At 38.5% G+C, this 72,089-nt stretch overlaps 2 protein-coding genes across 3 annotated transcripts; one reads left to right on the top strand and one right to left on the bottom strand.

Moving 5' to 3' along the window:
- Positions 1-962: 962 nt before the first annotated feature.
- On the bottom strand, positions 963-15,488 carry LOC126827846 (proton myo-inositol cotransporter). 2 transcript variants are annotated; one of them, XM_050557413.2, is made up of 10 exons: positions 15,413-15,488; positions 8,981-10,897; positions 8,139-8,298; positions 5,962-6,170; positions 5,117-5,228; positions 4,321-4,481; positions 3,385-3,508; positions 2,728-2,960; positions 2,240-2,392; positions 963-1,630 (listed from the first exon to the last, which is right to left on the bottom strand). In XM_050557413.2, exons 2-10 carry the CDS (start codon positions 9,381-9,383, stop codon positions 1,431-1,433), a joined length of 1,755 nt encoding a protein of 584 aa, XP_050413370.1. In that variant the 5' UTR covers positions 9,384-10,897; positions 15,413-15,488; the 3' UTR covers positions 963-1,430. The 2 variants fall into 2 exon arrangements, with proteins under 2 accessions (XP_050413370.1, XP_050413371.1); XM_050557414.2 differs by lacking the exon at positions 15,413-15,488 and adding an exon at positions 15,318-15,336.
- A 23,940-nt stretch (positions 15,489-39,428) lies between these two features.
- On the top strand, positions 39,429-70,585 carry LOC126827167 (endothelin-converting enzyme 1). Its single transcript, XM_050556401.2, has 14 exons — positions 39,429-40,422; positions 52,264-52,323; positions 53,288-53,434; positions 54,751-54,840; positions 55,576-55,712; positions 56,601-56,823; positions 57,469-57,567; positions 59,080-59,157; positions 60,014-60,296; positions 61,764-61,915; positions 63,114-63,185; positions 64,526-64,621; positions 65,507-65,580; positions 67,818-70,585. Exons 1-14 carry the CDS (start codon positions 39,601-39,603, stop codon positions 67,915-67,917), a joined length of 2,433 nt encoding a protein of 810 aa, XP_050412358.1. The 5' UTR covers positions 39,429-39,600; the 3' UTR covers positions 67,918-70,585.
- Positions 70,586-72,089: the final 1,504 nt, after the last annotated feature.

The raw sequence follows: 72,089 nt of genomic DNA, 5'->3' as shown, positions 1-72,089 counted from the left end.
TAACATATGGTTCAATTTTATTTCAACAATTCGCTTGCACGTAGGGGGCTTAAGCAGTGTGGGCGGGGGGGGGGGCTAAGAACCCGGAGAAAACACACGAGGTTGGACAGGCGACCCTACTCCTTGTCACCGAAAATTGGGCCATGTTAGACCTACTTTGTGTCGAGTGGACGTTAAAATCCAATGATATCTCTTCCTCTCTCTCTATCTCATACCCCATTGGGAGCCACGGTGGCTCGGTGAGTAAGACGTTGGCTCACTAACCTGGAGATACTGTGTTAGATCCGATGTGGGGAAAGTTCATCTGGAATTGTCCGGCGTGGTTAACCTTGTTCGTGATGCCTGAAGACCTGACCATGGACAGCGTTTATACATTGGCGTGCACGTAAAGGGTCCTTTGGCAGTTGGAATTCGATATAATAGTAGGCTGTAGTACGGCTGTCCGGGCCACAGTTTCCCTCATAGCACACTATATGGCGTATGCCCGTCTTCCTCATCCCGATCGAAGCAGAAAAGTAGGACGTTAAACGCCATTTCATTTGGCATTACTCTATAAATAGTCACCGCCGCACGTGACAAATCCCTTTAAAAATTGACATATGATCAAGGGAGACAACTCTATCTTGCAATATTGAGTGGTGGTTGGTGGATGTTTGCGTCATTCAGACTAAGAGATAGCTATTTAAACTTGATAATAAAGAGTATTATGGCAAGAAATTTCATGGTGCTACTTATTTTGTATGCTCAATTATTCATTATTATAGACGATAAACTTTGTCTAGAATAGAGTATTCATCCCAACCTTACTGTTGGCGGTAACACTACTGTCCCCGTTAAGAGATGAACACTAGATACACGAAAAAACAACGCCGGGCAACGCCGGGGTAAGGGCTTGGTTAACGAACCAGTCTCGTACTCGATGAGCCATTGCGGCTCCCCAAGAATAACATATAGACAATGAATAAATCTAAGACAATGAATAGCAAACAATGAATAACACATAGACAATGGATAACAAATAGACATTGCATAACAAATAGACATTGAATAACACATAAACAAAGAATAAAACAAATAGACAATGGGTAAAACAAATAGACCATGAATAACACATAGACAATGAATAACACATGAATAACACATAGACAATGAATAACACATAGATAAGAGATAAACAATGAATAAAACATAGACAATAAATGGCATATAGACAATGAATAGAACATAGACAATGAATAGCACATAAATAACAGATAAGCAAAGAATAACAAATAGACAATGAATAACAAATAGACAATGAATAACAAATAGACAATGGATAACAAATAGACGATGAATACCACGTATACAATAAATAACAAAGTCTTTCATTAACAAAACAATTTAATAATTTAAACAATCAACAAACGTCTTTCAGAAAAAAAACAAATTCAAAACCCAGTTTCGTTCCCCGTTTCTTTTTTATCGTTTATTTTATTTTTTCCTAATTTTGATTTTTCCAGTTTTCTTTCCTCGTCAGTTTTAAATAAGTCTTCCATTTCTTCTAAAGTTTTATTTTTTGTTTCCGGAACGAATATTAGAGTAAATATGAATCCTATGACACAGAATCCACCATATAACCAAAATGTTCCTGAAAAATAAAAATAATGCACCGAAATTGAATGAAATGAATTGGGGGGTTAAAGTCCTGTGTCGTGTCATGGGGGTATTTTGCCCGGGCAGCGCCGTTTACACCCACTTTTCATCATATTCCATCTGTCATGCGTTCCTTTATGGAAGGGTATCGCTGCCAATATTAAAAGGCCTACTAAAATGTCTTTTCAATTGATTATATGTAAAAAGAACAATGTAATGATCAAATCAAAAGACCGAAGTTAAATGTAAAACGTCAAATGTAATGTGTAAAATGATAAATGTTCTATTGGAAAATGCTGGGGGGGGGGGGAATTTTGGCGTCAACATTTTACATTTCTCCCATTACATTTTATATTTGCTCTCTGCCGCATTTCCCGACTATACAAATACTTAAAGGAGCTAAACCCCTAACTCAATATTATCCATAATATTCAAAATTAAAAACACGAATTAGAAATTTAATAAATATTGATGTTATCTTTCCATCAATACATGGAATTCAAATATTTTAGATACAAAGAACATTTTAAAACCAGTTCACGACATCGTATACTCTATTTCATTTCCCTAGATGACATTAATTAAACCACCATTTGATACCTACCATATTTAGTAATAAGCTGCATCAATGAAAGGAATGTAAAGGACACCAACAAGTTAAAGGACCAATTAACAGCTGTGGCGACAGAAAACCCAGTACTTCTCGCCCATAAGGGATAAATCTCAGAATTAACAGTCCATGGCATGGGCCCTAATCCTGAAATATTCATTAAAAAAAGTTGAATTTAAGAAATAAACAGAAAGTGAAAATCAAATTAGAACGGACACACGTTTAGCATTTTTCAGTGTATTTCTCTTAAATTTGAGGAGCCACGGTGGCTAAGTGGGTAAGACGCTGGCCCGATCCCTGCATTGGCCAAAGAAAGTTCATCAGGATTTTCCGACGTGGTTTCCCCTTGTCAGTAGTGCAGGACCGAAGGCCTGTCTAGTCGTTCGGATGGGACGATATGAAATCAAAGTGATGCCATGTGGGGGTTGTTAAAATGTCATATGACAGTTGGCCTGAATGTCGACTAACTATACAACACTTACCTGGTGCGAATGACGTCACAAACAATCCCATGCCAGCAACCAACATCCAACCATAATCATTGGGACAGAAATCATACGTAAAGATATATTTAGATCCGGATGTATCTGAATTATTACATCGTCCTAGCATAGAATCAGCCTCGTTATCGTTATCAACCGGAAGACAAGAACCGTCCATTGTTGAAGAGTAACAATAGCCACAGTCTAGGTTGGTTGTACAGTCGTTACATGATCTATAAAAATAAATGAAACCCGATCTTTAAAGGTTAAAATATACAGGTGTAGGGCAGTGAAAATATGAAATAAATGGATTACTAGACCGAGATACTTTGCCGTTTTATTTTAATACTGATACAATAACATGGAATGACTTATTCGTCTGTACCAAATAGACTAATTCACTGTGCTGTAATCGAAATTTTATCGAATTCCATCTGTCAAGGGATCTTTTACGTGCACGCCAATGTGTACACGGGGTCTCGATTTTTCGTCCAACCCGAACCACGTCGAAAAATCATTATGACCTTTCACGGCCAACATAGGGGTCCAACACGGGGCCAACGTCTAACCCACTGAGTCACCGTGGCCCCCGAACGCCATGATGCTCCTCTGAACATTGGACAGTTGTACAGTCTACGAAGGGGAGATAACTCATACCTATAATCTGTGGTATTACAACTTGTATCTATATCTGTGTTATTCTCATATAGATGTATTGGTGGAGAATTTATAGCTGCTAGTTGAAAGCCGGTTGCCATGATCCCTAATGATATAAATACACCTGAAAAATAGACAAATATATAAACAGTTCGATAAGTTTACGAATTAAGGCCTCTTGTTTATCCCCCGGCAGGAAACATCCGACAAAATTTGTAATCGAGAGTCTAGTTCCCTTAGAAGATCTGAGATTCGGAGGACAGTCATTTGACGGAACCGAGATGTAGAGGAATTAGGGACTGACAACTCAACCATGGGCAATGGTAGGAGACCACCATTAAATTCACGATTGACTTCGATGTTAATTCTGGTATCTTTGCTCGGCTAAAACATTTTTTCCAATTTTTTGTTGGGCTGAATGTTTTTCACTACTGACAGAGCGACAAGTAACCATGGCGTTGCTCCAAAGATTATATGAGGTTGACCATTGCGATTTTGGGATACCTAACCTGAAGTAGCATACGAAAACTTGTACCTATTCCTCGTTCATGAATATTCAACAAAGCATGGCAAGGAAATGTTAATTTCTTGGATTCTGGACCAAGAAATCAACAAAAATGGGAAGAAAGGGGGATTGAGAGAAATTGTTACATATATACGAACTACAAATGGTAAAATGTTTAAAATTGTTTTCTGCCTCCCAGTAACTATAACAGCATACAAACCATCGTGGTCCCTGGTGTTAGTGTTGATTTATTGTGGTCTGAATCCTGTTTTGTAATACAGTTGTCTGTGTATTGTAAAAGGTCAAGGGCTTAAGAATAAATATCTCGGTTAAGATTAGTTGTTTTTAATATCTGGGTGGGAGTTTTCACCTGGAAATGGATTAAGGGCAGATAACTCGATCATAGGCAGTAACTATAAGAACATACAAACCTATAAAACTAGCTAAGAGTAAGATTCTTCTGCCCACCCTATCAACAAGACCTAATCCTATGAATGTAGCTAGAAAGTTGATACTATATGGTATAGCCACCAACCATATAGACTGTTGAACTGAGAAACCGCCCATCTTTAATATAGAAGCACTGTAATATCTGAAATATAATATTTCACATCGCTACAATATTTCATAAATTAATCATTAAACATACATTATACAAGTGCCTATTGCAGGTCTTTCTTCAACCTAATAGATGAAGAGATAGAATTAGTTCGTGAATTATAGCGATCCATGTAGTTCTACATTCTTCTAATAGAACGGACTGATCAAATAACACACTATGGTTTATTTCACTGTGACGTTTCAACAAGATGGCTGATGATAGCTGAAAAATAACATTAGGGACGGGATGGGATGACCATACAGGCACTAAGACCGTCAGGTAAATATGGACCTCTGGACTGGATATGAATACTGCTCGAAATCACTTAAACACACATTAAGCAAGAGAATTTTAGCGATTCGTGTACTTATACATTCTTCTAATAGAACGGACTGACGATAGACGAAGAATAACATTAGGGATGTGATGACCATACGGGCACTATGACCGTCAGGTAAATATGAACCTCTGGACTGGATACGAACATTGCCCTATAACACTTTAGAATAAAAGGCCAACATGATACATAAAGGACGACCTGTCCATCAGTGTATTGGAGTTTACAGACAAAAACAAGATAATTCATTTATATTGGAAAGTGAAGTAGATTTATTTCTAGTACGTACATGATTGTATTAATACCGCACGCTTGTTGAAAGATCTGAAGAAATGCACCAACAATCTGGGCTCGTCTAACATGTGGTGTTGTCCAGATTCTTATAATTACTAATCTGCTATCTACAAAATAAACAAAAATATTCTAAATATTACTAATCTGTTATCTACAAAATAAACAAAAATATTCTAAATATTACTAATCTGTTATCTACAAAATATACAAAAGTTTATATTATATGAACTGCATCAAACACAAAAAATATACAAACTATAAACAAACAAAACCGACCCAATCGTCGCTTATGTCTACAATCATTTCAAATACTTTCATGTCATCCAGGAATTTTTGCAGGCGGGGGGGGGGGGGGGGGGGGGTGTCATGGTCCCTAGACAATGTATCTCCCCCCCGCCACCCTCCAGCATGGTATATATCGTCATTTTGGCGTGTATACATACACATTGAGCTTTTTAAACAGGGAAATCCAGCACCTCGTTTGACGTCAATTTTTATTATGAATTAATACAATGACATTGTGATTCAATTTCATGGATGCAAAGCATTAATTGTGATATCACATAATGCCTATATCATTATCTCGTGCTTTGATTGCCCATCCTGTCCCAAATCTGACGATAAAGGATAAAGCAAACGGCCGAGAAACCTTTTTCATAAAAAGTGTTGATTTACAAAAAAACTTATGTAGCTGAGCCCTATACGCCCAAACCGCGAAGGGGAAGACGCGCATAATATTATCGTATGTTAGCCTTTGCCTGTTTAACGGACAAAGGGGAAAATCACTGTATTTAGGTACCACAGCATCACGACAGTAAAAAAAACAAATTTCATCCATACCATCTAAAGAAGCTTTCTTGGCATTAGCAACACTCTCTTTAATATCTTCTAATTCCTTATCCACGTCTTCTGTACCTCTGATCTGTACGAGACTAGCACGTGCTGTAGCCTCGAGCTCCTGGTCGATCAACCATCTAGGACTCTCTGGTAGATATAACATTCCCAAAAATTGAAAGATGGCCGGAACCCCACCTAATCCCAACATATACCTTAAAATATAACATGGATATTGATAATTGTTATTAAACATACATTATGCAAGAGCTAAATCTGTCTCTTGCAGGTCTTTCTTTAGACCTGAAATGTTATCTAAATTATTAATTAGATATTAATTAACTTATCCAGACCATAAACAACTATAGATGGCATCTTTAGCCTGCGATCTTAAGTGGACTGTGAGCCGATTTACTGTATAACTTTCCTTCTCGATTAAACGATTAAATGGATAATCGAGACTATGCTGTTTATCGTACTGACTTTAGTAATGATGACCGAGGCTAGGCAGAAATTTCATTCGCTTAGTTCTCGGTTGATAGTGGATCAATTTGAATGACATTTTCAGCAAATTGCCTTTACGTCATCTAGGTTTTAATTATTATAGTGAGAACTGCCAACTCGTTATCTAATCTCCCATAATGTATCTTTAATATATACCTTTAAATATAACACTGATATTGATAATGATTAGCAATATATACCTTAAAATACAACATACTATCGATAACTGTTAGCAGCTGATATTACATGTAATACAAGTACTTGTAAAAATAGAAAATATATTTATAAAACAACATATCTTGATATTTAGTAAAGTGATTTGATATTGAGTAACGTGGATGATTAGCGAAAGGTGTAAATGGATACTTACTGGTGTAACTGGTGAGCAATGAAAATGAATAGCGAGTAAAGCGAATGGAAAGTTAGTAAAGCGAATGGAAAGTGAGTAAAGCGAATGGAAAGTGAGTAAAGCGAATGGAAAGTAAGTAAAGTGAATGGAAAGTGAGTAAAGCGAATGAGGGTAAGTAAAGCGAACGGAAAGTGAGTTAAGCGAACGGAAAGTGAGTAAAGCGAACGGAAAGTGAGTAAAGCGAACGGAAAGTGAGTAAAGCGAACGAGGGTAAGTAAAGTGAATGGAAAGTGAGTAAAGTGAATGGAAAGTGAGTAAAGTGAATGGAAAGTGAGTAAAGCGGACGAGAGTAAGTAAAACGAACGGAAAGTGAGTAAAGTGAATGGAAAGTAAGTAAAGTGAATGGAAAGTGAATAAAGCGAACGGAAAGTGAGTAAAGCGAACGGAACGTGAGTAAAGCGAACGAGGGTAAGTAAAGTGAATGGAAAGTGAGTAAAGCGAATGGAAAGTGAGTAAAGCGAACCAGAATAGGTAAAGTGAATGAAAAATGAGTAAAGCGAATGGAAAGTGTGTAAAGCGAACGATAGTAGGTAAAGTGAATGGAAAGTGAGTAATGCGAATTGAGAGTGAGTAAAACGAACGAGAGTAGGTAAAGTCAATGGAAAGTGGGTTAAGTGAATGGAAAGTGAGTAAAGCGAATTGAAAGTGAGTAAAGCTAACCAGAATAGGTAAAGTGAATGAAAAATGAGTAAAGTGAATGGAAAGTGAGTAAAGCGAATTGAGAGTAGGTAAAGTGAATGGAAAGTGAGTAAAGCGACTGGAAAGTGAGTAAAGCGAACGGAACGTGAGTAAAGCGAACGGAACGTGAGTAAAGCGAACGGAACGTGAGTAAAGCGAACGAGGGTAAGTAAAGTGAATGGAAAGTGGGTTAAGTGAATGGAAAGTGAGTAAAGCGACTGGAAAGTGAGTAAAGCGAACGAGAGTAGGTAAAGTGAATGGAAAGTAAGTAAAGCGAACGAGAGTAAGTAAAGTCAATGGAAAGTGGGTTAAGTGAATGGAAAGTGAGTAAAGCGACTGGAAAGTGAGTAAAGCGAACGAGAGTAGGTAAAGTGAATGGAAAGTGAGTAAAGCGAATTGATAGTGGGGAATGTGAATGGGTAGCAAGTAATATAAATGGAAAGCGAGTAAAGCAAATGGAAAGTAATAAAGTGAATGTGAATTAAGTAAAGCAAATGGAAAGTGAGTAAAGCGAATGGAAAGTGAATGAAAAGTGAGTAAAGTGAATGGAAAATGAGTAAAGCGTTTAAATAATGATGTGAAATTTACTGACCTCCATCCAGTGTCCTCCCAACTACTAAATCCCCCAGCTACTAAACTGGCTGCCAGAAGACCTATTGTAATAAACAGTTGATTTAAGGTAACTAATCTTCCTCTAATATCAGGTGGCGCTGCCTCGGCTACATATACTGGTACTGTCATAGATGCAAAACCTTTAATAAATAACAGTTATAGATATATCAATATGTCACAGTCGTTTTTTGGGGGGTTTTTTGTTTTGTTTTTTTTTTTGGGGGGGGGGGTTGCCCCGTGGTGTCACTCATGTAGTTCTTTTAAGTTTTCAAATGTCTGTCTGGTGACATTTGCAGGTTATATTATCGCTTTAAATCTACGTGTATGGTACACTATACCCGGAAAAATGCCATACACATGTCAGACAAAATCATATATACTTGCGGACATGGCAAACCAGACATTCAAATTAAATGTATTTTACATCTCACAAGATGTTTGTCAGTGACGTACAAGCGTGTAGGTGAGTGTAACTTATTTTACAGCCCTTAAAATTGAAATAATTTGTCAGTTGTGTATGGCGGAGGGTCTGTTAAGGGACAACGTAATGCTGTACGGATGGGTTGACAAACCGAGGTCCTGTGTACACATTGGAGTGCACGTAAAAGAACCCTTGATATACAGAATTCGATATAAAGGTGTTCTAAAGTATCACTGTCAAGGCAAAATGTCTCTCATGGTACACAGTATGGCATACGTCTGTCTTGGTAAGCCCAGTCGGTGCAGAACAGTAGAACGTTTAACCCCATTACATTTCATTTCCATTCCAATAAACCTGAATATGACGTCACGAGAAAGACAAGGAAATATAACTCTACTTACCAACACCAATACCAACTATAATTCTCCCTACCAACAGAATAACTTGTGAATCAGCTACACCCATTACAACAGCTCCAACAGCGAATACAAAACTACCAAGAATAATAACAACCTTTCTACCCAGACAATCTGACATAAATCCAGCTATTAAAGCTGATACAGCCGCTGATCCAACTGTAGCACTCACAATCAACTGGGTCCAAAAAGTATCCAAGTCAAAATAAGGTCGTATTAACAACATTGAACCTGATATAATTCCAGTATCATATCCGAATAAAAATCCACCTAAAACTGCGAAAAACGTTAAGATATACACGTAGGCAGAATGTTTTTTCTTTGGGATTAAAAGAGTTTTTGATCCGTCCATTTCATCAACCATCTGAGATTTCGCTGTAGAAGCCATTTTGAAAAATCCTTTGAATGTTTTCGAATTTAAAGGAAGGGTTGTTTTTTTATGTTTTCGTTTTAGCTGTCCTTCTTAGTAAGCGATCCATCGTCTAGATTACAAAATAATCAAAGTTGATGCAGCAACTGACAATACCAATTAGAGCTGATGCAGCAATTGACTATACTAATAAGAGACGATGCAGCGATTGACTATACCAACTAGAGATAATCCAGCAACTGGCTATACCAATTAGTGATGATGCAGCAATTGATTATACCAATAAGAGATGATGTATCGATTGACTATACCAATTAAAGTCGATGCTGCGACTGACCGTACCAATTAGCGATGATGCAGCAATTGACCATACCAATTAGCGATGATGCAGCAACTGACTATACCAATTAGAGATGATGTAGCAATTGACCATACCAATTAGAGATGACGCAGCAATTGACCATACCAATTAGAGATGATGCAGCAACTGACTATACCAATCAGAGATGATGCAGCAATTGACTATACCAATTAGCGATGATGCAGCAATTGACTGTACCAATTAGAGATGATGCAGCAATTGACCATGCCAATTAGCGATTGACCATGCCAATTAGCGATGATGCAGCAACCGACTATACCAACTAGATATGGTGCAGCAATTGACTATACCAATTTGAGATGATGCAGCAATTGACAATACCAAATAGAGATGATGCAGCAACTGACTATACCAATAATAGATGATACAGCATTTGTTAGGAACACGACTAGTTTCAGTACTTCACATCATACTATATTGTTTTTGTTGCCATGACTAGAACAGGTTTTCATCATCTGAATCAGTTAAATATATGTTAATTTGTATCAGAATGGTTTCATTTATAAGGATAATTAGAATTAAGCTCAAATATCCCAATAAAAACTTCACTGTAACGTTGTTGATATCCAAAACAAATTGCATGTGCAGTTTATAAGCAGTTTATAGTCTAAATATTTAGCTTTATTTTATTGATGTGTTAAAGTACACCCGAAAACCTTGTATAACACAAACAACTAATGTCACGAGCATCTGATAACACGAACACGCGATAACTCGAACACCGGATTTCAAGAATATTTAGCTTTATTCTATTGATTTGTTAAAGGACACCCGAACACCTTCTATAACACAAACAACTATAGTTACGAGCATCTGATAACACGAACACGCGATAACCCGAACACCGGATTTCACGAATATTTAGCTTTAATTTGTTGATTTGTTAAAGTATACCCGAACACCTTGTATCACGCAAACTTGACATCACCAACACCTGATGAAACGAACACTTGATAACGCGAACAATAAATATCAAAACATCTGATATTGCCAACACGCGATAACTCGAACACCGTATATGACGAACATCTGCTGAAAGTAAAATTGGACGTCATAAAATCGACACAGAGTCCAGCTTGAGTTTATTCTTGTTTGTGTAGTTCTTGTTTAAGATGATATAACTGTTTATTTACTGTCCTGTCAACATCGTCTGAAACGTGATGTACAAAGTAAATATATTATAATTATAAGGTATGTTATAAATAATGCATGATTTAATATGATAATAAACATAATCACTGTACGTCCATATAACATCAAGCTCTACTTTCATTTACTCATTAGGGAAACCAGGGATCCGTTTTGGTGGGAAAGCAGTATGGTTCACGACTTGACAATGGTACCACTAAGGTTTAACAAGATGTAACCACGACAGGTGTCGTTATTATTGCGGTTATTACCACGGTAGGTCCAGGTACCTCACAGCAGGTACTTAACTGGGGGAGGGGGTGCAGGGGGGGGGTGCAAAACCCCAGTGCAATAAGTTCCCACCCCCCCTTCTGTGTAAAAACTGTCGACCATAAAAACAATAGATATCGATTTTACAGCACCCCTGAAAACACTTCCCGACCTCCACCCACCCACCCTCGTTGCTCTGAGCCAGTTACGGCCCTACCTCCCAGTACCACTACGGTATCAGGACGATTTGTCCCGATGACAATACTCTTAAGTCTAACTCACGATAGTGTAACAGTCTTCCTCATGGGTGATACGATTGTCAAGGTTTGATATATTTAATCATTTTACATCTACAGTACCGACCTACGGTTCGACACGGTTCGCCAAGTATCACCCAGGCTGGCCCCGGCCAGCAACCCTTGTTGCACTACGGTCTCGCCACAGTTGACCCCGGTTAGCTCACCGTCGTGCAACAGGGGTCAAATACCGGGAAGTTGTGACCGAGGCTTAAGAGCAAAAGACTGTTATGTCAGCAGCCAGAGTATACCATTTATATAAGAGAGAGAGAGAGAGAGAGAGAGAGAGAGAGGTGGGGTTTAACGTCCACTCGACACAAACTGGGTGATTTCGGGACTAACATATGGTTTAATTTTATTTCAATAATTCGCTTGTGCGTAGGGGTTTTTAGCAGTGGGAGGAAACCGGAGGACCCGGAGGAAACCCACGAGGTTGGACAGGCGACCCTACTCCTTGTCACGTACAACCGGGGATTCGAAACCACGCCAGTTGAATCAATGACAGACTTTATGGTACAGCGCGCACGTGCTAACCATTCAGCCCCCCCCCCCCATTTATATAAAGCTTCATTCTCCTCGCGAATGCGTGGTTAGTGCTAAATGATAAGACCAGCTTAATTGTTCGTCATAGGTCACGAGATGTAAACACGGCTAGCGCTAATCCCAATACTAACCCTAACCCTGAACCTAGCCTCAGTGCTTACCCTAAACCTAACCTAAATCTCGCCAACAATCGCATGCCCTAACCTTATTTACATCTCAGCGACCTTGACAAAAATTGAGCTGGCTTTAACAAATAGATTTAGCCCTATTACATGTCAAATGTCGCTGTTGTAGTTGGTTGTGGTAATTTTGTATGACAATAAGTATTCCAGAAGGGTTGTTAAATGTGCCCTAAATAACCCCAACCCCAACCCCGGGAGAGGGGGGATTTGCAACGGAGCTGAGAATATTACTGAGTATAAAATATTTAAAGTTGTGAAACCATGAATTATAGCAATGTGTTATTATGTATCCATTCATGCACGTGAACATATGACATATTAAAATGTCAAACTGCAATAGAAAATAAAACGAAACAAAACAATTTTACATAAAAATAAAAATCTAACAATTATATCATGTCCATCGCGTGAGTTATCATAGGGAACCATTAACATGAGATGAAAACTTCATAAATAGATATATTATACATGTTATATTATATATTATTATGTCCATCACGTGGGTTATCATGGGGAACCATTAACATATTACTATAAGATGAAAACTTCATAAATAGGTATATTATACATATTACAGTATATAGTGTTATGAGTTATATCCTATATCATGTGGTTTATCATGTGGAACGGACGTTGCAATAACACTCGCTTAAAAACGAAATGAAATGAAATATGGTTTAACGTCCTACTGTTCTGCTCCGAACTGGGTTAATGAAGACGGGCATACGCCATACAGTGTGCTATGGGGACATTTTGCCCGGGCAGCGGCACCATGGCCTACTCTTATATCGAATTCCAACTGTCAAGTGATCTTTTACGTGCACGCCAATGTGTACACGGGACCTCGGTTTTTCGTTCCATCAAACGACTAGACAGCTGTCCTTGTCAGGCCCTCCGTCCTGCATCACTGACAAGGGAGAACCACGCCGGAAAATCTTACCCACTTAGTCGCCGTGATTCCCCGCTTAAAAACATCTAGTCCTTATAACAGGAAAACACAAAATTTGATGAAAAATAATTTCTCTTTAAAACAAAATGTCGAAGTCCGTGTTATGCCATGGGAAGGCAATCTTCAACACGATCGATAGGAATTCATTCGCATTACTTAGGACCCATATAATAATTTTGAAAAGAGAATCCGTACAGAATTTTATGGTGTAAAGTTCTGACAATCAATTATGGACCCACGGGCTTAAAGACTTAGTCACATTCTATGTCCCCAATAAGTTGCGTGTGTAAGTGAGTAAGACGCTGGCTCGCTATCCTGGAGGTTGCAGGTTCGATCCCGGTGTTGGCCGAGAAAGTTCATCGGGAATCCCCTTGTCAGTGATGAAGGACGGAGGGTCTGACACGGACAGCTGTCTAGTCGTTCGGATGGGACGAAAAACCGAGGTAACGTGTATACATTGGCGTGTACGTAAAAGATCCCTTCGCATATGGAATTCAATATAAGTAGGCAATAGTGCCGCTGCAGTGGTGCATGACGGGGAGCCTGGCAAGGACAGCTGTCCAGTCGTTCGGATGGTACGAAAAATCCTAGGGCCAATGCACGTAAAAGATCCCTTGACTGTTGGAATTCGATGTAAGAGTAGGCCGTAGTGTCGCACGCACAGGTAGACTGAGCAGAATTGATTTTATTATAAATATAAATTATTTCCTTCCAGTTTGTGTCGAATGGACCCCCCTCTCTCTCTCTCTCCCTCCCTCTCTCTCTCTCTCTCTCCCTCTCTCCCTCTCTCTCTGTCCCTCTCTGTCTCTCCCCCTCTCTCCCTCTCTCTCGATCTCTCTCTCTCTCAGGCTTAAAAAGAGAGAGAGACAGGGAGAGAGAGAGAGAGACAGGGAGATAGAGAGAGAGACAGGGAGAGAGAGAGAGAGAGAGGGAGAGAGAGAGAGAGAGTCCATTCGACACAAACTAAATCATTTCGGGACTAATACATGGTTCAATTTTATTTCAATAATTCGGTTGCGCGTAGGAGTCTTTAGCAGTGGGAGGAAACCGGAGTACCCGGAGAAAACCCACGAAGTTGGACAGGCGACCCTACTCCTTGTCAAGTACAACAGGGGGATCGAAACCAAGCCAGCTGATCCAATGACAGACCTTATGATACAACGCCCGTTAACCATCCGGCCATCCAAACCCTCCATCTAAGCCTTCATCCTCGGTCAAAAATATCATGCTTGACATTTGTCCGTTTTTGATATTTTGGTAAAACGAACCCACCGAAAAATACCCCTACCCCGCACACCCAAACAGAGAAGTAAGCAAACGGATAGACTATTCAGACCGGACATGCTGGGTTGGCGCCTGAATTAACCGTACTTAAAATATGAGTTAGTTATGTGATCAATAAATGTTAAACTAATTAATATAAGTACATGTATTATGATAATGTAGGCCTATGACATTTAAACTACATTCTCATATCTAACTTAATATACAGATATCTCTCTCTCTCGATATCTCTCTCTCTCTCTCCCTCCCTCCCTCTCTCTCTCCCTCCCTCCCTCTCTCTCTCTCTCTCTCTCTCAGGGGATCACGGAGATTAAGTGGGTAAGACGCTAGCTCGCTAGCCTGGAGGTCGTGTGTTCGATCCCTGCATTGGCCGAGAAGTTCATCCAGATTTTCCGGCGTGGTTCCTCCTTGCCAGTGATGCAGGGCGGGAAGGGCATGACAGGGAAAGCTGTCTAGTCGTTCGGATGGGACGAAAAACCGAGGTCCCGTAACAGTTGGAATTCGATATAAGAGTAGGCCGTAGTGCCGCTGTCCGGGCAAAACTACCCTCATAGCAAACTGTATGGCGTATACCCGTCTTCATTAGCCCCGTTCGGAGCAGAACAGTAGGACGTTAAACCCCATTTCATTCCATTTCTCTCTCTCTCTCTCTCTCTCTCTCTCTGGTTATGGTAAGTTAATACAATACACTCGTTGTTTAATATAAGATTATTTCAGCCCCTGATTGAAATGGATAGAGGCCCGAAGATGATCCACTGACGAGAACCTTTCTTCCAGGCCTCACGACTAGTCGACTAGTGCAAGTTGAAAGTGTGTTTTAAGCACAAATTAGCAAAGCCGGGGATGATGACAAATGTTTACGATTCCATCGCGTGTACGAAAAACTTATGGTAGTCTCAAAACTATTATACACCTTACCAGTTAGATCCTCTAGATCTCGAGACCCTAGGTTTCAGCAAGTCAGACTTATATCCGACATTGGATATTATAAAATAATACATATAAATACGTACCTTATTTTATACTGTACTTGTAAAAACATCCATATTCCTATATCATGTGACAGATGTTCATGTCACGTGATCATAAACCCCTCGAAAGATAATCAATACTTCATGCTAAGTATTTACTGTGGGCGTCACTAACTGTGATATTATCGTGTTTAGATAATATATACTGCTGTAATACATGCATACATACATATATACAGTCGCGTGTTTATATATATACTGCTGTATACATACATGGGGATCACGTGGCTAAGTGGGTAAGACGCTAGCTCGCTAGCCTGGAGGTCGGGTGTTCGATCCCTGCATTGGCCGAGAAAGTTCATCCAGATTTCCGGCGTGGTTCTCCCTTGTCAGTGATGCAGGACGGAGGGCCTGACAAGGAAAGCTGTCTAGTCGTTCGGATGGGACGAAAAACCGAGGTCCCGTGTTCACATTGGCGTGCACGTAAAAGATCCCTTGGCAGTTGGAATTCGATATAAGAGTAGGCCGTAGTGCCGCTGTCCGGGCAAAATTTCCCTCATAGCACACTGTATGGCGTATGCCCGTCTGTCTTCATTAGCCCAGGTTAGGAGCAGAACAGTAGGACGTTAAACTCCATTTCATTTCATTTCATTTGTATACATACATATACATTTCTCTTAAATTTGAGGAGTCACGGTGGCTAAGTGGGTAAGACGCTGGCCCGATCCCTGCATTGCCTGAGAAAGCTCATCGGGATTTTCCGACGTGGTTTCCCCTTGTCAGTGGTGCAGGACGGAGGGCCCGGCAAGGACAGCTATCTAGTCGTTCGGATGGGACGAAAAACCGAGGTGCCGTGTATATATTGGCGTGCCCTGGCACAATTTCTCTCATTGCACACTGTATGACGTATGCCCGTCTTCATTAGACCAGTCGGAGCAGAACGAAATAAAATGAAAATGAAATAAAATGGGGTTTAACATCCTACTGTGTTGATCCGAACAGTGTGCTATGAGGGAAATTTTGCCCGGACAGCGGCACTACGGCCTACTCAACTGTCAAGGTATTTTTTACGTGCACCCCATTGGACCTCGGGTTTTCGTCCCATCCGAACGACGAGAGAGCTGTCCTTGTCAGGCCCTCCGTCCTGCATCTCCGCCCTGCACCACTGACAAGGGGGAACCACGTCGGAAAATCTGGATGAACTTTCTCGGCCAATGCAGGTATCGAACACCCGACCCCCAGGCTAGCGAGCCAGCGTTTTACCCGCTTAGCCACCGTGCCCCCCCCCCCCTCGAAGCATAACAGTATGACATTAAACCCATTTCATTTCTTTTACATACGGAGTTGCCAAATCAAACGAAGGAACCCTCATTCGTGCAAAGCCGGTAATAGTCCCAGGCCATGAGGGAAATTTAGGCCCCTTTCAAAATATTCATTAGACATCTTCTATTAGTGTTTTTACGTCCCCTTCCACCGATGGTGGTATCGCACGTAATTATTGGCGTGATCATAGTCAATAAGGCGGTTATTTCCCTTGTTATTGTATCATAGCCACCTTGTACATGACAATATTAAGTATGTTTATAGGGTAGTTATTTCCAATAAAGTATGGCATATTTTTTTATATATGGAAAGTAGTGACTAGGCTTCGATAAGTTTTAAAAATTATCTTTTGCGGGCTGTAAAGTCAAATCACACTAACCCGAGTTGACATAAACAATTAGACAATATGGATCCCGTTTTGCAACCAGAAATCGAATTTTGTATTTCTTCTAGGCATACGCCTGTCCATTTTGTCCTAATTTTATCCTTTAGCTCATTTACCGTACATTGTTTCGTGCGTCTCGCTATAAACCTGAGCGATTGTTCCAGGTAGCGTAATCCATCAGATCCAGGCCCGGGAACTGTAACGTTTCCGCCTTTACCTCTGCGAATTCCAAATGACAAAAGTTCCGTTTCACCATTCTCCTCGCAGTGTTTCGATTGATTACACCTGGGGGGTTGGATGGACGAATTGTTAGCACGTGCGCGTTGTATCATACGGTCTGTCATTGAGTCAACTGGCGGGGGATTCGATTCTCCGGTTGTACGTGACAAGGAGTAGGGTTTACTCCAGTGTCCCCTGGTTTCCTCCCACTGCTAAAGACTCCTACGCGCAAGCGATTTATTAAAATAAAATTGAACCATATGTTAGTCCCGATATAGACATATTTGATATCACAATGTCATCGTATTGGATTTCACTCTTTAAAAATCTCAATGTGTATGTGTGCGCCAAAATGACGATAGGGATACATTGTCTCAGGCAGTCCAACATTTCTTTTTGTCCGTGTTAAAATGATAAATGATCTTGACCATCATAAATAATGACCTAAAACATTCAAGGCGCCATGCTGGTTAATTTGATACCACATATGCGGGGGTGGAGCGTGGCGACAAAGCGTGATGGGTAAGCATACATACATACATACATACATATACATACATACACGCTTGATTTTATTCATATAGATAGAGCACAAAACCTTCATGCAGAATATCAACACTTGCATTGCGTTATATGTAAAGTATCTTCAAATCTAACTTTTGTCGAAAAACTGTAAATAATAATTATTATTTCATCACCGTAGAATTGAAGACATGTCTTTAAATGGCATTTAAAATATTCGCCCTATCGTATTAGCAGCATATCACATTTCTTCGTTTCGTTGTGAATTTCCCGGTATTTCTAATTTTTACAGCAGAATAAAAAAATAGGCGGGGAATAAGTGAATTCCGATCATCAATTCGCATTATTCCTATTTCTTTGGCGTTCGCCATTCGCCGTTTTAGGAGAATCACAGCCACCGTTATGTTTTGCTATCGCGTTCTTATTAATTTAATCATTTTAGTCACTGGCCAGTAGCACGTATAGCGGGCTTGGATGGCCGAGTGGTTAGCACGTGCGCGCTGTATGGTCTATCATTGAGTCAACTGGCGTGGTATCGATACGTGACAAGGAGTAAGGTCGCCTGTCCAACCTCGTGGGTTTTCTACGGATCCTTCAGTTTCCTCCCACTGCTAAAGACCCCTACGCGCAAGCGAGTTATTGCAATAAAATTAAACCATGTGTTAGTCCCGAAATGACCTAGTTTGTGTCGAGTGGACGTTAAACCCCACCTCCCTCTCTCTCTCTCTCTCTCTCTCTCGTACCACTTATAGTGGTTGATATTTACTTCATTAACCTACCTATAACCTACCTGTGTACAAGGGTGTTTAATATGTAAATAATACACGGGTTCAGCTATATGTTTTTTACTGTGAGAACTTCACCTTCCCACAAAAATCAAGCGGATTCGTTATCTTAACGTTCTTTTTTTCTCTATCCGCACTGATGACACCAAACATTAATCAGCTGGATCTCCTGTTTTAACTTGCTGTCAAAGTGAGAAGATGATCCGCCCTCTATTCTCACGACAGCGATTTTAACATATTTAAATATCTTAATTAAATCAGCCCGCCCATAACACCATGCCAATAAAGTATACAAGAACCTGTTTTTATCCATTTTCCTTTTTTAATATTAACCTCCATATGTAAATATCTTTATTAAATCAGCCTGCCCATAACACCATGCCAATTAAATATACAAGAACTTGTTTTTACTCGTTAATAATTGTCCATGACACCTTGTATAATGTATGGGACGTTAAATTTGTAATAAACAACACAGGCTTATTGTCGAGGTCTGTGTAATATGGCCACAGACCACTAATGATTTCCCCATTGACTTTAATGTTAATTCTGGTCTGACCTCTTAGACCGGCTGTAACTTTTTCCAAAATTTTCGTTGGGTAGAACGCTTTCTGCCACAGATGGAGCAACGTGGCAAACTCTTGCCCAAAAGCATGTATGAGGTTCGCCATGAAAAACTTGAGATACACAAGCTGGAAGTAGAGACACATAAACATGCAAACATGCAATTTTCGGCCCTACATTTCAACCTAACCAACCTCTCAACTTTTGTATCCTTCCGCCTCAAAATCATGAATATTCACCAAAACCTGGCTGAAAATGTATTTTCAAACCCTTTTCTTCGATTCTACACCAAAAAGACAACGATAAATCGCCATGCAAAAGGGGGAAAAGGGAAAGGGAGAGAAAGACTAAAAATAACTTTCGCCGTAGAAATATTTGGCGAGCTGTGTTCATAATGCTCTAATTCTGTTTCCGTACTTTAATAGAGTAGTCTCCCTTGTGCACAGTTATGTAATGTCCGAAAAAAATAGACATATCTTAGAATCTACATTGCCTCTCCCAGCACCCCTATTTACAAACCATCCTGGTACTATAAACACGGCGACGAGTATGCTGGTTTACTAACGGACGTTGTTGAAATCAAACGTACTTGCTATTAATACTTGTAAGTCTTCCGATACTACAGGCTAATTAGATTTCTTAATAGTATTTTATTTCCGCTTACAGTGTCAACGTGAAGGAAAGTACAGGATATCTCGGTATTGATCGTGGAAGTTCCTCGGGATGATCCCGTGCGAATTATCTTGCTCTAGGTGCACGGGTGGTGTCTGAAAGACCGAGGTCTCGTGTACACATTGGCGTGTACCCGTCTACATTATCCTAGTTACAGAAGGAGACCACGGTGACTAAGTGGGTAAGACGCTGACTCGCTAGCCTGGAGATCGCGTGTTCGATCCCTGCATTAGCCGAGAAAGTTCATCCAGATTTTCCGGCGTGGTTTCCCCTTGTCAGTGATGCAGGACGGAGGGTCTGACAAGGACAGCTGTCTTGTTGTTCGGATGGTACGAAAAACCGAGGTCCCGTGTACACATTGGCGTGCACGTAAATGATCCCTTGACAGTATAGCTTCATAAATCTTTAGACTTTTTTATTTCATGGCACACGAGAAAGATGTAATATATACTTATAAAAACACAGACAGGCCCGGGAACTGTAACGTTTCCGCCTTTATCTCTGCGAATTCCAAATGACAAAAGTTCCGTTTCACCATTCTCCTCGCGGTGTTTCGATTGATTACACCTGGGGGGGTTGGATGGACGAATTGTTAGCACGTGCGCGTTGTATCATACGGTCTGTCATTGAGTCAACTGGCGGGGGATTCGATTCTCCGGTTGTACGTGACAAGGAGTAGGGTTTACTCCAGTGTCCCCTGGTTTCCTCCCACTGCTAAAGACTCCTACGCGCAAGCGATTTATTAAAATAAAATTGAACCATATGTTAGTCCCGATATAGACATATTTGATATCACAATGTCATCGTATTGGATTTCACTCTTTAAAAATCTCAATGTGTATGTGTGCGCCAAAATGACGATAGGGATACATTGTCTCAGGCAGTCCAACATTTCTTTTTGTCCGTGTTAAAATGATAAATGATCTTGACCATCATAAATAATGACCTAAAACATTCAAGGCGCCATGCTGGTTAATTTGATACCACATATGCGGGGGTGGAGCGTGGCGACAAAGCGTGATGGGTAAGCATACATACATACATACATACATATACATACACGCTTGATTTTATTCATATAGATAGAGCACAAAACCTTCATGCAGAATATCAACACTTGCATTGCGTTATATGTAAAGTATCTTGAAATCTAACTTTTGTCGAAAAACTATAAATAATAATTATTATTTCATCACCGTAGAATTGAAGACATGTCTTTAAATGGCATTTAAAATATTCGCCCTATCGTATTAGCAGCATATCACATTTCTTCGTTTCGTTGTGAATTTCCCGGTATTTCTAATTTTTACAGCAGAATAAAAAAATAGGCGGGGAATAAGTGAATTCCGATCATCAATTCGCATTATTCCTATTTCTTTGGCGTTCGCCATTCGCCGTTTTAGGAGAATCACAGCCACCGTTATGTTTTGCTATCGCGTTCTTATTAATTTAATCATTTTAGTCACTGGCCAGTAGCACGTATAGCGGGCTTGGATGGCCGAGTGGTTAGCACGTGCGCGCTGTATGGTCTATCATTGAGTCAACTGGCGTGGTATCGATACGTGACAAGGAGTAGGGTCGCCTGTCCAACCTTGTGGGTTTTCTCCGGTTCCTCCAGTTTCCTCCCACTGCTAAAGACCCCTACGCGCAAGCGAGTTATTGCAATAAAATTAAACCATGTGTTAGTCGAGTGGACGTTAGACCCCACCTCCCTCTCTCTCTCTCTCACTCTCTCGTACCACTTATAGTGGTTGATATTTACTTCATTAACCTACCTATAACCTACCTGTGTACAAGGGTGTTTAATATGTAAATAATACACGGGTTCAGCTATATGTTTTTTACTGTGAGAACTTCACCTTCCCACAAAAATCAAGCGGATTCGTTATCTTAACGTTCTTTTTTTTTCTATCCGCACTGATGACACCAAACATTAATCAGCTGGATCTCCTGTTTTAACTTGCTGTCAAAGTGAGAAGATGATCCGCCCTCTATTCTCACGACAGCGATTTTAACATATTTAAATATCTTAATTAAATCAGCCCGCCCATAACACCATGCCAATAAAGTATACAAGAACCTGTTTTTATCCATTTTCCTTTTTTAATATTAACCTCCATATGTAAATATCTTTATTAAACCATGCCAATTAAATATACAAGAACTTGTTATTACTCATTTTCCTTTTTTTTATATTAGCCTTCACATTTAAATAATTGTCCATGACACCTAGTATAATGTATGGGACGTTAAATTTGTAATAAACAACACAGGCTTATTGTCGAGGTCTGTGTAATATGGCCACAGACCACTAATGATTTCCCCATTGACTTTAATGTTAATTCTGGTCTGACCTCTTAGACCGGCTGTAACTTTTTCCAAAATTTTCGTTGGGTAGAACGCTTTCTGCCACAGATGGAGCAACGTGGCAAACTCTTGCCCAAAAGCATGTATGAGGTTCGCCATGAAAAACTTGAGATACACAAGCTGGAAGTAGAGACACATTAACATGCAAACATGCAATTTTCGGCCCTACATTTCAACCTAACCAACCTCTCAACTTTTGTATCCTTCCGCCTCAAAATCATGAATATTCACCAAAACCTGGCTGAAAATGTATTTTCAAACCCTTTTCTTCGATTCTACACCAAAAAGACAACGATAAATCGCCATGCAAAAGGGGGAAAAGGGAAAGGGAGAGAAAGACTAAAAATAACTTTCGCCGTAGAAATATTTGGCGAGCTGTGTTCATAATGCTCTAATTCTGTTTCCGTACTTTAATAGAGTAGTCTCCCTTGTGCACAGTTATGTAATGTCCGAAAAAAATAAACATATCTTAGAATCTACATTGCCTCTCCCAGCACCCCTATTTACAAACCATCCTGGTACTATAAACACGGCGACGAGTATGCTGGTTTACTAACGGACGTTGTTGAAATCAAACGTACTTGCTATTAATACTTGTAAGTCTTCCGATACTACAGGCTAATTAGATTTCTTAATAGTATTTTATTTCCGCTTACAGTGTCAACGTGAAGGAAAGTACAGGATATCTCGGTATTGATCGTGGAAGTTCCTCGGGATGATCCCGTGCGAATTATCTTGCTCTAGGTGCACGGGTGGTGTCTGAAAGACCGAGGTCTCGTGTACACATTGGCGTGTACCCGTCTACATTATCCTAGTTACAGAAGGAGACCACGGTGACTAAGTGGGTAAGACGCTGACTCGCTAGCCTGGAGATCGCGTGTTCGATCCCTGCATTAGCCGAGAAAGTTCATCCAGATTTTCCGGCGTGGTTTCCCCTTGTCAGTGATGCAGGACGGAGGGTCTGACAAGGACAGCTGTCTTGTTGTTCGGATGGTACGAAAAACCGAGGTCCCGTGTACACATTGGCGTGCACGTAAATGATCCCTTGACAGTATAGCTTCATAAATCTTTAGACTTTTTTATTTCATGGCACACGAGAAAGATGTAATATATACTTATAAAAACACAGACAGGCCCGGGAACTGTAACGTTTCCGCCTTTATCTCTGCGAATTCCAAATGACAAAAGTTCCGTTTCACCATTCTCCTCGCGGTGTTTCGATTGATTACACCTGGGGGGGTTGGATGGACGAATTGTTAGCACGTGCGCGTTGTATCATACGGTCTGTCATTGAGTCAACTGGCGGGGGATTCGATTCTCCGGTTGTACGTGACAAGGAGTAGGGTTTACTCCAGTGTCCCCTGGTTTCCTCCCACTGCTAAAGACTCCTACGCGCAAGCGATTTATTAAAATAAATTGAACCATATGTTAGTCCCGATATAGACATATTTGATATCACAATGTCATCGTATTGGATTTCACTCTTTAAAAATCTCAATGTGTATGTGTGCGCCAAAATGACGATAGGGATACATTGTCTCAGGCAGTCCAACATTTCTTTTTGTCCGTGTTAAAATGATAAATGATCTTGACCATCATAAATAATGACCTAAAACATTCAAGGCGTCATGCTGGTTAATTTGATACCACATATGCGGGGGTGGAGCGTGGCGACAAAGCGTGATGGGTAAGCATACATACATACATACATACATACATACATATACATACATACATATACATACACGCTTGATTTTATTCATATAGATAATCTAACTTTTGTCGAAAAACTGTAAATAATAATTATTATTTCATCACCGTAGAATTGAAGACATGTCTTTAAATGGCATTTAAAATATTCGCCCTATCGTATTAGCAGCATATCACATTTCTTCGTTTCGTTGTGAATTTCCCGGTATTTCTAATTTTTACAGCAGAATAAAAAATAGGCGGGAAATAAGTGAATTCCGATCATCAAGTCGCTTTATTCCTATTTCTTTGGCGTTCGCCATTCGCCGTTTTAGGAGAATCACAGCCACCGTTATGTTTTGCTATCGCGTTCTTATTAATTTAATCATTTTAGTCACTGGCCAGTAGCACGTATAGCGGGCTTGGATGGTCGAGTGGTTAGCACGTGCGCGCTGTATGGTCTATCATTGAGTCAACTGGCGTGGTATCGATACGTGACAAGGAGTAGGGTCGCCTGTCCAACCTTGTGGGTTTTCTCCGGTTCCTCCAGTTCCCTCCCACTGCTAAAGACCCCTACGCGCAAGCGAGTTATTGCAATAAAATTAAACCATGTGTTAGTCCCGAAATGACCTAGTTTGTGTCGAGTGGACGTTAAACCCCACCTCCCCCCTCTCTCTCTCTCTCTCTCCCTCTCTCGTACCACTTATAGTGGTTGATATTTACTTCATTAACCTACCTATAACCTACCTGTGTACAAGGGTGTTTAATATGTAAATAATACACGGGTTCAGCTATATGTTTTTTACTGTGAGAACTTCACCTTCCCACAAAAATCAAGCGGATTCGTTATCTTAACGTTCTTTTTTTTCTATCCGCACTGATGACACCAAACATTAATCAGCTGGATCTCCTGTTTTAACTTGCTGTCAAAGTGAGAAGATGATCCGCCCTCTATTCTCACGACAGCGATTTTAACATATATAAATATCTTAATTAAATCAGCCCGCCCATAACACCATGCCAATAAAGTATACAAGAACCTGTTTTTATTCATTTTCCTTTTTTAATATTAACCTCCATATGTAAATATCTTTATTAAATCAGCCTGTCCATAACACCATGCCAATTAAATATACAAGAACTTGTTTTTACTAATTTTCCTTTTTTTTTATATTAGCCTTCACATTTAAATAATTGTCCATGACACCTTGTATAATGTATGGGACGTTAAATTTGTAATAAACAACACAGGCTTATTGTCGAGGTCTGTGTAATATGGCCACAGACCACTAATGATTTCCCCATTGACTTTAATGTTAATTCTGGTCTGGCCTCTTAGACCGGCTGTAACTTTTTCCAAAATTTTCGTTGGGTAGATCGCTTTCTGCCACAGATGGAGCAACGTGGCAAACTCTTGCCCAAAAGCATGTATGAGGTTCGCCATGAAAAGCTGGAAGTAGAGACAAATAAACATGCAATTTTCGGCCCTACATTTCAACCTAACCAACCTCTCAACTTTTGTATCCTTTTGCCTCAAAATCATGAATATTCACCAAAATCTGGCAGAAAATGTATTTTCAAACCCTTTTCTTCGATTCTACACCAAAAGGCAACAAAAATCGCCATGCAAAAGGGGGGAAAGGGGAAAGGGAGAGAAAGACTAAAAATAACTTTCGCCGTAGAAATATTTGGCGAGCTGTGTTCATAATGCTCTAATTGGACACAGATCACCAAATATTCCTACGCCGTCACCCACGAAACAAGGGCCAAAGCTATTTTTAGTCTTCCTCTCCCTTTTCCTTTTTCCCCCTTTTGCATGGCGATTTTTGTTGACTTTTTGGTGTAGAATTGAGGAAAAGGGTTTGAAAATACATTTTCTGCCAGGTTTTGGTGAATATTCATAATTTTGATGCGGAAGGATACAAGAGTTGAGAGGTTGGTTACGTTGAAATGTAGGGCCTGAAATTGCATGTTTACTTGTCTCTACTTCCAGCTTGTGTATCTCAAGTTTTTCATGAAGAACCTCATACGTGCTTTTGGGCAAGTGGTTGCCACATGTTGCTCCATCTGTGGTAGAAAGCGTTCTACCCAACGAAAATTTGGGAAAAAGTTAGAGCCGGTCTAAGATACGAGAATTAACATTGGAGTCAATGGGGCAATCTTTAGTGATCTGTGTCCTGTCTGTGTGTGATAAGGCTGTCACTGATATGCCTTAGTTTTGAAAATATGAAGATTAAATTCTCAGAAAATATGAATAAAATAGTTTGGCTACAGAAAAACTAAAAAAAGTTAATGAAAAAAAAAAAAATAAAAGTTTTGAAGAAAAATTGTAATTTTACTGCAAATTTCTCAATTTTCAATTTTTATTGAATTTTTAACAGTAAGTAAAATATTCTAATGCCCAATGTTGGCTTATTCAGTCTCAGAAAGCACAGATAAAGTGAACAGTATTGAAATTTCACCAAATTTTGTCTAAAAATCAGGAATATTCACAAAAAATCTTGAGATTCCCCCCATTTGGATGTAGAAATTAATATTTTCATGACTACTAAAATGAGTCAAAATGTCTAAAAATGCCCATATTTTCTTTGCTAATATAACTTAGATGGGATCTACATGTTTGTCAGGTTTAGAAATAGCTCCAGCTTTCCTACAGAAAATTTAAAATTGCTAACACTGAGTTAATAATGTACAGCAGATGGGTTTGTACAAAATGTTCAAAACAGGGGTTGGCTCAATTTTGCCACTATTTTACCCAGAATAAGCATTTTTTTCTCCTTTGAAACATTAAATTCTTGCATTTCCTTCATGTAGGAAGCAATATCCCAGCCTTTCTAGACATTTTTTACTCCATCATTCTGTTTAGAGAGGCAATAAATGCCCCACCCCACCCTTTTCTATTAATGTGTTTTGAGGGATTTAAATGCACCTGTATTGACATGAAAATGATCTTAATTGGACTTTGTGGTTGAATTACAGCTAAGAATGTTATTTTTCACCCAAAAATATTTTTTTTGTGCATTTCAAGGATTTCTAACCCTTATTTGTTCAGAGTCAAACGTAGAACCCTGAGGCATTTCAGGCCAATGAGACCAGACCCAGATATAAAACTGGTGTAGATGTGTAAATGTCAGTTTAATGTTCAATATTTTCTTATCAAAATCCAGCATTTGTGGTGTTTGCTGCATTTATGTTGCCTATAAAACAATAAAATGTTAATTTTTCTCCTTTTCAGGCCTCTTTTTATGTTGTCAAGTCTGTCATGGCTACTTTTTTGACTTCATTTTTTCAGGAAATTAATGTAAAGTTCCAGACATCTTGCTTCAGCACAAGGATTGCAATACAAATTTGTAACATGCCTCTGAGGTTTGAGATGTTGGAAACATTGAAATATTCCCAAATTTGTGAAAATTGTGTATTCTGTGACCCTTCTGTTAGAGAGGGGTGATCATAGACCAAATATGGCATTTTTTTCATTCATCAAGGCCTATTTTTAACCATAATTCATATTTATTGCACCTATTTTAGTTTATATGTGCATATGTTAGCCAGGGATGGTAAAACATAGCTGTTAGACAGATTCCTTTGGTAATGTAAGTTCTGCAACCATAGATTAGATTAATTCAATCAGTGGCATGTTCAGGGGGTAGGCATACATGTTTCAGTATAGATCTCTAATATTACAATCATTGCAACTGGTTTGCATTTTTTCTGTTTGCATATTGTCCACAGATTCTAAAAATATATTTCTTGTCCGTCCGGATATTTAAAAAAGTGGAAAATTATTGGTATTTTGAGAGATGCTACATGTAAATTTTGTACATTTTTCATCACATGGCAGTAAAAAATTATATTTTTGAAAAAAATTCCAAATTATGAGTGTTTTCTATGTAGTTTCTTTGTAACTTGTCTAATTTTTTCACAGAACTCAGATACTGCCTTTAATAAGAAAGATTTTTAAATTTTAGCACAAAAGGCCTATGGACCTGAGATGCACCAGTGTACATAAAGCAGCATGTGTACTTAAAGGGCCATCATTTTTACAGTTATTCTTTGATTTTGATTTTCTTTCACCGGCATGTTGCCAGAACACATGGGAAGGAAATAAAAAAGGCCTTTTGGTGATACCTGAAGTTTCACCCCTATATAGGACACAGATCACCAAATATTCCTACGCCGTCACCCACGAAACAAGGGCCAAAGCTATTTTTAGTCTTCCTCTCCCTTTTCCTTTTTCCCCCTTTTGCATGGCGATTTTTGTTGACTTTTTGGTGTAGAATTGAGGAAAAGGGTTTGAAAATACATTTTCTGCCAGGTTTTGGTGAATATTCATAATTTTGATGCGGAAGGATACAAGAGTTGAGAGGTTGGTTACGTTGAAATGTAGGGCCTGAAATTGCATGTTTACTTGTCTCTACTTCCAGCTTGTGTATCTCAAGTTTTTCATGAAGAACCTCATACGTGCTTTTGGGCAAGTGGTTGCCACATGTTGCTCCATCTGTGGTAGAAAGCGTTCTACCCAACGAAAATTTGGGAAAAAGTTAGAGCCGGTCTAAGATACGAGAATTAACATTGGAGTCAATGGGGCAATCTTTAGTGATCTGTGTCCTGTCTGTGTGTGATAAGGCTGTCACTGATATGCCTTAGTTTTGAAAATATGAAGATTAAATTCTCAGAAAATATGAATAAAATAGTTTGGCTACAGAAAAACTAAAAAAAGTTAATGAAAAAAAAAAAAATAAAAGTTTTGAAGAAAAATTGTAATTTTACTGCAAATTTCTCAATTTTCAATTTTTATTGAATTTTTAACAGTAAGTAAAATATTCTAATGCCCAATGTTGGCTTATTCAGTCTCAGAAAGCACAGATAAAGTGAACAGTATTGAAATTTCACCAAATTTTGTCTAAAAATCAGGAATATTCACAAAAAATCTTGAGATTCCCCCCATTTGGATGTAGAAATTAATATTTTCATGACTACTAAAATGAGTCAAAATGTCTAAAAATGCCCATATTTTCTTTGCTAATATAACTTAGATGGGATCTACATGTTTGTCAGGTTTAGAAATAGCTCCAGCTTTCCTACAGAAAATTTAAAATTGCTAACACTGAGTTAATAATGTACAGCAGATGGGTTTGTACAAAATGTTCAAAACAGGGGTTGGCTCAATTTTGCCACTATTTTACCCAGAATAAGCATTTTTTTCTCCTTTGAAACATTAAATTCTTGCATTTCCTTCATGTAGGAAGCAATATCCCAGCCTTTCTAGACATTTTTTACTCCATCATTCTGTTTAGAGAGGCAATAAATGCCCCACCCCACCCTTTTCTATTAATGTGTTTTGAGGGATTTAAATGCACCTGTATTGACATGAAAATGATCTTAATTGGACTTTGTGGTTGAATTACAGCTAAGAATGTTATTTTTCACCCAAAAATATTTTTTTTGTGCATTTCAAGGATTTCTAACCCTTATTTGTTCAGAGTCAAACGTAGAACCCTGAGGCATTTCAGGCCAATGAGACCAGACCCAGATATAAAACTGGTGTAGATGTGTAAATGTCAGTTTAATGTTCAATATTTTCTTATCAAAATCCAGCATTTGTGGTGTTTGCTGCATTTATGTTGCCTATAAAACAATAAAATGTTAATTTTTCTCCTTTTCAGGCCTCTTTTTATGTTGTCAAGTCTGTCATGGCTACTTTTTTGACTTCATTTTTTCAGGAAATTAATGTAAAGTTCCAGACATCTTGCTTCAGCACAAGGATTGCAATACAAATTTGTAACATGCCTCTGAGGTTTGAGATGTTGGAAACATTGAAATATTCCCAAATTTGTGAAAATTGTGTATTCTGTGACCCTTCTGTTAGAGAGGGGTGATCATAGACCAAATATGGCATTTTTTTCATTCATCAAGGCCTATTTTTAACCATAATTCATATTTATTGCACCTATTTTAGTTTATATGTGCATATGTTAGCCAGGGATGGTAAAACATAGCTGTTAGACAGATTCCTTTGGTAATGTAAGTTCTGCAACCATAGATTAGATTAATTCAATCAGTGGCATGTTCAGGGGGTAGGCATACATGTTTCAGTATAGATCTCTAATATTACAATCATTGCAACTGGTTTGCATTTTTTCTGTTTGCATATTGTCCACAGATTCTAAAAATATATTTCTTGTCCGTCCGGATATTTAAAAAAGTGGAAAATTATTGGTATTTTGAGAGATGCTACATGTAAATTTTGTACATTTTTCATCACATGGCAGTAAAAAATTATATTTTTGAAAAAAATTCCAAATTATGAGTGTTTTCTATGTAGTTTCTTTGTAACTTGTCTAATTTTTTCACAGAACTCAGATACTGCCTTTAATAAGAAAGATTTTTAAATTTTAGCACAAAAGGCCTATGGACCTGAGATGCACCAGTGTACATAAAGCAGCATGTGTACTTAAAGGGCCATCATTTTTACAGTTATTCTTTGATTTTGATTTTCTTTCACCGGCATGTTGCCAGAACACATGGGAAGGAAATAAAAAAGGCCTTTTGGTGATACCTGAAGTTTCACCCCTATATAGGACACAGATCACCAAATATTCCTACGCCGTCACCCACGAAACAAGGGCCAAAGCTATTTTTAGTCTTCCTCTCCCTTTTCCTTTTTCCCCCTTTTGCATGGCGATTTTTGTTGACTTTTTGGTGTAGAATTGAGGAAAAGGGTTTGAAAATACATTTTCTGCCAGGTTTTGGTGAATATTCATAATTTTGATGCGGAAGGATACAAGAGTTGAGAGGTTGGTTACGTTGAAATGTAGGGCCTGAAATTGCATGTTTACTTGTCTCTACTTCCAGCTTGTGTATCTCAAGTTTTTCATGAAGAACCTCATACGTGCTTTTGGGCAAGTGGTTGCCACATGTTGCTCCATCTGTGGTAGAAAGCGTTCTACCCAACGAAAATTTGGGAAAAAGTTAGAGCCGGTCTAAGATACGAGAATTAACATTGGAGTCAATGGGGCAATCTTTAGTGATCTGTGTCCTGTCTGTGTGTGATAAGGCTGTCACTGATATGCCTTAGTTTTGAAAATATGAAGATTAAATTCTCAGAAAATATGAATAAAATAGTTTGGCTACAGAAAAACTAAAAAAAGTTAATGAAAAAAAAAAAAATAAAAGTTTTGAAGAAAAATTGTAATTTTACTGCAAATTTCTCAATTTTCAATTTTTATTGAATTTTTAACAGTAAGTAAAATATTCTAATGCCCAATGTTGGCTTATTCAGTCTCAGAAAGCACAGATAAAGTGAACAGTATTGAAATTTCACCAAATTTTGTCTAAAAATCAGGAATATTCACAAAAAATCTTGAGATTCCCCCCATTTGGATGTAGAAATTAATATTTTCATGACTACTAAAATGAGTCAAAATGTCTAAAAATGCCCATATTTTCTTTGCTAATATAACTTAGATGGGATCTACATGTTTGTCAGGTTTAGAAATAGCTCCAGCTTTCCTACAGAAAATTTAAAATTGCTAACACTGAGTTAATAATGTACAGCAGATGGGTTTGTACAAAATGTTCAAAACAGGGGTTGGCTCAATTTTGCCACTATTTTACCCAGAATAAGCATTTTTTTCTCCTTTGAAACATTAAATTCTTGCATTTCCTTCATGTAGGAAGCAATATCCCAGCCTTTCTAGACATTTTTTACTCCATCATTCTGTTTAGAGAGGCAATAAATGCCCCACCCCACCCTTTTCTATTAATGTGTTTTGAGGGATTTAAATGCACCTGTATTGACATGAAAATGATCTTAATTGGACTTTGTGGTTGAATTACAGCTAAGAATGTTATTTTTCACCCAAAAATATTTTTTTTGTGCATTTCAAGGATTTCTAACCCTTATTTGTTCAGAGTCAAACGTAGAACCCTGAGGCATTTCAGGCCAATGAGACCAGACCCAGATATAAAACTGGTGTAGATGTGTAAATGTCAGTTTAATGTTCAATATTTTCTTATCAAAATCCAGCATTTGTGGTGTTTGCTGCATTTATGTTGCCTATAAAACAATAAAATGTTAATTTTTCTCCTTTTCAGGCCTCTTTTTATGTTGTCAAGTCTGTCATGGCTACTTTTTTGACTTCATTTTTTCAGGAAATTAATGTAAAGTTCCAGACATCTTGCTTCAGCACAAGGATTGCAATACAAATTTGTAACATGCCTCTGAGGTTTGAGATGTTGGAAACATTGAAATATTCCCAAATTTGTGAAAATTGTGTATTCTGTGACCCTTCTGTTAGAGAGGGGTGATCATAGACCAAATATGGCATTTTTTTCATTCATCAAGGCCTATTTTTAACCATAATTCATATTTATTGCACCTATTTTAGTTTATATGTGCATATGTTAGCCAGGGATGGTAAAACATAGCTGTTAGACAGATTCCTTTGGTAATGTAAGTTCTGCAACCATAGATTAGATTAATTCAATCAGTGGCATGTTCAGGGGGTAGGCATACATGTTTCAGTATAGATCTCTAATATTACAATCATTGCAACTGGTTTGCATTTTTTCTGTTTGCATATTGTCCACAGATTCTAAAAATATATTTCTTGTCCGTCCGGATATTTAAAAAAGTGGAAAATTATTGGTATTTTGAGAGATGCTACATGTAAATTTTGTACATTTTTCATCACATGGCAGTAAAAAATTATATTTTTGAAAAAAATTCCAAATTATGAGTGTTTTCTATGTAGTTTCTTTGTAACTTGTCTAATTTTTTCACAGAACTCAGATACTGCCTTTAATAAGAAAGATTTTTAAATTTTAGCACAAAAGGCCTATGGACCTGAGATGCACCAGTGTACATAAAGCAGCATGTGTACTTAAAGGGCCATCATTTTTACAGTTATTCTTTGATTTTGATTTTCTTTCACCGGCATGTTGCCAGAACACATGGGAAGGAAATAAAAAAGGCCTTTTGGTGATACCTGAAGTTTCACCCCTATATAGGACACAGATCACCAAATATTCCTACGCCGTCACCCACGAAACAAGGGCCAAAGCTATTTTTAGTCTTCCTCTCCCTTTTCCTTTTTCCCCCTTTTGCATGGCGATTTTTGTTGACTTTTTGGTGTAGAATTGAGGAAAAGGGTTTGAAAATACATTTTCTGCCAGGTTTTGGTGAATATTCATAATTTTGATGCGGAAGGATACAAGAGTTGAGAGGTTGGTTACGTTGAAATGTAGGGCCTGAAATTGCATGTTTACTTGTCTCTACTTCCAGCTTGTGTATCTCAAGTTTTTCATGAAGAACCTCATACGTGCTTTTGGGCAAGTGGTTGCCACATGTTGCTCCATCTGTGGTAGAAAGCGTTCTACCCAACGAAAATTTGGGAAAAAGTTAGAGCCGGTCTAAGATACGAGAATTAACATTGGAGTCAATGGGGCAATCTTTAGTGATCTGTGTCCTGTCTGTGTGTGATAAGGCTGTCACTGATATGCCTTAGTTTTGAAAATATGAAGATTAAATTCTCAGAAAATATGAATAAAATAGTTTGGCTACAGAAAAACTAAAAAAAGTTAATGAAAAAAAAAAAAATAAAAGTTTTGAAGAAAAATTGTAATTTTACTGCAAATTTCTCAATTTTCAATTTTTATTGAATTTTTAACAGTAAGTAAAATATTCTAATGCCCAATGTTGGCTTATTCAGTCTCAGAAAGCACAGATAAAGTGAACAGTATTGAAATTTCACCAAATTTTGTCTAAAAATCAGGAATATTCACAAAAAATCTTGAGATTCCCCCCATTTGGATGTAGAAATTAATATTTTCATGACTACTAAAATGAGTCAAAATGTCTAAAAATGCCCATATTTTCTTTGCTAATATAACTTAGATGGGATCTACATGTTTGTCAGGTTTAGAAATAGCTCCAGCTTTCCTACAGAAAATTTAAAATTGCTAACACTGAGTTAATAATGTACAGCAGATGGGTTTGTACAAAATGTTCAAAACAGGGGTTGGCTCAATTTTGCCACTATTTTACCCAGAATAAGCATTTTTTTCTCCTTTGAAACATTAAATTCTTGCATTTCCTTCATGTAGGAAGCAATATCCCAGCCTTTCTAGACATTTTTTACTCCATCATTCTGTTTAGAGAGGCAATAAATGCCCCACCCCACCCTTTTCTATTAATGTGTTTTGAGGGATTTAAATGCACCTGTATTGACATGAAAATGATCTTAATTGGACTTTGTGGTTGAATTACAGCTAAGAATGTTATTTTTCACCCAAAAATATTTTTTTTGTGCATTTCAAGGATTTCTAACCCTTATTTGTTCAGAGTCAAACGTAGAACCCTGAGGCATTTCAGGCCAATGAGACCAGACCCAGATATAAAACTGGTGTAGATGTGTAAATGTCAGTTTAATGTTCAATATTTTCTTATCAAAATCCAGCATTTGTGGTGTTTGCTGCATTTATGTTGCCTATAAAACAATAAAATGTTAATTTTTCTCCTTTTCAGGCCTCTTTTTATGTTGTCAAGTCTGTCATGGCTACTTTTTTGACTTCATTTTTTCAGGAAATTAATGTAAAGTTCCAGACATCTTGCTTCAGCACAAGGATTGCAATACAAATTTGTAACATGCCTCTGAGGTTTGAGATGTTGGAAACATTGAAATATTCCCAAATTTGTGAAAATTGTGTATTCTGTGACCCTTCTGTTAGAGAGGGGTGATCATAGACCAAATATGGCATTTTTTTCATTCATCAAGGCCTATTTTTAACCATAATTCATATTTATTGCACCTATTTTAGTTTATATGTGCATATGTTAGCCAGGGATGGTAAAACATAGCTGTTAGACAGATTCCTTTGGTAATGTAAGTTCTGCAACCATAGATTAGATTAATTCAATCAGTGGCATGTTCAGGGGGTAGGCATACATGTTTCAGTATAGATCTCTAATATTACAATCATTGCAACTGGTTTGCATTTTTTCTGTTTGCATATTGTCCACAGATTCTAAAAATATATTTCTTGTCCGTCCGGATATTTAAAAAAGTGGAAAATTATTGGTATTTTGAGAGATGCTACATGTAAATTTTGTACATTTTTCATCACATGGCAGTAAAAAATTATATTTTTGAAAAAAATTCCAAATTATGAGTGTTTTCTATGTAGTTTCTTTGTAACTTGTCTAATTTTTTCACAGAACTCAGATACTGCCTTTAATAAGAAAGATTTTTAAATTTTAGCACAAAAGGCCTATGGACCTGAGATGCACCAGTGTACATAAAGCAGCATGTGTACTTAAAGGGCCATCATTTTTACAGTTATTCTTTGATTTTGATTTTCTTTCACCGGCATGTTGCCAGAACACATGGGAAGGAAATAAAAAAGGCCTTTTGGTGATACCTGAAGTTTCACCCCTATATAGGACACAGATCACCAAATATTCCTACGCCGTCACCCACGAAACAAGGGCCAAAGCTATTTTTAGTCTTCCTCTCCCTTTTCCTTTTTCCCCCTTTTGCATGGCGATTTTTGTTGACTTTTTGGTGTAGAATTGAGGAAAAGGGTTTGAAAATACATTTTCTGCCAGGTTTTGGTGAATATTCATAATTTTGATGCGGAAGGATACAAGAGTTGAGAGGTTGGTTACGTTGAAATGTAGGGCCTGAAATTGCATGTTTACTTGTCTCTACTTCCAGCTTGTGTATCTCAAGTTTTTCATGAAGAACCTCATACGTGCTTTTGGGCAAGTGGTTGCCACATGTTGCTCCATCTGTGGTAGAAAGCGTTCTACCCAACGAAAATTTGGGAAAAAGTTAGAGCCGGTCTAAGATACGAGAATTAACATTGGAGTCAATGGGGCAATCTTTAGTGATCTGTGTCCAATTCTGTTTCAGTACTTTAATAGAGTAGTCTCCCTTGTGCACAGTTATGTAATGTCCGAAAAAAATAAACATATCTTAGAATCTACACTGCCTCTCCCAGCACCCCTATTTACAAACCATCCTGGTACTATAAACACGGCGACGAGTATGCTGGTTTACTAACGGACGTTGTTGAAATCAAATGTAATTGCTATTAATACTTGTAAGTCTTCCGATACTACAGGCTAATTAGATTTCTTAATAGTATTTTATTTCCGCTTACAGTGTCACTGTTGAAGGAAAGTACAGGATATCTCGGTATTGATCGAGGAAGTTCCTTGGGATGATCCCGTGCGAATTATCTTGCTCTTGGTGCACGGGCGGTGTCTGAAAGACCGAGGTCTCGTGTACACATTGGCGTGTACCCGTCTACATTATCCTAGTTACAGAAGGAGACCACGGTGACTAAGTGGGTAAGACGCTGACTCGCTAGCCTGGAGGTCGGGTGTTCGATCCCTGCATTAGCCGAGAAAGTTCATCCAGATTTTCCGGCGTGGTTCTCCCTTGTCAGTGATGCAGGACGGAGGGTCTGACAAGGACAGCTGTCTTGTTGTTCGGATGGTACGAAAAACCGAGGTCCCGTGTACACATTGGCGTGCACGTAAATGATCCCTTGACAGTTGGAATTCGATATAAGAGTAGGCCGTAGTGCCGCGGTCCGGGCAAAATTTCTCTCATAGTACACTGTATAGCGTATGCCCGTCTTCTTTAGCTCAGTTCGGAGCAGAACAGTAGGACATTAAACTCCATTTCATTTCATTTATTTTCATGATGATCAAAAGTAAAATGTCCCGATGTCCCCGAATTCTACAAACCTATTTATCTATCCTCTGTATCGTAATATCATCCACATCAAGATTAAATACACAAAATAAATAACATTCTCTTAAAAAAAAAGAGGAGAAGTATAGCTTCATAAATCTTTAGACTTTTTTATTTCATGGCACACGAGAAAGATGTAATATATACTTATAAAAACACAGACAACCTTCGATCATTACATAAACATCTGATATCTGATCCAGGATGCGTTAGATGAAACTTTAGTGCAATAGTTGAATTGCGTGTAGGTTTTTTTTTTAGCAGTGGGAGGAAACCGGAGGACCCGGAGAAAACCCACGTGGTTGGACAGGCGATCCTACTCTTTGTCACGTACAACCGGGGAATGGCAACCACGCCAGTTAACTCATTGACTGACCTTATGATACAAGGCGCACGCGCTAACCATTCGCCCCCCCCCCCCTCCCCTCTCCTTGGGGGATAACGTGATTCGAGAAGAAATTTTTGTGAACATTCTGTAAAACTCTTGTGGTAAAAAACAAAGTACACACCACTGACAAAAGACATTCTATCAAAATTATTTATCTAAGTCGAAAATCACGTGGAATGTGGTTTTGGGTCATCTGGGATGAAAGTTTTAAAATATAGCAATACCTTGTGATTGTTGTATATGAAAATTTTGTAGGATCATTTGAATTCAATAGAAGTAATAGGATTCGATAATTTAAATGAATCCCTTAATAAGAAGGGATCCAATACAATCATTTTCTCGAAAAGATGTTAAATCTGTTTTTATTTCTATAATGCAAACAGTTGTCCAAGTGAAATCCTATACACTTATTTAGACACAATAAGAAGGGATCAAATACAATCATTTTCTAGGAAAGATACACTTATTTAGACATGTATAATGCATGAAATGGATATCATTTATATGAGCATTATCACCAATTTAAATAAAACACAGATCCTATTTCGTTTCGTTTTTTATACTTCAAAATTTCGTTTTACTTGTTATATAACCCGCGTTCTGGATGATGGGAGGGATAAGCTAATGAAGGTCTGTTACGGCGAGTTTTTGGCGTGAGGTGCACGGAACTGTAGGTAACCAACTAGAAATATCAACGCTGATTGATTAATCGAATGGCTGGCGTTATGGGTCAAAAGCAGCTTGTCTGAACACTGCCGCGACCTTCCCAGCAACCGGTCAGATCTTCATGTAATAGAAGCCATCGAAAGTATAAAAAAACGAAACGAAATATAGATCTGTATTTTAATCTGATTGTATTATCACATTTCCCGTCCATTTTAGAAGGAGAGAAATGGGGTTTGACGTCCACTCAACACAAACTAGGTAATTTCGGGACTAATACATGGAGGAAACCGGAGGACCCGGTGAAAACCAACGTCACGTACAACCGGGGAATCGAAACCACGCCAGTTGACTCAATGACAGAGCTTATGATAAAGCGCGCACGTGCTAACCATTCGGCCATCCAATCCCCTCCCCCTCCCCAGTCAATTTTAGCATTTGTGTCTCACCGGACCGCCTCCACACAGCCCCCCTCCCCCGCATGGAATATATAACAGTCGTCCAAGACAATTCTATTTATTTATATACCGATGTAAATTTCCAGCAAATAATGTTTTACTTAATTAAACAATCATCGACATAATGAATTTCCACCCAATTTTAGACATTTGACCCCAAGCCCTCCCTCTATCTCGGACAACCCTGCATGAACACATTATCACCGCCTAGAATCGCGGTCAAACTTGGTCTCATGACTTCTCCGCTTGAGTGGCTATACTCCCCCTTGAGCCACAGGACTAAAATAATCCCTGGACTGTCCATTCTATTTTTATTACAAGCGCCTTGTGAAGGGTTAATGGGTCAAGTCGTATATTTCAATACAAGCTGTAAAGCTATATAGAGTGGGAATGTCACTAAAGAAAAACGCTTGTCTGAACATTGTACGATACATGGTGTGAATGTATAGAATATGTAAAAGGCAACGAGATAATTAATAATATAGCCACTGACCTGTACGTGACAAACGAACTGGGCGGAATAATAATTTAGTCGACACTCTAAACATGCACGTAATTATATAACGAACAGTACATCACTACTACACAGTAATATTACAATGCGCTCATCTTTAAACTGGTACGGACATATTAAAAACCTTTATACACCAGCGGATTACAGGTAGGTTAATGAAGTAAATAACAAACACTATAAGTGGTACGAGAGAGAGAGAGAAAGAGAGAGAGAGAGAGAGAGAGTGAGAGATTTCAATAATTCGCTTGCGCGTAGGGGTCTTTAGCAGTGGGAGGAAACCGGGGGACCCGTAGAAAACCTATGAGGTTGGACAGGCGACTCTACTCCTTGTCACGTACAACCGGGGAATCGAAACCACACCAGTTTACTTCATGACAGACCTTATGATACAACGCGCATAACCTAGCATTAGATAAAAACAACAGTCTTGGAACTACCTTAGCACAGACTCTTCAAATCGTCTTTTGTCGTCTCTTATTGGACAAATTGTCAAAATCAGTCAACCATTTTATGGTAATACAAACAACACGATCAAACCCCGATAGTAATCATCAATAGGCAAATATGTTTAAATAAATATTGTTTATCATTTCAGTTCATGCTCAGTAAACACGTCTTTCAAAACCTGATCGGGTCATGTCTATCATATAAAAGCCTTATATATCTACTCGTATGGCGGTTTGTGCATTCGGCTGATAAACATACAAAAAGACGGTCACTTTTTGTAAAGTCACTATCATCTTTAGCTTAGAAATTTACTTACTTTATCAAGATTCGTGCTATTTAACATCAGTGTTAGATCTGGAGAGTCACAGACGGATTGTAATTTAGCGATTGACTATTGTTTATAGAGATCTTACATTTAACAAAAATAGTTTCACAGGACTTTTTTGTTATTGATCTGGACTAAGATCAGAATGTCGGACAAGTACAAGATATTTGATACAACTTCAGTTGCGAGCAGTGGTGGTGTTAGTATTAGAGGATATAGTTTTAGGAAGAGAGAGATAGCACTAGGAGCTGTTCTCTTAGTAGCTCTTCTTGTGATTTTCATATTAGCCGGACTCCTAGCACAATCCAAACAAGATGCAGCAGCAGCAGCGTCAGCGTCGGCGTCGGCGCCACAAGCTCAAGTCGGAGGAGACTCATCCAGTTCTACGGCGTCTTCACAAGGCACCCCGACAAAACCCGCTCCGACACAATCTGCAGATACGACCACTTCGACACAACCACCTGATGGAAGCTGTGTAAATACATGCCTATCTCCAACATGTTTAAAAAGTGCCGCTTTTGTTACAAGCAACTTGAATATGACAGCTGATCCCTGCACCAACTTTTACCAATATGCCTGTGGTTCATATGCCGCCAACAATCCTTTACATCCAGATTATTCAGCCCGGACGGTTCTTTCCCAGATTTATTATGAAAACCAAGTGAAGCTACAAACAGTCTTACAGACGTCCACGCAAAGATTATCACCCAATTCTGCTGAACGAAAGTTGAAGGACTTTTTCACATCTTGTACTGACCAGTTCGGAAAAGACCAGGTGAAGGGAGGTGTATTTTTAGAAAAAGTATTACCTGGCGTAGGAGGATGGTATGTCTTGGATACTTGGAATTCGGCGACCTATGATTATAAAGCTATGTTGAACAAAGTGCATGTGGATTATTGGACGGATGCATTTTTTACGTTTTCTGTTAAAACGGACTGGCTTGATTGGCGAAAGACTGCTATTCAGGTAAGTCGCATCTTCAAGCCCTTCAACGTAATATCCTACATTTTTCGTCATTAATTTCGATTGGTTACTTACCCACCTGGGGACCTATCAGATTCCTCGATAGAAAATGTCATCGCTAATACCAAGTCACACCCTTTCCATCTGAAATATCTAGCTGTGAAAATCGAGTTGCAAAGTTCGATGTTCGTTCAATGTCAGTCACGGCTGCTGGACCTTCCCGCTTTTCAGCTAGGTTTATGCTGTGACCCACCTCAAATCTTAGTCCAAACCTTTCTAATTTAATATTTGTTCTCCCATTATGCTACCTTTCTTCCTTCGTCCGTGAGGTTTTCAACTATAAAAACACGCTTCCAACAACAACTGTGCCCCGTCTTCATTAGACGGATCGAAGCAGAACAGTAGGACGTTGAATCCCATTTTATTTCATTTCAACAGCTGTAGACGAATCTCTTCCTTTGTATGTTTGTATCACGCTTTTGTAGCAAAGGGAGATAACGTACCTAAAAGTTTGGGAATTTCAGACTCATCTAGTAAACTAGATGTTGTAAAACTCGCAGTCGTTGCTTCAAGAACATTGGTACGATTGTACTTTGCATCTGCTGGTGAATGATGTCTATTGATCACAAGGACTCGAGGTAAAAAAAATGTGTTTTTCCGTAATACCTGGTGCTGTTACTCAATTACCGGCAAGTTCAAATCATAACTAACAATTTAGAACAAGGTAACCCCACCCAGTCTTTTTTCTGTAAAACCTGGTGCTGTAACTTGATTACCGGCACGTTCATAGCACAACTAACAATTTAGAACACAGTAACACCCCCCCCCCCCACACACACACACACACACACACACCACCACCACACACAACACCACCACCAGCCTTAGCTATTTGAAGATGGAATCTGGCCACCAACATGACGGACAGGGCATTCTAGCAAGCGTGGACTTAAAGGGGCCGGTGGTGGTGGGGGGGATATTTGGAACCGACCCCCGCCCCCTTATTCTCAGCTTCTAGATCCGCTACTGCATTCTAGATCAACGCAATGGTAGAAAGCAATGTAGACTATATTATTATGTTTGATTTTCGACACTGTTTCATGTAAATTTGATTGAAGTTATACAGAGAGTAAACAAAGAAAGAGAATATAGGAGTGCATATATTCAACCTCTCGACTAAAAACAAGTGAATATATTCAACCTCTCGACTAAAAACAAGTGAATATATTCAACCTCTCGACTAAAAACAAGTGAATATATTCAACCCCTGACTAACAACAGGTGAATATATTCAACCTCTCGACTAACAACAGGTGAATATTATGTACTACTACACATATTTTAATCAGTTGCTTTAATTTATGTCTGGTCGGTATCTGAATTTAATTTATGTCTGGCCAGTATCTGAATTTAAGTTACAACATACGTTAAATACTACTTAGCCGTGATGAAACAAAGGGAAGAAGATAGAAAATGGTACAAATTAATTTTTACACCGGGACTTGGTTTTATAATACACAATTTCTGATTAAAACACAGATCCTATTTCGTTTTTAATAGTTCAAAATTTCATTTACATGTCTTTACTACACTAGGATCTGGGAGAGTTTTTATATAACCCACTTTGTGGATGATGTGGGGATTAGCCAATGAAACGGTCTGTTACGGCGAGTTTTTGGCGTGCGATGCACGGAACTGTAGGTATCCTACTAGAAACATTGACGATGATTGGTTAATCAAATGTCTGATGTCATAGGGTCAATAGAAACTCGAATGACCCCTCACGAGACCTTCCACTACAGCTTGTCAGATCTTCATGTAGTGTAGGCCATCGAATGTATAAATTTTTCAAAGAATAAAATACGCAAGGATTAGATCGATGAGCGATGAATATTAATTCATATTAGAATTATTCTATGAATTCCGTCAATTCCAACACTGTGTACGCGGAACCTCGGTTTTTTGTCCCATCCGAACGACTAGACAGCTGTCCTTGTCAGGCCCTCCGTCCTGCATCACTGACAAGTGAGAACCACGCCGGAAAATCTGGATGAACTTTCTCGCCCAACACTGGGATCGAACACCCGACCTTCAGACTAGCGAGTAATAAATTATAGGTTAATGAAATAAATAACAACCAATATAAGTGCTACTAGAGAGAGAGAGAGAGAGAGAGAGAGATAGAGAGAGAGAGTTTATGGCTTTAACGTCCACTCGACACAAAATCGGTCATTTCGGGACTAACATATGGTTCAATTTTATTTCAATAATTCGCTTGCGTTTAGGGGTCTTTAGCAGTGGGAGGAAACCGGATGACCCCTTAGTAGACCCACGAGGTTGGACAGGCGACCCTGCTCTTTGTCACGTACAACCGGGGAATCGAATCCACGCCAGTTGACTCAATGACAGACCTTATGATACAGCGCGCATGTGAAACCATTCGACCATTCGGCCATCGACCCCCCCCCCCCCCAATAGGGATGTAGGACCAACAGATGTAAAAGTAAAGGCTATTGTAGGAGTCAGGGAGAGAGAGAGAGAGGGAGAGAGAGAGGAGAGAAAGAGAGAGAGAGAGAGAGAGAGAATGGGTTTAACGTCCACTCGACACAAACTAGGTCATTTCGGGACTAACATATGGTTTAATTATATTTCAATAATTAGCTTGCGCGTAGGGGTCTTTAGCAGTGGGAGGAAACAGGGGGACCCGGAGAAAACCCACCAGGTTGGACAGGCACAACCGGGGATTCGAAACCACGCCAGTTGACTCAATGACAGGCTTTATGATACAGCACGCACGTGCTAACCATTCGGCCATCCACCCCCACACCCCAGGAGTCAGGGAACCAACTCACCTATAAGTGCAGGGGTACTGCACCAGACATAATTTACACAAAAACAAATATATGAACAAGACACAAGACGCAGAAAATCACGAAGAAACGAACATATCAAATTAAGTGAATGGATCCGGGGGCTAGCTGTAGGCGTTCGTGCGCTGTACAGGTCCTGTAATGGCACATACGTCAATCAAAATTGAAAAACAATCAAGAATATAACCCAGAGAAAACCATTGTGTAGTACTAGCGTAAGATGGATTTGATTAAAGACTTTTTCTGCGATATCTCTTCGATGAAAGCTATTTCACACACGGTTAGAGATATTTAATATTTGGGTAGGTTACACCATGGTACGCACGATAATAGAATTGATAAAAAAAATCTAAAATCTTTATAAATAGATTTATTTATAACTGTGCGATTATTAGACCATAAAGTACGTAAACAAAATTATAATATGACATGGAATGTCTATTAAAAAACATCATTTCATGCCACTTAATGTCTATTAAAAAAACACCATTTATGTCACGGAATGTCTATTTAAAAAAAAAAAACCACCATTTCATGTCACGGAATGTCTATTTAAAACCACCTTTACATCATTTCATGCCACTTAATGTCTATTAAAAAAACACCATTTATGTCACGGAATGTCTATTTAAAAAAAAAACCACCATTTCATGTCACGGAATGTCTATTTAAAACCACCTTTACGTGTCACGGAATGTCTTTTAAAAAAAAAAAAAACACCATTTCATGTCACGGATTGTCTATGTAAAAACACCATTTCATGTCACGGAATGTCTATTAAAAACACCTTTATATGTCACGGAATGTCTTTAAAAAAAACAAAAAACAAGGAGCTAGACGGTTTAAGTGAATTTAACCTGTAACTCAAGATTATCCATAAAATTCGAAATTAAAAACACAAATTAAAATTCAATATCGGTCCACTTCAATCAATATTGATGTATTGATGCGAAACTATGAGGTTCTAATATCCAATATTTAAGATATAATGAACACGTTAAAATCGGTACACGAGACGTGTATTCTACGGATTGGACTCTTCACGTATTTCACAGAACAATACCGAATTGATATTAACACAAAAAAAATAAACAATTGTTTATAAATCAAATGACAAAATAATAATAATAAATAAACGTTTAGAACGGACGAAGCAGGCGTAAACAACTGCTGTTCTCTTTGGACTGTATTTTACCGAACATAATTGATTAGAAATTACAATTTTTTTAAAACAAAACTGATTATAAATCACTATATATACATTCATTTTACATTAATATCAGCTTTTAGATCCATTTTCGTCTGTTATAAGGGGGGGGGGGGGCGGGGGGCCAAACGGTTAGCACGTGCGCGCGCTTTATCATAAGGCCTGTCATTGAGTCACGGTTGTACGTGACAAGGAGTAGGTTCGCCTGTCCAACCTCGTCGGTTTTCTCCGGGTCCTCCGGTTTCTTCCCACTGCTAAAGACCCCTACGCGCGAGCGCATTATTGAAATAAAATTAAGCCATATGTTAGTCCCGAAATGACCTAGTTTGTGTCGAGTGGACGTTAAACCCCTCTCTCTCTGTTGTAAGGTTAAAAAATGGACCAATACGCCCTTTAACCGACAGTCCAAGCAGATAAAATAAATAAACACCAATCTATTTAAATATAAACACAACCAAATAACTATTATAAAGAATGTTCTGCCTTGTACGCTGGAGATAATGTACAATATAAATGCATCTAAATTTTAGATATGATTGCTTGATATACGTTTTGGACTAATGGTTTTAAATAGCTGTGAATACCCGTTAACCTACGTGGTGTTCCTAAAAACAACAGCGCATATCGGATTTTAACGTCCTGGATGACAAGCCCTAATTGTACGAAAAATCACGTCTTTGGCTTGTGATCCGTCTAGAGGTCACAATTTGTGCATATCGAATTTGTTTTGAGGGTGTTTAGCAAAAATGAGAACGACTAATGCGCAGACCACGAGCCGAACACTGTATGTGCAAGCTTTCTAGGGGATCCGGGGGCATGCCCCACCGAAGAAATCATTTAATTTAGAGTCCCTGAAATGCGATTTCCTGGACTTTGGGGGAGGGGGAGATTTGGTGAATTCTGATCTTCAGAAAACGCTTATAACATGAGTAAATTTGAGTACTACGCATGGGAATTCATGTTCTTTATTAAGAATTTTGTAAGCACGTACAAAGTACTGTGAATCTGTGACAACTTATGAAAGTGATAATTAGATCATTTACATGGACCTATATCTTTGATGTATTTTTTGTGGTGAATATAAATAAATTAACAAATATATGACTAAGTCTTCATATTGTCATCAGGAGTCCGCGCTGACGCAAGTTTGACCACCGATCGGCGATTTTGTCAAAATTGATCGTGTCCGTCAGGTCCGGTCCACACACAAGAGTCTAACAAACTGCACTGAGCAGATACGGATATTAAGTTCAACCTCCAAGACGTCCTCATCTTGTTGCATCCACACAGGAAACATAGCACAGAACCAATTCTGTATTGTCGTCATTGTACGGTGATTGAAGCGAGAGAGAGGGAGAGAGGGAAAAATGGGGTTTAACGTCCACTCGACACATACTAATTCGCTTGCCCGTAGGGGTCTTTAGCAGTTAGGGGAAGCCGGGGGACCCGGAGAAAACCAACGAGGTTGGACAGACGATCCTACTCCTTGTCACGTACAACCTAGGAATCGAAACCACGCCAACTGACTCAATGAAATACCTTATGATGCAGCGCGCACGCGCTAACCATTCGCCCCACCACCCCCACCATTTCCCCGGGTGCTTGAAGCAAGGTCGGATATTAATACTGCTACTGGATGAAAAACTCGAATTAACCTTGTTTATCAATTGTCCAAACCACGAACCACGTCGCTAAAATCAGATTATGCTATGAGGTGAAAAAAGAGTCAACAGTCATGTCGTTTATAAATAGTTCGCATTAATCCTATTAAAAGTTCGACGGAAAGGGGTCAATGAGTCAAGCTTAATACTGACTTACGCGCAGAAAACCGTTCTTAAAACTTACATCGGAAATTAAACGACGAAAAATTAACCGCACCGTTCTTAGAACAGTTCCTAGAGAATCCTACGTTAGTGAGCGGAACGCTTACATTTGTCCCTTTTACACTGCTAAAAATGTAACTGGCTTAAAAATGGTCACCCGATTAGATTTTATTACATACTTCGAGAAGGTATTTGTTGGGTAATAAAACCTTCTAGTAGTTTATCGAGGGCTGGCCGTCCTTACCGCACGGTACAAATAAAACCTTCTAGTAGTTTATCGAGGTTCGGGTGCTTCCGGAGTTCAAAATGGCCGCTTTATATAAATGAGAATTTTGGGGATAACTAACCCGAACCCTAACCCTTTTTAAAAGACTGAACTTGGGTCTAATTTAGTTTTTACTTCTCTTAAAAGGGTTAGTGTTCGGGTTAGTATTCCCCTAAATACTCATTTGTATAAAGCGGCCATTTTGGTATGAGTTCTGGCTTGTTCTGGAATTTGTTGCTTCTAGTGGTGATAATATTTGTACCGTGCGGTAAGGACGGCCAGCCCTCGATAAACTACTAGAAGGTTTTATTACTCAACAAATACCTTCTCGAAGTATGTAATAAAATCTAATCGGGTGAAATGGTAATGTATGCTGGGGTGTTGACAGCATGTTCCGTAATGTGGCTGATCTTTGTTTTCCGGAGTGCGGTGTATGTGTGTGTGTGGGGGGGGGGGGGGGGTAACCGAATCTGACGATCTGTCATTGAATCAAGTGACGCGGTTTCGATTATCCGCGTGTACATGACAAGAGTAGGGTCGCCTGCCCAACTTCGTGGGTTTTTCTCCGGGTCCTCCGGTTTCATCCCACTTCTAAAGACCCCGAAATAACCTAGTTTATTGAAAGAAAATTGAACCATATTTCATAGATATACCGTAGCTTCGCGTCTTCTACACAGCCCATGTCAACTCGACACTGAACACGTCATCTCGACACTAACCACGCCAACTCGACACTAACCACGTAATCTCGGTATTAACAGATGATGTATTAAAGCGCAGTAAATGGTTAGAGACCCTCTTACTACTTTCGCGGAGGGAGAGAGAGAGAGAGAGAGAGAAGAGAGAGAGAGAGAGATGAGGTTTAACTAGGGCATTTCTGGACTAACATATGGTTTAATTTTATTTCACTAATTCGCTTGCGCGTAGGGATCTTTAGCAGTGGGAGGAAACCGGAGGATCCGGGTAAAACCCACGAGGTTGGACAGGCGACTCTACTCCTTGTCGAGTACAACATTGGAATCGAAACCACACCAGTTGACTCAATGACAGACCATACAGCGGGCACGTGCTAACCATTCGGCCATTCAAACTCCTGATTTTGTTTTGTAAACAAACTTGGTTTATATGTCAAGGATCCGGGTAACATGCCTTGTTTTATTCTGTACCAGGCACAATAAAAAACAAAATAACTTATCGCTCATGTTGTCGATGTCTTCATATTAATTGAAATACCGGGTCAAACATGTTCGTCTTTTCAATATTTTTATGTGTTTTCTAAGCTTTATTTTTTATCGAGAAGAAAAAGTTAATGAAATAGCTCGGGGTGATAGAATGTACACGCACGTCACGCGTGAAAACAAATTAATGTAAATTTTACTTTATATCAGTTCGTCCTATCAACTCTGAAAAGGTTTACCCCTAAAAGCATAGTTATGTAAACCCAGAGCTAGAAAGTATGTCCTTTTGCACGCATGACAGGCTAGATATATAAGCAATACACTTTTGTCTGTTTAGAAATCATGGAGAGAGAGAAGGTGAGATGGAGAGAAAGAGAGAGAGAGGCGGGGGGTAACGTTCACTCAACACAAACTAGGTCATTTCGGGATGAACATAGGGTTCGATTGTATTTCAATTTCGCGTTGGGGTCTTTATCAGTCGGTGTAAACAGGAGGACCCTGAGTAAACCCACGAGGCTGGACAGGCGTTCCGTTTAAAAATCCGCCATTCCATTGCTTATACATTTTATTAGTTATACATTTCGTTCTTTTGGTTTTACCTTGGGCGATATCGCAGACAAAATTATCCATTTGAACATTGGATTTTTTTTTATAAATCCGCCATTTTATTTCTTATTAATCCAGCCAATTAACGCCATGGGAAGAATGTACTTTTTAACCGTCGGGGATGCAACCCAAAGATTGGGAATGTGTTACCGAAATGCCATCGAATGGTCGCCGAACATTTGCCAAGGATTCAAGGCTAACAGTTCTCCCGAGATCTCCCCCGATGGTTCTGCATGGATCGCGACGCCCCCGAAGCTTCCCCGTGACCAGCAGGACGGAGACCTGACAATGACAGCTGTCTAGCCGTTCGGATGGGACGAAAAATCTAGGTCTCATGTACACATTGGCGTGCACGTAAAATATCCCTTGACAGTTGGATTTCGATATAACAGTAGTATACCCGTCTTCAGTAGCTCATTTCGGAGAACAGTAGGACATTAAACCCCATTTCATTTCATTTCACCCCGTGACCAGGGACCTGATTATATAGTGAAGAAAAGCGGGAAAATAGACTACGTTTTAAAATTATTTGTCCAACGCACGAATGTGTCGTTTGTACAGATAAAAAAAAAGGGTTGCTTTAGGAGGTGTGTCATGCGAGCGTTAGAGGCACAAATCTTGCCCCAAATAGAAAAGACGGTCAGGGCTTTAATTTACCGTGTTCTCTCCTGTGTGTATGCTAGGGTTCGGTAAATAAAAAAAATATAGTCTAAAAGAAGTTGTTTGCGAGGGTCTCATTCATATTCTATAGCCTGTTCACTGTGACCTGACCTACATGCAGCTTTAATTAAACGCATATTAAGATGGGTACGGTTGAATGCTTACCAATAATATTTGTTAGTCATTGTTTGAGGCAAAACATTTGCTTCATTTCTTTCTTTCATTACGATGCTTTAAGAGATTAGCGCTCCTTTAAGAGCTGATGTTATTGATAAATATTTTGTAAAGATGTCTTGCGCGGATGTTTTTTGTAATGAAATTTGTGAAAAGAAGAGCAAGTTAAGGGTGTCGTCTACACAATCCGTGGATAAGTTTGTCTGAAATGTCTGATCCTATCTGTCGTTTTCCTGTCGCTATTTTGTTTTTATTGTTGACAGACAGCTTAAACATACAGAGGACGAGAAACACCTTTTGTTAGTACACTATTGTTTATATATTTATATAACACCTGAAAGTCCTCGAGAAAGATCAGACAGGCAGCTTATAATTTGATGTATACCACAGAGAGAGGGAGAGAGAGGGAGAGAGAGAGGTTAACGTCCACTCGACACAAACTAGGTCATTTAAAGACTAACACATGGTTCAATTTTATTTCTATAATTTTCTTTTGGGCATAGTGGTCTTTAGCGGTGGGAGGAAACCGGAGGACCCGGAGAAAATCCACGAGGCCAAGCGATCTTTTACGTGCACGCCAATGTGTACACGGGACTTCGGTTTTTCGTTCCATCGGAACGGCTAGACAGCTGTCCTGCATCACTGACAAGGGGAAACCATGCCGGAAAATCTGGGTGAACTTTCTCGGCCAATGCAGGGATCGAACACCCGACCTCCAGGCTAGCGAGCCCGCGTCTTACCCACTTGGCCACCGTGATCCCCAGATCTTAAATACCTATTCTCCATTAATAATTAAATAACTAAAAATAAGACTTTCTTTGTACATTAAACGTAATTTTATATATAACTATGTTCTATTCTTTATATTCCTATTCTATTTACTTAAAGATACATTATGTAAGATTTAGATAAAGAGCTAGCCATTCTTGCTATAATAGTTCGAAAATAGATCATGTAAAATGAATAATTTGAAAATTTCATTTCAATTACTCTATTGCGACCGAAGATATTAGTCTTTGAAGGTTTGACAAGACGTGTGCAATAATTTCAGCCACCGTACTGGTTGTTCGAAGCTAAGTCTCGCTCCTCCATATTTTGCTTAAATCAAAATATCGCTGAACTGTTCTAATCTATTTAATATCGGAGAATATCGATGCCATCGAGAGTTGATTATGGACTGGATAAGTTAATTAATGTCTAATTGATAAGTTAGATAACATTTCAGGCCTAAAGAAAGACTTGCAGATTTAGCTCTTGCATAATGTACATGTATGTTTAAGGCAGGTGATTTACTTTGTCCTGTAATAATGTTCGCAGGTGTGTCTGATAGGTGTTATTTTCGCGTAGTGCGGTCCCCATGCACTTACTATTGAGAAATTGTTTTCGTGTAGTGCGGTACCTCGTGTTATTTATTTGTCAAGCTCGCATAGCTCTTTTGTTGCAATTTCATAATAGGACTTGTGCACGTTTCTTTTCAATACCCCGGTTTACCTCTGAACCTACTTCTCTGCATCTTTCATATTTTTCAAGGACATACAAATGTGTCATCTAGTAGAGATCGTATCATGCGCTCATAGGCGTAGGAGCTCAAAGTAATTCAGGGGGGCATAAGAGAAAATTGCCCGAAATCAATACCGTTTTTTCGGGCATACCTATCATAAGAGAGCTTCGGGCATATTTTCGGGCATGCAGTGGACAAGAAAAAGACGAGAAAATACTTTTCGGGCAGTGTGGATCTCATAGAAATAAGTTAGTTATATTTTTTCTCGAAACGTTAATTGAAAAAAAAGGTCGTCGAATTTTTCATTGCCCGAAAATAAATTTTTGGGGGGGCAAATGCCCCCCCCCCCCTGCCCCCCGGCTCCTACGCCTATGCATGCGGTCATAATCTCACATATCCAGCTCGCTATTTGATATTACCTGGCGAATTGTTGCAGTAAATGTAATTCAGTAAACTAATAAAAACTATTAAATACTCTATTTATAAACTGTATTTAATACAGGCGTCCAATTACCTATTAAAGATATTGTAATAGAATATGTCAAGTCATGATTGATAGACTTATTTTTTTCAGGGGGGGGGGGGTGGCTGGCCGAATGGTTAACGCTTTGAGTCAAGTGGCGTGGTTTCGTTTGCCCGCTTGTACGTGACAAGGGGGGGGTGTAGGGTACCACTTCGTGATTTTTTTTAACGGACCTTCCGGTTTCCTCCCACTGCTAAAACAGCCCCTACACGCAAGCCAACTATTGAAATGAAATTGTGAAATTGAACCATATGTTAATCTCGAAATGACCTACTTTGTGTGTTCGCCCCCCCCCCCCCTCTCTCTCTATCTCTCTATCTCTCTCTTGTAACATAATATAATATCAAATAATGTCAATATTAATTGAACGTTGTTTGGTACACGGAAATAGGGGAAAAAACGAAAAAGAAAAAGAAAATTCGATACTCCTTAATTATGATCTTGGCTAAAGATATATATATATATATATATATATATATATAGAGAGAGAGAGAGAGAGAGAGAGAGAGAGAGAGAGTTGGCCTTAACTTTAACTCGACATAAACTAGGTAATTTCGGGAGTAACACATGGTTTAATTTTATTGCAATAACTCGCTTGCGCGTAGGGGTCTTTAGCAGTGGGAGGAAACTGGAGGACCCGGAGAAAACCCACGAGGTTGGACAGGAGACCCTACTCCTTGTCACGTACAACCATGGAATCGAAACCACGCCAGTTGACTCAATAACAGACCTTACGTATGATACAGCTCGCGCGTGCTAACGATTCGGCCATCCAGGGGCCTGTGTCATGAAATTTTAAGATAAAATCCAAATTTTAATAATTTGATTGGATAATATTAGATTGATTTTAGTGCTTAGCCAATCAAAATTGAAGTATCTACTAAAATTTGGATGTTATCTTTAGTTAAAATTTTGAGAAACAGGGCCCTGCCCCCACATAGCAACAAACAATACTTAACAGCCTAGAACTGCCGCGTTGGTGCACTTGTTTGATTGTTTTAATATTAGTCAATGTTGGATTTTATTTTTTTTTATAGGTTGATCTATCCGGTATGGGTATGCCTTGGATTTATTATACCAGCTCAGAAACCGAACAGGTAAGACATGTTTGATGTTTATTATTTTAAATATTTCAATGTCAGGGGGGGGGGGGCATGTGATGTTACTATTCAGTCCACCAAAACATGATTTGACAGTTAAAACGTGAACTATGTTAACTATGAAGTTATCAAACATACACATACACAATATTAAACATACATTATGCAAGAGCTAAATCGGACTATTGCGGGTCTTTCTTTTGCCCCAAAATGTTATCTAATAATCAACTCTCGATGTCATCGCTAGCCTACGATATTTACTAGATTAGAACCTGATCTGCTGTTCAACGCTCATTCATGATTAAATCAAACAATGGATAATCGAGACTATGTTTTTTTCGAGGCTGGGCCCAAAATCCAATCGCTAAATTCTCGGTTCAGGGTGGATCAATTTGATTGAAATTTTCAGCAAATTCCCTTTACATTATCTAGTTTTTAACTATTACAGTGACCACTGCCAGCTCTTTATCTAATCTTCCATAATGTATCTTTAATGATATAGGTACAATACTGTTTGAATTATTCCACTTTCAATAGTACACTCGTTTTGTCTGGACCACCCGAAATTGCAAACTTAAAAAACTTATTTCAAACATATGGTCTTTCCAATGAATCAATCCTCATATAACTGGGGAATCCCCGGTTGTACGTGACAAGGAGAAGGGTTGCCTGTCCAACCTCGTGGGTTTTCTCCGGGTCCTCCGGTTTCCTCCCACTGCTAAAGACCCCTACGCGCAAGCGAATTATTGAAATAAAATTGAACCATGTGTTAGTCCCGAAATGACCTAATTTGTGTCTAGTGGTCGTTAAACCATCTCTCTCTCTCTCTCTTTCTCTTTCTCTCTCTCTCTCTCTCTCTCTCTCTCTCTCATATAACTGGAACTTCGAATCCGAAGGAGATTATATCTTTTGTTTTAAAGGAACCACGTGACGTATTCATTGATTATATTCTATATTATAGGTACGAGATGATTACCGGAAGTTTATCCGTGCGGTTGGCAACCTGTTAGTCAAAGATGCAAAACACAATTTAACTGATTCACAAATATCAGAACGTATAAATACATTTGTCGAAGATACGTATATGCTGGAGCACAAGTTGGCTAATGTAAGTTGAATATATTTTATACCATACAAATCACCATGTGTCGGTAAGCTTGACTATCTACAAGCAAAAATTAAATGTGACGGTATATTGTCATTTGTTATTGACGTTAGGAAGAAAACTGTTAAATTTTAAATATTTCCGATAATAATTCTTTGGCTCTCTCAGTACCTATTAAATAGTTCAAATTGTTTATTGGCAGCCACGGTGGCTAAGTGGGTAAGACGCTGGCTCACTAGCCTGGAGGTTGGGTGTTCGATCCCTGCATTGGCCGAGAAAGTTCATCCTGATTTTCCGGCGTGGTTCTCCCTTGTCAGTGATGCAGGCCGGAGGGGCTGACAAGGAAAGCTGTCCAGTCCTTCGGATGGGACGAAAAACCGAGGCCCCGTGTATACATTAGAATGATCCGTAAATGATCCCTTGGCAGTTGGAATTCGATATAAGAGTAGGCGATAGTGCCGTTGCCCGGGCAAAATTTCCCTCATAGCACACTGTATGGCGTATGCCCGTCTTCATTAGCCCGGTATAGGAGCAGAACAGTAGGACGTTAAACCCCATTTCATTTCATTTCATTTCCAATTGTTTATTGTCTGTCAGTTTTTGTTCTTGCCAAATATAATGTGACTTAAACGTACATTAAGTCAGAACTAAAACTGTCTATTGCAGGCCTTTCTTTAAAGACTGAAATTTATTAACATGGCAAGACGATAATCAACCCTTGATGTCATCGAATTGCTTCAATTTTCATTGGATTGGAATCCGACTTGCTGTTCAACGTCCGTTGATGATTAACCGCAAAAATGGATAATCGAGACTTTGTTAATTATCGCCACAGCGGTAACAGTGACAATCGAGGCTAAAGTGATTTTGAAATAAGCATATTCCCTTTACATTAACTAGTTTTCAACTATTATAGTGAGAACTGTCAGCTGGTTATCTAATCTCTCATAATGTATCTTTAAGTAGACAATTCTAGACATGAAGAATCGCTAACGGGGATTTATTATCGCGTTAACGAGGTGCAAAGACGCAGCTAAGATGCCTCGATAAATGGATCAAAGCTCGTTCCTTCTTAACTTCGAGCTGTTACTGCGTAGCTAGGCGAAGGTTAGAAGGGGCGGGATTAGGTCCAATTGTGGCGGCATCTTGGCTTCGTCTTCGCACCGTGTTGACGCGAGGGCAAGATGGAGCGGTAGGTTACTTACCAGCCGCCATAACATACTGCAGCAAGTATTAAAATACAAAAATGTCAAAGGCATTCCTCGATAAAGTCCGGTAATTTCCCAATATTTGAATATTTATAAAATGTTTTTTTTTAGTTGACATTTAACTCCAAGGCAACACTCAATCCACATGCCGAAGAAGAGAGAATAAGTTTAGAAGACTTGAACACCCAGGTTGAGTCAACAGTAAGTCGTCGTTTTTGTTTCAATCAGATAATTCAAACAAACTGCTGAATAAAAATAGAAAAGAGGAACGTGAATAGATCTCAGACAATCCAAAATGGCAAATAGAACAAAGGTCGAAAAGCGAATAGAGATCCAGCAGCAGCTTTGTCTTGAAAAAAAAGACAGTCATAGACAGCGGCGTAATCGGGCAGAAAACGCAGTTGTTCGCCAAATTTGATAATCGTCTTCTTCGAAAAATCTAATCTCCGTCGTGTTCACATGTTTAAACTGTATTGCCCCAATCGCCTTCATAGTCTTTTCGGAATAGGAGGGTGGGGAAACTCTGGCCCGCAAGATTATTAAGCCATGTATATCTATATGACGTGTCCTCGCGTGACCTCATTGCTTCTCAATTATTTAAAGATATAAACAAATTATTTAAAGATATAAACAAATTATTTAAATTATTTAAAGATATAAACAAATTATTTAAAGATATAAACAAATTATAAACAAATTATTTAAAGATATAAACAAATTATTTAAAGATAGAAACGAAGTATTTAAAGATTAACAAATTATTTAAATATATAAACAAATTATTTAAATATATATACACATTATTTAAAGTTATATACAAATTATTTAAAGATAAAAAAAAATATAAACAAATTATTCAAAGATATAAATAAGATAAAAACAAATTTTTTAAAAGATATAAATAAACAAATTATTCTCGCCATTTCACCATTTCAGATCGATTTTGTGAGTTTATTCAAATACATGTTTGATCAAGCTGGTGTTACTAAAGATACCAAGGTTGTTGTTTTAGAGAAGGAGTATATAATAAGTCTGGGTGAGATTTTAAACAGTTTAGGTGACAATAAAAACAGGTAATTAATTTCGTTTAAGGATTTACTTTGTACCTGGTTCTGGGATCACTTATTATTGTCCGGATTTTGTTTTCTAATTGTTTGTCATATATTGATTGTATATATTTAGTCATTTTAAAGCCGCGTATCGACCTTTGCATTTTCCGGGCATTATCGAGTTTTTCACGGCTTGATCCAAAATGTGATAATTTAACATTTGATTCAGAGAAGATTTCACCCGCCTCTTACCTATAGGCGGGGCTCTTTTAGTTATATAGCCTGCAAAGGTTGTGAATTACTGCGAAATTTTCAATCCACCCAATCTGATTAAAGGACAATATCGTAGCAATGATCTCTGTGTTAAAATTATATTTGGAATGTGTTTAACCAGGTCTATCACATATGTGATAATGACTGACACCAATATGTCCTTTAAAACACAGATCTTTTATCGTTTCGTTTTTATAGTTCAAAATTTCGTCTTACTTGTCTTTACTACACTAGGATCTAGAAGAGTTGTTATCATTGACGTGTTCTGAATGGTGTGAGGGCTTAGCCAATGAAACGGTCTGTTACTGCGAGCTTTAGGCGTGTTTTGCACAGAACTGTGGGTAATCCAATAGTAAAATCAATGCTGATTGGTTAATCAAATGTCTGACGTCATAGGGTCAAAAGCCGCTCGTATGACATCTGACGTGATCTATTGCTACAACCGGTCAAATCTTTATGTAGTGTAGGTCATCAAAGTACACATTGGCGTGTACGTAAAAGATCCCTTGGCAGTTGGAATTCAATATAAGAGTAAGCCGTAGTACACTACATGGCGTATACCCGTCTTCATTCGCCCAGTCGGAGGTGAACAGTAGGACGTTAAACCCCATTCCATTTCATTTTTTCACTTTTTTCCAGAATCATCAATAACTATTACACTTGGCGATTGGCTCACAGATATTTACAAGAAATGTCGTGGGATTATGTCCATGCCAACAGACAATTCTACGTAGATATTACCGGGAATGCAGAGTTTTTAGGATCGTGGAGATATTGTCTGAATCTTGTCAGCCGAGATATGGGCGAAGTTTTGAGCTCCTTATTCGTCAGAGATCATTTTGTAGATAAGAATAAGCACAAGGTAAGTTGTCGTCTTTTTGCAGTCACCCACAAATAGGCATCTAATATTCTTTTTTAACCCATCTCTGTTAAAGAGAGAGAGAGAGACAGACACAGAGAGAGGGAGGGAGAGAGAGAGAGAGAGAGATGGGTTTAACGTCCACCTGAGACAAACTAGGTCATTTCGGGACTAACATTTCAATAATTCAAGTGGCGTGATTTCGATTTCCCGCTTGTACGTGACAAGGGGTAGGAGTCGCCTGTGCAACTTCTTGATTTTTTTTTAACGGACCTTCCGGTTTCCTGCCACTACACGCACGCGAATTATTGAAATGAAATTGAACCATATGTTAATCTCGAATTTACGTCTCCGTCTCTCTCTCTCTCTCTCTCTCTCTCTCTCTCTCTCTCCATCTACAAATTAATTTCTAGAACATTATTATGAAGTCTAGTCGTTTAGATGGTACAAAAAAACCGAGGTCCCGTGTACACATTGGCATGCACGTAACAAATCCCATGGCAGTTAGAATTCGACATAAGAGTAGACCATAATTCTGCTGCCCGGGCTAAATGTCTGTCATAGCACACTGTATGGAGTATGTCCATCTTCATTGTCCTAGTCGGAGCAGAACAGTAGGAAGTTAAACCCCATTTCATTTTATTTCAGGCCATGGAGATCGTCGATTACCTGAAAACATCTTTAGTTGAACGAGTGATGAACATAACTTGGATGGAAGAATCCACAAAACAAGACGCCAAACGAAAGGTATGAAAAATGATAACCCTTCTTCAAACAATTAAATAGATAATAAATAATAATAATTCATTTATAGGGCGACTATAATCCAACATTTTATTGCTCCATGGCTCTATTACATTATCGTAAAAATGCAAAATAAAAATAAAAAAAATATCATGAATCAAAATTTAAAAACAAGTAGGCTCGTACTATAGATCAGGGGCCTGTTTCATGAAATTTTAACTAAGATAAAATCCAAATTTTAGTAATTTGATTGGATAATATTAGATTGGTTTTAGTGCTTAGCCAATCAAAATTGAGGTATCTAATAAAAACAATTTGGATTTTATATTTAGTTAATATTTCGAGAAAGAGGGCCCAGGAACTGAACATGTTGTTGGATGAAATTCAAAAATCTAATTCATCAAATCAACTCAGAATTGTGCAAAGAAGAAGAATGACAATGTCTTCGTGTCGATGGGACTTGGACTGACGGAGCCCTAGGCCTTTTTGAAGAGTGTCACCCCAAGAACAAAAAGATGAGTAGCGGGAGGGGGTGGGGTAGATGGCCGAATGGTTAGCACGTGCGTGCTGTATCATAAGGCCTGTCATTGAGTTAACTGGCGTGATTTCGAATCCCCGGTTGTACGTGACAAGGAGTAGGGTCGCCTGTCCAACCTCGTGGGTTTTCTCCGGGTCCTCCGGTTTCCTCCCACTGAAATAAAAATTAAACCATATGTTAGTCCCGAAATGACCTAGTTTGCGTCGAGTGGATGTTAAACCCCATTTCTCTTATCTCTTATGAGTAGCGGTTAGCGACCAGTTCGGGGATCGCGTGGCTAAGTGGGTAAGACGCTAGCTCGCTAGCCTGGAGGTCGGGTGTTCGATCCCTGCATTGGCCGAGAAAGTGCATCCAGATTTTCCGGCGTGGTTCCTCCTTGTCAGTGATGCAGGACGCAGGGCCTGACAAGGACAGCTGTCTAGTCCTTCGGATGAGACGAAAAACCGAGGTCCCGTGTATACATTGGAATGTACGTAAAAGATCCCTTGGCAGTTGGAATTCGACATAAGAGTAGGCGATAGTGCCACTGCCCGGGCAAAATTTCCCTCATAGCACACTGTATGGCGTATGCCAGTCTTCATTAACCCAGTTTAGGAGCAGAACAGTAGGACGTTAAACCCCATTTCATTTCATTTAGCGACCAGTTCCTAGTCCAACCTGGTCCAAAAATAAAACCATAACAAGTATTGGGTATAAAAACATTAAAAACATATCAAGAATAAAATTGACAAAATTTGATATGTGCTTACAGGATTTTGACACATTTATTACACTCAGCTTTGGTTAAGTAGACGGATTATACTGTACGTGTTAACGTGTGATATGGTACTTGTGGTTGTTGTCATTGTTTGATGTATCTTATTATTAAAAGTTTAACTGTATACGTACCTTCCACTTTTATCTCCCAGACTAAGTAAATATTATTATATCAGTTTATTATTGTATAAGCACGTACTTTATCTATATTTTATTTACAGTTACAAACTTCTTTATATAAACTGGGGTACCCGGATAATATTATGGACACTAATAAATTAGACATGATTTACGATCCGGTAAGTTATAAAAGATATTGAAAATCAACCTTTAACCATGGTATTGAAATCTGAGATTTGTTATGTTAAATTTTAATGATAAACAACAAATTTCAAAGCAACTTGATATCCCATCTCAGGTAAAGCTATAAATAGGACATGCAGAAAGTTTTTTCACCTGATATCAATGTTGGGGATAAAAGATTATATGCACGAATACGTGCTGAAAATCACCTTGAGGGTTGAATATCCTGTATGAATATCTAATTAAAAAGGCAGTAGTAGCAAAGTCGTATAGCTTTGATAGCAAGTGACGGAAAGTGATTTTGCCAGTCGCGAAGTATTTCAAATTCATTTGCATTTATTTTAGACACGTTTCTCAACTTGTGATTGAGGAGGTTTGGATGGCCGAATTGATAGCGCGTGCGCGCTATATCATAAGGCATGTCATTATGTCAACTCGTGTGGTTTCGATTTACCCGCTTGTACGTTGCAAGGAGTAGAATCGCCTGTCCAGCCTTGTGGGTTTTCTCCGGGTCCTCCGGTTCCCTCCCATGGCTAAAGACCCCTACGCGGAAGCGAATTAACCCACTAGAAACAACAATCTGACGTCATAGGGTCAAAAGCCGCTTGCACGAACTCTGACGTGACCCTCCACTCCAACCGGTCAGATATGTTCATGTAGTGTAGGTCATCGAAAGTATAAAAATAAAACGAAACGAAATATAGATTTGTATCTTAATCAGAATGTCGGACAACATGTCATCATCTGGTTAGTGCTCTAGCCCCTAGAAATAGAAACTATAACGAAACGAAAATGTGTGTTTTATTCAATTTCTACCTAAAGGCAATATCATTTCACCATTTTTTCTTCCAGCTTACTATCGTCTCAGGCGATTATTTTACCAATATCCTCAACTTCAACACATTCTTTAAACACGACTGGAATATGCGATTAAGTCATGATACCGATAAAAGTCGGTGGAACTATAAAACTTATGATATTGCTGCGGAGTATTACAATCCCTGGAGTGAATTAATAGTACCTGCAGGATTGTTACAGTTTCCTATATACGACCATACTTTACCTCATTATGTTAATTTTGGTTCCATAGGCCCATTAATCTCACATCAGCTGGTACACGCTATAGACGAATTGGGTAAGTTTATTATTACAATATCAAATAGCCTGGATAACATAGTCTTTTACACGCATCTGTAGGCCACATTATCCAGCTATGGCTGTAAAAGGGAAATGAAATGAATTGGGGTTTAACGTTCTACTGCCCTGCTCCGACTGGGCTAATGGAGACGAGCATACGCCATGCAGTTTCCTATGAGGGAAATTTTGCTCGGACAGCGGCCTACTCTTATATCGAATTCCAACTGCTAATCGGTCTTTTACGTGCACGCCAATGTGTACACAGGACCTCGGTTTTTCGTCCCATCCGAACCATTAGACAGCTTTCCGTGTCAAGGGCAAACCATTCCGGAAAATCCCGATGTACTTTCTCGGCCAACACCGGGCGCGAACCATCGACCTCCAGGCTAGCGAGCCAGTGCCTTACTCACTTAGCCACTGTGGCTCCCGTTGTAAAAAAGGGCACGTATATCTGTTTCTGTCTGCGATACCACCACCAGCTATAGCTGCCACGTTCTTGTAACGATACTGACGTTTGACTTGATCGCCAGCTAAAAATGGATCAGCATGCTACTAAGGTTTTTCAGTAACAATCACGCTTGTAATTCACTTATAATTCTGGGGCCTGTTTCACGAAATTTTAACTAAGAAAAAATCCAAATTTTAGTAATTTGATTGGATAATATTAGATTGATTTTAGTGCTTAACCAATCAAAATTGAAGTATCTACTAGAATTTGGATTTTATCTTTAGTTAAAATTTCAAGAAACAGGACCCTGATGCCTAGCAGAAAATAATGGATCATCTAAAGCCGTACATAATTTTAAAACTGTTCTTAAGACACACCTTTCTTTAGAACAGATTCCCTGGCTGTACGTGACAAGGGGTATGATCACCAGTCCAACCTCGTTGGTTTTCTCCGGGTCCTCCAGTTTCCTCCCCCTGCTAAAGACCCCTACGCGCAAGAGAATTATTGAAATATATTTGAACCAGATGTTAGTTCCGAAATGACCTAATTTTTGTCGAGTGGACGTTAAACCTCATTTCTATTATGAAGTCCATTCAAGGAGCTCACTCGCTATTCTTTGGCACCTAGAAATGGACCCAAGTGGGTTGCAACGCATGTAAGAATGTAATACGAATAAACTGATTTACATTCAATCGTTTCTGTTTTTACTCTAGTTTCAAATCAGTTATATTCGTTGAAATACGCGAACGGTCCATATTAAATGGCAATGTTTGGCCTTGTTCATCGAATAGCATTATTACAAATGGTACTCGAAAGCATCCAGGCACGCGATTCGTGTGTCAATTTTAAAATTTTCATTGTGTCTTATATATTGGATATCAGAAGCCCATCTTTTGCCGGTAAGACCACAACATCAATGTTGATTTAAATTGACAAATAAGTCGAGTTTGCAATGTCGACGGCTGTGGATAATATTAATATTATTCTGAATTAACTTAACATTTGTAATTGTTGTAGGCCAGCAATATAACCTAAATGGAACATGGTTTGGAGCTTGGTGGACGAATGAAACCACACGACGTTATACTACCGTTAAACAATGTGTTATTGATTCTTATAGTACAGCCACTCAGGGGCCTTTTAGACTTTTTGGTGATATCTCATTTACGGTAAGTGCACGTGAACTTATAACGTCTGTCATCAAGTCAAGTGGCGTGGTTTCGATTCCGGGTTTGAATGTGACCTCGAGGGTTTCTCCGGGGCCCCTGTTCCCCCCCGCCCCCCAACACTGCTAAAGACCCCGAGTAAAACGTTTTCTCGCTAACCTTGCGGTTCCATGTTCGATTCCTGCTTTGATTGGGAATGTTTATCGAGATTTTTAATTACGAAACGGGGTTATCTAAAACAAAATTAAAAAACAAATTGTCGAGTATGGCGCAGGACAACAGCTACCCATTAAACATCACATCCGCAGTGGTATCGTTCCGTTCCGTTCTACTCCTTGGTCAATTCACGGGGGAGACACATAGTCAAATTATCCGCCCTTGATAGGTGGGCTATTTTTTACCGACCAATCAAAAATTCTATAAATATAGAAAGCGAATGGACGAAGGGAAGTAACTCGCTTTTTATTGGAACTAAGCTCGCCGACATTGTTTTGTTTGCCTGTCACTTCTTTGATCCTAAATTTCTTGTAAATATTCGTACAATTGAACGAACAATCTGTTGTATTGTGGCGAACAATAACTGGTATGTAATATGTTTTTGATTGGTTCGTAGAATCATTCTATGTGACCAATAAAATCATTAAATAAAGGTTTAAAACTAACAATTTAGGAACAATATAGGTATTATTCAACTGTTTCATTGCACACAATATAATAAGCTATAAACCTATAAGAACGGGTAATGGGGAGCCACGGGGGGTAAGACGCTGGCTCGCTAGCCTGGAGGTCGGGTGTTCTATCCCTGCATTGGCCGAGAAAGTTCGACGTGGAACTGACAAGGACAGCTGTCTAGTCGTTCGGATTGGAAGAAAATCCGATGTCCCGTTAATTCATTGACGTACACGTAAAGATCCCTTGGCAGTTGGAATTCGATCTAAGAGTAGGCCATAGTGCCGCTACCCGGGCAAAATTTCCCTCATAGCTCACTGTATGACGTATGCTCACCTTCATAAGCCCAGTCGGAGCATATAAGTGAGACATATAACCCCATCTTCTTGTATAGCGCTGTGACATCCAGCATGTAATACTGCTCTGTTGCAGTTCACAGAGTTGATGTGACCGATCTTAAACGGTAGTCGTCTTCTGCTTAGCGTTTCTTAAAGACGACAATTATTCATATTGACATGTAATATCATTTCAGGTTCCACTGGATTCCGCCAGATTGTCTCCAGAATTCATAGCTGAAAGTAGCGGAATAAAAGTAGCCTATCATGTAAGCATAACTGACTTGTTTTTGTAATCGTGCTATAATGGGTCAATATCAAATGCCCTTGCGATGTTCCATAGAAAAAACCGAAGTCTGTATCTTTACTTGTTTTTGTTTTATTCTATCAGTCAGTTATATAGAGAGATGACTCGTGTTTTCCTTTGGTGTTCGTCACTTCCGATTCAGGAAACCTGTATTACTCCGCTATCGTAGCAATGATCTCTGTGTTAAAATTATACTTGGAACGTGTTTAATTAGTTCTATCACATATGTGATAATGACTGACACCAATATTTTCCTTTAAAACCACCGTAGCGACCTGCTATTCACCCCGCGTTCACGGCGGTCTTGTCCCGGCTACCGACGGTTGGTTCCGGGTTATTGACCGGGGTCAAATACCTAGACAGTGTGAACTTGGCTTTAGTTAGACGGAGATTCTACAATCTGTTCTATTTATCTTTCAATATGCTCTACTGATCTGGTTAGTTCAATGAGAAATTTTCGAACTAGAATCGCGGGGCCCCTACCGCTACTAAAAGATTATTTTAAATCCTTTTGAATGGCACGCATATTCTTTTGAAGGGCACGCATCGTCGGTGAAGCGTCAAAAGGGTGTATCTAAGAATTTCTAAAGATTAAGAAATAGAACCTTTTGCATTTCAAAATTTCCACAAATCAAGATACAACATTTGGACACATGATACCCAGAACAGTTCTAATTGGCGTAGAAATACACAGCTTACACAGAAATGTGTATATTAACTGAGAGATTTTAAAAATGTAAAAAAGTGTATTTGACTAATTTCCCCGAGATACACCCTTTTGACACTTCACCGACGGCATGTTCTTTTGAATGGCACGTATGCGTAACACACAATTAAACTGTCTGCAATACAAGAATCAATTACATAATACCTGATGAAATAGGGATCTATTCAGTTCCGAATGGCCTTATAGGCGCGGACATGACACATAATGGCGCGCAAGGTCATCGCGCCGATAGATCGATGCGTTAAACGATCATCTGAAATTTAATAGGGTTTTTTTCTCTTTTCGTCATGAAGCGCGAGGCCCTGAACCTGTGCCCATTTGGACCATGTCCAAGCTGGGCTGTGGATAGCTGTCGTGGCGACGCCGTAGCAAACCGTATCAAACCGTGGTGCCACCGAGGTCAAATCGTGGACTACCGTTTTCTCCAGCAAAATCGGAGAACCTGGTTAAACTGTAGTCAATATCGGGAGAGTGTGACGTAGCTGGCGCTGATAAATACAACAATTTAATTTTATGGACGCTTTGTTATTGTGTTTAGGCATTTAATTAAATGGACGCTTTGTTATTATGTCTAGGCATATAAAGAATGGACGGCTAAAAACCACGAAGAGAAGAGAATACCTGGTGTAACTAAAAACAATGACCAGATGTTCTTTTTATCATACGCACAGGTAATAAATTTTTTATATCATACGTACAGGTAGTACAACTTTTGTATCATAGGTACAGATAATAAAACTTATATCATAGACAGGGCTAGAACCTTCATATCACCCTAGAAAGAAAGACCTGCAATTGGCAGATTTAGCTCCTGCATAATGTATCAAAACTGACACAGTTATATGGGACAACAATCACTGGTTTATTATACACAAGCACAACGTTTCGATAAGTATTCTCTTATCGTTATCAAGCACAATGTAACTGTGTCAGTTTTGTTATGTTTCCAATTGCTAAATGCCACTAAAGGATTATATGCATAATGTATGTTTAAACGTTTAGTTTATAGTTTCAAGCAACAAGAATGGGGGAAGAACTAGAGCAAAAATCACATACATAACGCAATTTCACAATAACAGGGTTATCAGTGTAATTTTAGATCTTATAACGGTAAATCTCTTTGATCTTTGGGGTATATTCTTTGCCCGGAATAACTTGCGATCTGAAAAGCTTTGAATATATACAGGGAAATTTGGGGTTATTCTTCTGAGAGTTTTTCTTTAAACCTGTAACATGTTATTCTTCCAGGGTAGTTTTTTTTCATAAGAAAACATGATCTAAGGTTTTTCTTACTGGGATACCTGGATATTCTCATATGTAAACATAGACGGTTTATAAACAAGTAAAGTCATCGATTTCGGTTTTGCTGTTGAAGAAAGACTTAAGAAAAAACCCTCGACCTCGCGTTTTCTTTTTCTCGGTTTTTTTTTCTTCAGTCTTTCTTTCCGCAGCATAACCTTTGTCTCGTGCTTCACTTTACACCTAAATCCTCCTGATAGATCAATTACTTTGGGTTCTCTCTGATATATTTTGTCAATATGTTGTTTGATTTCCAGGCCAACTGTTTCAATAGAAATGATGCTGCTGCATATGGCGAAGCTGCGAAAGGCAACGCGCTGGAGGATACGAAGTGAGTACATTTTCTTTGACATACTAATAATTAATTTTCAATTCTGTTAACAAAATGAATTTACAAAATTGAAAATGAATTTACAAAATTGAAAATGAATTTACAAAATTGAAAATGAATTTACAAAATTGAAAATGAATTTACAAAATTGAAAATGAATTTACAAAATTGAAAATGAATTTACAAAATTGAAAATGAATTTACAAACTTGAAACTGAATTTACAAAATTGAAAATGAATTTACTGAATTGAAAATTAATTTACATACTTGAAAATGAATTTACAAAATTGAAAATGAATTTACAAAATTGAAAATGAATTTACAAAATTGAAAATGAATTTACAAAATTGAAAATGAATTTACAAAATTGAAAATTAATTTACAAACTTGAAAATGAATTTTGTAAATTAATTTTCAATTTTGTAAATTAATTTTCAATTTTGTAAATTCATTTTCAATTTTGTAAATTCATTTTCAAGTTTGTAAATTCATTTTCAAGTTTGTAAATTCATTTTCAATTTTGTAAATTAATTTTCAATTTTGTAAATTAATTTTCAATTTTGTAAATTCATTTTCAATTTTGTAAATTCATTTTCAAGTTTGTAAATTCATTTTCAAGTTTGTAAATTCATTTTCAATTTTGTAAATTCATTTTCAATTTTGTAAATTCGTTTTCAAGTTTGTAAATTCGTTTTCAAGTTTGTAAATTCATTTTCAATTTTGTAAATTCATTTTCAATTTTGTAAATTCATTTTCAAGTTTGTAAATTCATTTTCAAGTTTGTAAATTCATTTTCAAGTTTGTAAATTCATTTCCAAGTTTGTAGATTCCGTGTACATTCGATACACCTGGTTAACATTAACTAAATATTCGAACGAACCCTTCTGAGAACAATATTTGTCGGTGGGGGGGATGGCTGAATGGTTAGCGTGCGCGCGCTGTATCATAAAGTCTGTCATTGAGTCGACTGGCGTGGTTTCGAATCCCCGGTTGTACGTGACAAAGAGGAGGGTCGCCTGTCCAACCTCGTGGGTTTTCTCCGGGTCCTCCGGTTTCCTCCCACTGCTAAAAGACCCCTACGCGCAAGCGAGTTGTTGAAATAAAATTAAACCATGTGTTAGTCCCGAAATGACCTAGGTTGTGTCGAGTGGACGTTAAACCCCATTTCTCTCTCTCTCTCTCTCTCTCTCTCTCTCTCTCTCTCAATATTTGTCGAGCGACAACTAGAGTCGTATCACAGTGTGAGACAGGGACGCATATCGTACAGACAGAATGAGCCCAGGTTTGCCGAATGGTGCTTGTAGTCTGGTTTACACGTCCATCGGAAAAAAGAAATTGTTTTTCAAACTTTCAAAGTTTAAAATTATAAACCAATTTTTAAAATAGAAAATGCACTTACAAAATTAGAAATTCAAAATCGAAAATTAATCTTTAAAATTAGAAAATCAATTTTAAAATAGAAAATTAATTTTAAAGTAGAAAATTAAAATCATAATAGGAAATCCCAAACAATAGTTCGTATTATAACTTCTGTAATTGGCTCATATTTGAAATATGAATCTGGGATTTCCAAATTGGTCCCTTATTCTATGCAAGACCAAACAGCTCTTTATTCAGTGTTCTTAATTCTTAGTTCTTAATTCACAGTCCTTAATTCTTATTTCTTCATTTGTTGTCGTATTTCGACATTTGTACACTAAAATTAGCATTTGTATTTTAAAATCAATATTTGTTTTACAAATCAGACATTTGTCATAATATCAGATTTGTAAAATGTATTTTAGTTGTATTTTAATATAAAGATAAAATTTATTTTAAAAAATCAAAAAGTAGCCTACATTTACATGCCACGATTTTGTCGCCTGTAGGTAGGATTTAGACCACCGTGTTGCCTTTATCTCTTGTGTTATTTAACGAATTACTCAAGTTCGTTCCGGGAATTGGATGGCCGAATGGTTAGCACTTGTGCGTTGTATCATAAGGTCTGTCACTGAGTCAACTGGTGTGGTTTCGATTCCACGATTGTACGTGACAAGGAGTAGGGTCGCCTGTCCAACCACGCGGGTTTTCTCAAGGTCCTCCGGGTTCCTTCCACTGCTAAAGACCCCTACGCTCAATCGAATTATTGAAATAATATTGAACCATGTGTTAGTCCCGAAATGACCTTGTTTGTGTCGAGTGGGCGTTAAAGCCCATTTCTCACCTCTCTCTCACCTTAATGTTTTTATTATTTTAGAATTAATTTGGCATTGAGACAAGTTGCAGAGTTCCAGGCAGCTTTTAATTGTCCTGCAGATTCCACAATGGTGGCCAAGAAAAAATGCACAATGTATTGAGATAGTTCATTAATGTCTGTTGAAATTAGAAATCTGATCAAATAATATTAGTTCAACACATATTATAGGTAACGGTATAAACAAAATCCAAAAGGAGGATAACTCGAAGTAACTTATTACATATGGATGCAGACCACCATTGAGTTAATGTAATTTCTTGTCTCTTTACCCGGCTCCAACTTTTCACCAAAGTTTCGCTGGGCTGAACGCTTTTTGCCCCAGACGGCGCAACAACTGGCCATATCTTTGTTCTTAAGCTTGTATGAGATTAAACTCTGAAATTTTGAGATACAATAAACGTGTAAATATCCGCCGTATTACGGTAACCAATCTATTATCCTTCCGCTACTAAACCAGGGGCCTGTTTCACGAAATTTTAACTAAGGTAAAATCCAAATTTCAGTAATTTGATTGGATAATATTAGTTTGATTATAGTGCTTAGTCAATCAAAATTGAAGTATCTACTAAAATTGGATATATCTTTAGTTAACATTTTGAGAAATAGGGCCCGGGAATATTTACCAATCCCTCCGCGTCTAAACTATGAATGTTTCCCAAATCAGACAGAAAATGTTAATTGAAACCCTCTTCTTGCATACACAAAAACATATCAATAAACATGGCCATTCAAACCCAAAGAAAGGGAGCCGAGAGGGATTGCTATATATAGACGCATTAAAAATCGGTGGTTTGCTTCCATGAGACATATTTCTTCTACATTACTTTATGTTTGAGCAACATTTTTACGAAGAACGTGGAATTTTTACGCCCAGTTCTTGAAAATTTTAAAATATTTTCATCATTAAGTGACTAAATAAAGATAGGATTATTTTTGTTTGGCTCTGTTGGCCTGTATTCTCCCTGTACTTTACACATATTAGTGAATTGTATTCAGTGTACATAATCTGTCTAAAGATATATTAAATAATCCTAATACATTTTATTATATCCGATTAGAAGAAGAATCCTTAAATATACATTATGTAAGATTTAGATAAAGAGCTGGTCATTCTTGCTATAAGGATTAGTGATATTAAAGAGCTAGCCATTCTTGCTATAATAGTTCGAAAATAGATAATGTAAAATGAATAATTTGAAAATTTCATTCAAATTACTCTATTGCAAGCGAAGATATTTGCCTTTGAAGGTTTGACAAGACGTGTGCAATAGTTCCGACCATCGTACTCCTCCATTTTTAGCTTAAATCAAAATAAGGCTGAACTAAAAATCCGATGCCATCGAGAGTTGATTATGGCCTGGATAAGTTAATTAATGTCTAATTAATAATTTAGAAAATAGAAAAAAATTCAGGCCTAAAGAAAGATCTGCAATAGGCAGATTTAGCTCTTGCATAATGTACGTTTAAGTATTCTATTAAATTTATCAAACTATCCAGTAGTGATAGAATTTTATGTAAATATCACACCTAGATTACTTTCGCTTAAATAACATTTTAGTTTAAACATTGCCTATATTTGATATATTACAATCAAGACGGAAGACTCGAATTAGACTTAAAGTATCCGCGGAACAATATCCAACTCGTTGAAATGGTTTCACTACTGATGTCTTTCTTCTTGCCACCAGCCGATACCCGGGCAAACTTTCCATCATAGCACAATGTATGGCGAATGCCCGTCTTCGGAACAGAATAGTAGGACGTTAAACCCCATTTCATTTCATTTCATTTCGTTCCCTAATCCTATGTTTTTTTTATGTCCGATGATTAACCAAACCGTATTTTAACTATCTGAACCCAGGCCAATAACTAAGGGGGGCGGGGGGGGGACACACAGGAGTTCGACCCACCCCCCGTTGGAAACATTGTCGACCATAGATATACATTGTCCGTCAATTTTACAGCACCCCTGAGAACACTTTCCGCCCCTCCCCCCTCGTTGCTCTGAGCTAGTTACGGCCCTGTCTGAACCTGGTTCCCGAGTTCACAAAACATTCTCAGATATTAGTTAAGAATTTACTCAAAATTGTTCACATTATTTTAACTAAATATAGCCCTTTATAAAACTTTTGTTGTTTTAATGTATCAAATACACCAATGAGGAACTTTATGTCATTTTTCGTGTTTGTGGATCAAAGATATTTCCCATAAACAGGGGCTCGCTAGCCTGAAGGTTGCGTGTTCGATCCCTGCATTGGTCGAGAAAGTTCATCGTGATTTTCCAGCGTGGTTTCCCCTTGCCAGTGATGCAGGACGGAGGGCCTGACAAGGACAGCTGTCTAGTCGTTCAGAGGGGACGAAAAACCGAGGTCTCGACCACAGTTTAGCGTGCACGTAAAAGATCCTTTGACAGTTGGAATTCCATATAAAAGTAGGCCATAGTGCCACTGCCCGGGCAAAATTTCCCTCATTGCACACTGTATGGCGTATGCCTGTCTTCATCAGGCCAGTCGGAGCAGAACAGTAGGACGTTAAACTCCTCTTCATTTCATCTCATTTTATTTTATAAACAATGATTGAAAGTTAAGTAAATTCTTAACTACATCTGAGAATGCTTTGTGAACTCGGGACCTCTATTCACAAATGTACGGATAAAAGGCCTCTATTCATAGTTTATTGTGATCTGCTTATTTGTAAATTGTTTACGCTTGATAACTGTTATTGATATTAATGTGTATAAACCAGTAATTAATTGTTTTTAATATAAATTGTGTTGTGTTTTTATATTTATTTAATCTCTAAATGCCACTCCGGAATTACAATGGGTGTATTAATCATGCATTCAATCCAATACTCTATCTTAGCGATGAAATGCCACTCTGGAATTACAATGGGTGTATAAATCATGCATTCAATCCAACACCCTATCTTAGCGATGAAATGCCACTCTGGAATTACAATGGGTGTATTAATCATGCATTCAATCCAACAACCTATCTTAGCGATGAAATGCCACTCTGGAATTACAATGGGTGTATTAATCATGCATTCAATCCAACACCCTATCTTAGCGATGAAATGCCACTCTGGAATTACAATGGGTGTATTAATCATGCATTCAACCCAATACCCTATCTAAGCGATGTTATCGGGTGTTCTATCTTCTTGAAAGGGTGAGAAATCCCCAATTTAATCCTTGAATTACAACACTACAGAGGAGCCGCGGTGGCTAAGTGAGTTAGACGTTCGGTCACTAGTTTGGGGGTCGCATATTCGATCCCTTCATTGACCGAGAAATTTCATCGGGATTTTCCGACGTGGTTTCCCCTTGTCAGTGGTGCAGGGCGGCGGGCTTTGTCATTGGTGCAGGGCGGAGGGCCTGACAAGGTTAGCTGTCTAGTCGCTCGGATGGGGCGAAAAACCGAGGTCCCGTGTAAACATTGGCGTGAACATAAAAAATCCCTTGACAGTTGGAATTCGATATAAGAATAGACCATAGTGCCGCTACCCGTGCAAAATTTTCCTCATAACACACGGCGTATGTTCATCTTCATTATCCTCGTCGGAGCAAAACAATAGGATGTTAAACCCCATTTCATTTCATTTATCATCACATTACACGGTTTGTACGTGGGAAGCATCCTTAATATACTTTTAAAAAAAATGCAAATACCTATGCAGGTTGTCATATGATAAATAGTCAACGTCAACCGACAACACTGCAAGAATTGGCCGTGGCACTGCAAGAGGAGTGGGTCAGATTGTCCAACATTGTGATTGGACGGTTGATTAGGGGCATGCCTCGACTAATTGCTGAATGTATGAGGATTGGTGGAGCAATTACTTATTATTGAGACAATAAACAAAAACGTTCATTTTCACTATCTCTTTGCGAGTGAAATGGGGCCGTCAGATAAGCCACCCATATGAACTGTTTATGTTCATGTGTAGGCAATTGGACTGTTATTAACATACACTGGTTACCTCTAACAAAAACAGCATAAAGGTTAAAAATGCCTAAAGAAAGTATATTTATATATAAAACCATCTAACTCTCAGTTAATCATATAAGTAAAATTCAAGTACTTTCATCGTTATCAAACGAATCGTCAGGCCATTTTAATGCGATACTATGCTGTTACAATAACGTTACGTCATAACAGAGGACAATGACTATGTGAAATATAAAAAAAACCGAAATAACATTAATAAAATATCAAACATAATTAAAATAATCACCCCTTCGCATTCAAAATTGGGTTATATTTAGCG

Source organism: Patella vulgata, chromosome 7, assembly GCF_932274485.2.
Source record: "Patella vulgata chromosome 7, xgPatVulg1.2, whole genome shotgun sequence".
NCBI classification, from domain to species: Eukaryota; Metazoa; Mollusca; class Gastropoda; family Patellidae; genus Patella; species Patella vulgata.
The sequence above is the reverse complement of the archived record's forward strand: the minus strand, read 5'-3'. Positions and strand labels throughout refer to the sequence as shown.

Coding starts and splice junctions, on each gene's coding strand:
- LOC126827846 (XM_050557413.2), bottom strand. CDS start 9,383: ATGGCTTCTACAGCGAAATCTCAGATGGTTGATGAAATGGACGGATCA. Junction 8,299..8,980: donor TATAGTTGGTATTGGTGTTG/GTAAGTAGAGTT, acceptor TATTTATTAAAG/GTTTTGCATCTATGACAGTA. Junction 2,961..3,384: donor TGTAATACCACAGATTATAG/GTATGAGTTATC, acceptor TTATTTTTATAG/ATCATGTAACGACTGTACAA.
- LOC126827167 (XM_050556401.2), top strand. CDS start 39,601: ATGTCGGACAAGTACAAGATATTTGATACAACTTCAGTTGCGAGCAGT. Junction 53,435..54,750: donor TGGAGCACAAGTTGGCTAAT/GTAAGTTGAATA, acceptor GTTTTTTTTTAG/TTGACATTTAACTCCAAGGC. Junction 61,916..63,113: donor TTGGTGATATCTCATTTACG/GTAAGTGCACGT, acceptor ATATCATTTCAG/GTTCCACTGGATTCCGCCAG.